Source organism: Elaeis guineensis, chromosome 4, assembly GCF_000442705.2.
Source record: "Elaeis guineensis isolate ETL-2024a chromosome 4, EG11, whole genome shotgun sequence".
NCBI classification, from domain to species: Eukaryota; Viridiplantae; Streptophyta; class Magnoliopsida; order Arecales; family Arecaceae; genus Elaeis; species Elaeis guineensis.
In genome coordinates this window covers 2,432,318-2,504,406 of record NC_025996.2, presented here as the reverse complement: position 1 = coordinate 2,504,406, position 72,089 = coordinate 2,432,318, and the positions used below count along the sequence as shown (strand labels likewise).

Genomic DNA, 72,089 nt, shown 5'->3' with positions numbered 1-72,089 from the left:
ATAATTGATATGTTGATTTTTATAGTGAAAAATCGAAATATAATTGATAGTCGATGAATTGACTGTCCATCTGTCGGTCCATTACCACTTTATAGTTGATTGAAACTTGTGATTCTGAAATTCAATATTTCATTTTGAATGATGTATACACAGACAACTTTATTAATAATACATTTTCAAGTTATCAGCATTCCATGTTTGGGGAATGGCTACTCCCTCCAAAGTTTCTAGCCGATATGCGTCCGATCGAAGTATTTTTATTTTTCTGTAAGGTCCTTCCCAGTTCGGAGATAATTATTTTTGGTCAAGAGGTCTTGAGACTTTTGCTTTCCTTAGGACCAGGTCTCTTGGATGGAAGATCTTCGGTTTAACTTTTGTATTGTAATACCGGACTATCCTTTATCGATATGCTGCCATCCAAACTTGAGCTTGTTGTCAGACTTCTGAAAGTAAATCTAGATCGGTTCTCCGATATGTGGAATTGCTCGGCTCACTGTATTGGTCAACCCTTGTAGAAGGCAATCCGATCTCAAGTGGGATCATTGCTTCTGTTACATCGGCTAAATTGAATGACGATTCTTCCTTTAGTATACGAGGAGTTGTTCGGTATGCCCATGAGATCGGATATAGTTCTTCCACCCAAAGACCTTTAGCTTCATTCAGTCTAATTTTGAATCCATACAGAATTATTTGGTTGGTTACTTCCATCTCTCCGTTGGATTGTAGATGGCCGACTGATGTGAGTTAATGTGTAATATGAAATTTCATATAAAACTCTTTGAAATTCTGATTATCGAATTACCGACCTTTATCGATGATGATGGTGTGTGGTAAATCGAATCTGCATATAATTGATTTCTAAATAAAGTCCTCCATCTTGTTCTTAGTGATTTATGCCAGAGGTTCAGCTTCCATCCACTTGGTGAAATAATTGATGGCGATCACTATGAACTTCCTCTGATCAGATGCGGGAGAAAAATGATCAAGTATGTCAATTCTCCATTATGCGAAGGGCCATGGCGCAATAATTGATGTCAATTGACTTATTAGTTGGTATTGTATATTTGCATATCTCTGACATGGTTCATACCTTCGGACAAGTTCAGCCGTATCTTTCTTCATGGTGGGTCAATAACATCTTTGTCGTAGAATCTTGTAAGCTCGAGCTTTGCCCCCTAAGTGATTTTTACAAATCTTTTCGTGGATCTCTCTGAGTGCATAGTCGGTATTTGTTGGTCCCAAACACTTCAGTAAGAAAAGAGAGAACGACCTTTGGTATAGATGACCATTCATTACATTATATTGAGAGATCGTCCATTTGCGTCGTTTGGCTTCTGAGGGATCTATAGAGAGAGTCTCATCAGTTAAGTACGGAATAATTGGATCCATCCACTTGGTTCATCAGTGAGTTGTAGCACTTCTTTGACTTTATCAATACTCGATTGTTCAAAGCATTCGATGAATGTCCGACCCAGCGAGTTGAAGAAAGTAGTTGCGAGTCGTGAAAGTGCATCGGCTCGAGCATTCGCTGTTTTTGAGATGCGAAAGATTTCAAAATACTTTAATGTTGAAGTTAGATCTTTCACCTTCTGAAGATACTTCATCAGAATAGAGTCTTGAGCTTCAAACTCACCCTTAACCTATCCAGCAATCAATTATGAATCGGTAAAGACCTTCAGACTGTCGATGTCAAGCTTCTTGACAATTTTTACACCGACTAAGAGTGCTTCATATTCGACTTGATTATTCGAAGCTTTGAAATTGAATCGAAGGGTGTATTCAGTAATAACCCCTTCAGAATTGGTGAGGATGAGACTGACCCCGCTGCCTGTACATTAGATGCTCCATCAATATGTAGCACTCATGCCGACATCAAGTCAGGTTTGGGAGTTGTGGCCACTTTATTTTGTCATTAGCTTCATCCTCAGGTTTATTATCTAGTATTGTACATTCAGCGATGAAGTCGGCCAAAACTTGCGCCTTCATTGATGGACGTAGATGATATTGTATATCAAATTCATTAAGCTTTATTGTCTATTTTGTCATTCAACCCGATGTATCAGGTCGGTGTAAGATTGCCTTCAACGGCTGATCTGTCAAGACAATAATGGGATGTGTTTGAAAGTACGGACGAAGTCATTATGATGATATAATTAGAGCATAGATTATTTTTTTCGCTCTTGAATATCTCACTTCGACATTGTGAAGCACCTTGCTAGTATAGTAGATTGGTCGTTGAATTTGATTTTTATCTTCTTAGATAAGTACCGAACTGACTGCTTCTGTTGAAGTTGTCAAGTAGAGATACAGAGTTTCTCCGATCTTTGGCTTTGTATGTAGTGGTGGAGAGGCAAGATATTTTTTTAGATCTTCGAAGGACTATCAACATTCGTCTGACCATATGAAGTCGTTCGATTATCTCAAGGTCTTGAAGAAAGTTAAGCATCTTTCTTCCGATCTTGAAATGAATCGACTGAGTGCGGCAATTCTGTCATTGAGTTGTTATATCTCTTTCTTTGAGCTCGGATGCTTCATATTGATGATAGCTTTATCTTCTCGAGATTGGTCTCGATTCCTCGTTGTGACACAAAAAATTCAAAAAAAATTTCAGAAGTCATTCCAAATTCATATTTAGTTGGATTCAACTTTATCTGATGTCGTCGAAGTGTGCTGAAAGCTTCCTCCAGATTTTGAACGTGATCTAAGGTTTGGAAGTTTTTCATCAATATGTCGTCCACATAAACTTCTATGTTTCGTCCAATCTGTGCTTTGAAGATCTTATTGATAAACCATTGATAAGTGGCTCTAGTATTTTTTAAATGAGAGGCATTACTTTATAGCAGTATATGCCTTTATCGATTACGAAGACTGTATGCTTCTCATCTTCGGATGCCATCCGAATCTGATTATAGCCTGCAAAGACGTCCATAACACTTAAAAGTTGATGATCCAAAGTCGCATCAACTAGTTGATCAATCTTTGATAAAGAAAAACTATCCTTCGGACAAGTTTCATTCAGATTTTGTAGCGATGCAGATTCTTCATTTTTCATTGATTTTTCTCATCATTACTACATTGGCGAACTAATCGAGATAAGTAGCTTTCCTGATGAAGTCAGCTGTGAAAAATTTATCGACTTCTTCATCGATGATCTTTTGTCTTTTAGGAGCAAAAGGTCTTTTCTTTTGTCTCATCGGCTTAACCTTTGGATCAATATTTAGCTGATGGATTATTATTTTCGAAGAAATTCTTGATATGTCTATTGTGATCAAGCAAAAATATTGGTATTTATTCTCAATAGATTATTAATTATCGTCGCTCTAGATCAGACAACTGCGATCCAATTTAGATCATCTTCTTCGGATCTTCTTCTTTTAATGGGATGGAAATCAATTGTTCGACAGGTTCATCCCTCTGTTCATTTTTTCTTGGATCTAATTTATCAACAGATAAAGAATCTTTAGATTTATTATTTTATATAAAGATTAGGAAGCAACGTCGAGTAAGTTATTGATCTCCACGTATCTCTCCGACTCCATTCCTTGTCAGGAATTAGACTAAGAGATGATATATCGAGACTACTGCTCTGAGGGCGTTAAGTCCAGATCGTTCGAGTATGGCATTATAAGCCGAAAAAACTCAGACAATCATGAATGTCAAGAGTATAGTACTCTGTTGTGATTCAGTTTTCGCGATTAAGGGGAGAGTGATTTCTCCTTCCACAGTAACAGTATCTCCAGTGAAACCGACCAATGGCGTCGAGACTCTTTTGAGTCGATTTATCGGTAGTCACATTCGGAAGAAAGTCGAGTAAAATAAAGTATCTGTTGAGCTTTTATTATCTACAAAAAAAAATTTACATTATAATTAGCTATCGTTGTCGAGACAACGACAGCATCATCATGGAGAGTTTGAATTCTTCAAACATCTTCTTTCGAAAAAATAATTACATCATCGAGTCATCATTTCTTCACCAACTCTTCTTCGAAAGTTGCCCCCATTTGGTCATTCGGAGATCATGTTGATTACTTCCGCAGTCGGTTGATTGTTGATAGTCTCTCAATTTATAGCTGAGGTTATCGGTCAGCAGAAGGTTGAGTCAGTTGATCCCTTCAAACTTTTTGAGATAGCCTCATCGAATCAGAACTTCTATCTCGTCCCTGAGCTGGATGCACTATTCGGTATCGTGACCATGATCACGATGGAACTGACAATACTTCTTTCTGTCTCGGCTCCTCATGGTGCTTTAATTGGTAGGGTGTGTCATAAGTATTCTGCTCATTCAATCTTCATCAAGATCTGCGCACGATGAGCAGAAAGAGGAGTATAAGAGTCATACCTACCATAGTTCGGCTTCGAACTTCATCTTCAAGATGAAGCTCGCTTATTGATAGTCGACCTACTTGATTTGATCGAAGATTCATTTTTCTTTTGTTTCTTCTTCTGATCTTTTTCATCTGTTTGGCGTCGGTCAGAAGTAGCTTCATTTACATGAATGTACTTATACGCGCACTCCAAAAGTTCAGCATAGGTCGAGAGAGAGTTTTGTTGAGAGAGTAAGTAAATCTGGATCTCCTCAGACTCTTTTTCATGGTCGATATAGCCATATCTTCATTGAGGTCCCTGACGTCAAGTGTGATCGTATTAAAATGAGCCACAAGGTCTCTCAGTGTCTCTGTCTCACCTTGCTTGATTGAGAAGAGATTGTCGGATGTCTGTGGTAGTCTTTGGCTTGTGCTAAAGTGGGCCACAAAAGAATGCTCGAGCTGCTTGAAAGAGTTAATACTCTCTAATTGAAGTCTAAAAAACTAGCTCGAGCAGCCTTTCGAAGAGTTATCGGGAAGTCAATGTATAAGAGGGCATCGATTGTCCCTTGGATCATAATGAGAGCCTTATAGCTCTCCAAGTGGTCAATTGGGTCGGTGGAGTCATTGTATGACTTCGTTTGTGGTATCTTGAACCGAGAGAAAATCAATTCATCCAAGATGCGTTGAGAGAGAGGCTGGGCAGTGTGGAAGTCATAGTCATTAGAAGACTTTCGACCTTCCACTTGAAGTCGGGCGAACTGACGATTAATTTTTCGAAATTTGCGTTCATAGTCATTAAATTGTCGTTGCTGAAAAACTCTGGGGATGGAACCCTCTGAAGAGCTCGAAGAAGGAGAAGCAGAAGGTGTCCGCGATCGTTTCTCCTTCTTGATACTGTGTGCATGAGAAGGAGAGGGAGAATGCCATAAATGATGGGTGGCTTGGTGAGAGTGCTGAGAATGTGGTTGTCAATCTTGATGGGAGTGTCAAGACGATCGCTCCGGAGATGAGGAGGAAGAACGCCGCGGAGGACAGCGACTGTGCCTAGATGACACCGACTGGGCCATCGGTTGCTCTACGGTGACTGCTGCTGTTGCTGGGTTTGCTGTTGCTGGAGGCTTTGGACCGCCTCCGTCAAAACCTTCACTTGCTGCATGAGTGCAACAATTTGTACGTCTGTGGTGACCACAAGATGCGAGGAACTGGGCTCTGCCACTGGAGGTGGAGGAGGAACATCTTTTCGACGGAAGGACTGCCTCATCGATCCAATCGAGTGTTGAGCTCTGGTTCTCGACATAGTTGACTGTGAATTTTTTTCTACTTGACGCACCAATCTATTACGGTCAATTTTCTATTGTCTGTCGTCGGTGAAGAGTACCTACAGGACAAAGTCCTCATAGATCGAAATTATATCCAGTGAAGACCCTCCGATGCTTAAGTCAGAGAGGAGATTAGTGAACAGCTAAGAATGTTGAAAGTGGTAGAGTCTTGATCCAGAATTATCTTACCTGTGCTGCTCGTTTACCTCTCCTTTTATAGATGATTCTGATGTAACCGTCGAGCACGTGGTCTCACTTTTTATGACGCTAGATTATCGAATCATAATCTTGAAGTTAGTGGGCTATTTATTTTCATTAATGACTGTAACATGTAGTCGATAACCATTCATAACGGTTAGGATATGTTGAGCAGATAGACCGACTATATGTTGATAACGGTAAGTCGGTAGAAGATCCGAATGACTATCAGCTAGTAACTCTGATATGTCGATGGTCTTCGATTGAAGGTTGATCAAGTCGTTTGTTGTTGGTTGATAATAGCTGACTGTCGGTCGGTCAATCGATTATGAGTCGGAGTAATATATTCATTTGGTCGATGTAGAGTCAGAGTCAGAGGTCGATTAATTTGTCTCAATACAGTGAATGATATTTTTAATTTACAACTTGTTTGATTTAGCTGAGAAGTTCTTAGAAAAGCTTCCAACTTCCACCTAGGCTCATCCACACTCATCCATGTTTCAAGCACCTCAACGAGATTCAAGCTCTAGGCCATTTGGAACAGATTTTCACTCTTGGTGTTCTCTTATATTCTAGGTTAAGCCTGCAGCACTTCTTTTCTTTTTTTTGAAGAGCAGGGGAGGTTGGAATAGATCAGCCACTCATCTTTATTAAGAAAAAAAGATATTTATAAGAGAGCTGACTGCATTGAATATTACAAACTGCAGAAAAAATGCACTTTGAAGATCAAAATAGAAAACAAGAATGTCATCTTAAAGTATAGAAAATAGCACCCATCTTCTTTACAAACCATATGTGTGAAAGATTAGTAATAATAGCTGATACAGATTTCTATAGCAGAGAAAACCAATAAGAAGACTCATAGTTGTACTGCAGGATGAACCCATGATTTTAAACGTTACCATAAATTAACACTTTGTAGAATTTTATGAAGCATTATGTAGATTGAGTATTTCTTTCTAAAAAAAAAATACATGCATTCCTTTCATGCCAAATTTTCTAACACAGAGATGCCACTAATTGATCTATTGCTCTCATGATCGAAACATCAATCCACCATTGCCTCCAATCCATCTTAAGATCGTGTAATGTAGTAGCCCATCCTCTAATATTAAGCTGAATTTTTAGTATCATCTCAATAATTTGAATAAAAGGGCATTTAATCAAAAGATGGGAGATGGATTTCAAATTAGCACTACATAGAGCACATCCAGAATTCCTTGATATTTCTCTTGGTATTCTTTTGGATATTGCCATTCCTTGAAACCTGTAAAGCATGGTTTCAAAGTGGTAGTCTTTGCGGAGCCAATACCAGAGCATAGCACTAGGTCAGCACTGATCGAATGCACCATAAAGGTGTTTCGGCTGAGGATGGTGCTCAGTATTTCCGGTGCAAGTGGCACTTGATCCTTGATTCCATGAACCATTTGTTATTGTATGATCATTTAATTCAGTATAATGGGCAACATTATGTATGATTGAGCTTCACATAAGATTTCGGTGACTTGCCTCAGTGTAACCTCAAACATGATCCTGGTTCGAACATCTAAAGCGTATCAATTATGCTATGTATTCAAAAGGAACGAGATTGACGGCATGAAACTTTATGCTCTGCGAACGGAACAGAAACTAACATTCAAATACTTCAGTCCGGATGGATACATCAGCAAGCTTCAGTTTCTTCTAACCAGATCCTTACGACCCATATTGGTCTTCAGCCACTCAAGTGCATGGCATCCACGTAAGATCAATGTGAACATCAACGTCAACATCAACATCAACATCATATGGGAAGAGAAAGAATATGTGAAAGGAATTATATGTTTATTCTTTGCATGTTACAATCGTACGTTCATCAATATTTAGCGTAACAAAATGGCTGGTAAGAAAAGCGTGTCAAAACTAATAAAAAAAATATTAATCATATCTGGGATAAATCCAACATGGAGAAGAGGCTGAAGACGTTTGATATGTCAAAGCACAGATCGGCAAGGTACCTCCTACTACGTGACAGCAAATTAGCACTCGCAGCGTCTCATAGCGGCACTAAAGCTAGTGTGCCAAGGAAAATGGCCGCTCGTCGGTGGTCCAAAAACGAGCCCCAATCACCATATCAGCCTTTCTCTACAAGTTTTCTCTTTTACCCTTCTCAAAAATTATAGATAATCTTTTTAAACTTAGGAAGGGCTTCGCACTTGGACATCTTGCAGCTTTTCTGTTGAGTCTCTTTCTATCGTACTCTTTAGCTTCACGAATCCTGCACTCCTCAAGAATCTAATTATCCAAGCTGCCATAAATTATTCATTTTTGGTATTTCTTCATCCCGCTTGTAATAATCTAAGATTTCAGTCAAAAAAATTCAAATCTATTTAGATCCAATCACAAACATCGTGGTCAGCCTATGATCAGCTCCGATAAACTTGTATTGTATCATCTCCTAATTTACATAGATCATAGGTTGGATTCACTCTAATGCTATTTATAATAATTTAAAATTTTATATAAAAAGACTAATCAAAAGACATTGAGTTTTTTGTCCTTGTTTATATATTCAAGGCTTATCTATTGCATGATTGACGTAGAAAACATACACCTGCAAGGATCCCGATACTTCTGCTCAACGCTGACTGGTTAATTATGAGCTGAACATGCCGCAAAGCTAAAATTAGAGTAGAAATCTCAAAAGTGTTATTGAATGAGATTGTTGGATTTGTTGCTATATCCCGAAAAATTAGAGTACAAAAATAAACAATAAAAAGGTGCACACACAGTTTGATTGATGGGTATTGCAATTATCCCATAATTTAGATTTAGGCTGTTTTACTTAGCGATTTGGACATCTCCATTCTTCTTTTTTTTTTTTGAATAAAGAAGGACTACATTAAAAATCAACCAGAGTCATTACAAACCGAGTATAACAAACTTGTTAGGATTTGACACCTTGAGATTCAATTCACATTGAGCCCACAGCGAGGTTCACGACGAAAAACGGAGTCCAACGAGATCACGATCACCTGAAACGGAGCTCGGATGGAGGAGATACGAGCTTTTGAAGTCGGCACGAGAAGCGAGGCGGCGGAGGACCGTCGACGACCGGCGGCGGGCGGCAGCGGCGCGGCGGCAGGCGGCGGCGCGCGGGACGCGCGACCTAAGCCCGCGCAGGACGTGCGACCCAGGCCCGCAGCCCAGGCGGACGTGCGGCCCGGTCCGCGTGCGGGCGTGGCCCAGGCCGGCATGGGCGGGCTGGCCCAGCCCTAGCCGGGCCTGCTAGCCCCTTTGCCCCGGTCCATCGTGGACCGGGCAGTCCACGGCGGGGCCTGTGGACCGCATGGGCATTTCCCACGCGTTTCTCGCGGTCCACGACACTATTTCATGAACCGGAGCGCGATCCGACGGTATGGGTGGCTCCCGATTTTGATCCGACGGTCTGGGACGTGATTTGGGTTGATTAAGGAGTCCTAATCATGATCTAAGTCGTGATTAAGGTCTATAAAAGGCCCTGTACGTGAAACAGAGAAGTAGTGGTTCGGGTTTCTCGCCGTACAGAGCCGTACGAACCCGAGGAGAGAGAGAGGCGAGGGCACTGAGAGAGGAGCAGGAGGCTCCTGGACAGCGGTCGCCAGGCACTTCAGGGGTTCAGGGGGTCTTCTAAGAGAGAGAGAGCTTTTGTGAGGGGAACTTCAGGTGAGGGAGAATTGGGTGTACAAGGGTTGAGGGTGAGGTCTCGTCTTGTAAAATTTCTTTTTCATAGTGAAGTTTACATACCCCGTGGAGACGAGTCCTTTTGTGGCTAATCCACGTATTTTGATTCTTTTCTTTTTTTTTGTTTTGTTTCTTTTTTCTTCCTGCTGCATCACGTGGTACTGAAAAGATCTTGGGAGGTGGTGTCCTGGCCAGACATCCACCTAACAAGTGGTATCAGAGCAAGGTGGTACAAAGACGCAGATTACAATGGTGGTGAGCAAGACTGAAGATGGAGAAGAAAGGAACAATCAAGATGGAGATCAACAAGTTCGATGGTAAGAGCAATTTCTCTTTGTGACAGGCAAGGGTGAAGGACGTGCTCATCCAACAGGGGTTGATCGAAGCTCTCTTGTGCGATGAGAAGTCGACCACCATGGAGGTGCAGGATTGGAAATGGCTACAGATGCAGGCGGTGAGTACCATCCGCACGTACCTGGCGGATGAGGTGGTGATTCATGTGCTGAGCGAGACTTTCCCGACGGTGCTGTGGTCGAAGTTCGAGGAGTTGTACATGGCGAAGTCTCTCACCAACATTCTTTTCCTCTGGAGGCAGTTTTACCAACTGCGGATGACTGAGGGACAGAGCGTGCAGGAGCATCTCAGCCACTTCCAGAAGATCCTCACCGACCTTCTCAGCGTTGGCGAGAACGTTGAGGAGAAGACCAGGGTGCTGGTTTTGCTGGCGTCGCTTCCCCCTTCGTACGAGTCCTTGGTGACTGCTCTTCTAGTGGGGAAGAGCACTATCAAGATGGACGAGGTCACCACGGCGATACTTCAGAATGAGGTTTTTAGGAGGGAGAACCCAGCTTCGAGCTCAAGTGGCGGTAGCTCAGCTTTGGTGGCTTCTGGAGGAGTAGGAGGCGGTAGACGGAGCGACAGGAGATCGCAACGAGGGCGGTTCAAGTCCAGGAGGGACTTGAGCAAAATCAGGTGTTACCGGTGTGAGGAGTTGGAGCATCTAGCCAGAGATTGCCCTCAACTTAAAAATCGGACGGTGGCTGCTGTAGCGACGGCCGGCAGCGATTTAGATGGAGATGTCTTGGAGATATCTGACGAGGTATCTACTTCTTCCTAGCAGTGGATATTAGATTCTGCATGCCTCTATCATGTGTGTTACAGAGAGGAGCAGTTTGACTCCCTGGAGAACAATGAGGGCACTGTATATCTGCCGGATGGATCGAGCTGTGCGATCAGAGGCATTGGGACGGTCAGCTGGAGGACACATGACGGTGCAGTGATGAGATTGGGGGAGGTTCGATACATACCCAATTTCAGGTGGAATCTTATCTCACTTAGCAGACTGGATTCAAGAGGCTATAGGACGGTAGCTGGTGGAGGAATCCTGAAGGTGCTACGCGGTGATAGGACTGTGCTGGAGGGGAAGAAAGGGAGCAGAGGACATTATTACCTGACAGGGAGTCCAGTGCGAGGTGGAGCCCAGAGCGAGGTGGAGCTCCAAGAGGCGGATCGGGCACGAGACAGGAGACTCGGGAGGACGAGAGGCGACATCGCAAGGTGAGATTCCTATTGCCGCAGGATGATGCCCCGAGCAGGTCTCAGGTCTGGAGGAGCACAGTATACGACGGAGATGGGATTGAGCAGCCTGGCTCAACTCCCATGTTTGTCCATCCATGATCAGCAGGCGATTGCCCCAGGGCATGGGGGCGAGGAGATCTAGAAGCTCTCAGAGTTTGGAGGAGGCCGAATATCGAGTCGAGGTGGAGATTGTTAGGATTTGATATCTCGAGATTCAGCCCACATTGAGCCCACAACGAGGTTCGCATCGAAAAATGGAGTCCAACGAGATCAAGATCACCTGAAACGGAGCTCGGATGGAGGAGATACGAGCTTTTGAAGTCGGCACAAGAATCGAGGTGATGGAGGACCGTCGGCGATCGGCGGCGGGCGGCAGCGGCGCGGCCGCAGGCGGTGGCGCACGGGACGTGCGACCCAAGCTCACGCGGGATGCGCGACCCAGGCCCGCGGCCCAGGCGGGCGCGAGGCCCAGGCGCGCGCGTGGCCTAGCGGCGGCGGCCAGGCGGCGCGCGGCCCAGTCCGCGCGCAGGCCCGCGCGCGGGAGTGGTCCATGCCCGCGTGGGCAGGCCGGCCCAGCCCTAGCCGGCCCTGCTGGCCCCTTTGCCCCGGTCCACCGTGGATCGGGCGGTCCACGGCGGGGCCTGTAGACCGCGTGGGCATTTCTCTCGTATTTCTCGCGGTCCACGGTACTATTTCGTGGACCGGAGCGCGATCCGACGGTATGGGTGGCTCCCGATCTTAATCTGACGGTCTGGGACGTGATTTGGGTTGATTAAAGAGTCCTAATCATGATCTAAGTCGTGATTAAGTCTATAAAAGGCCCTGTGCGTGAAACAGAGAAGTAGTGGTTCGGGTTTCTCGCCGTACAGAGCCGTACGAACCCGAGGAGAGAGAGAGAGGTGAGAGCACTGAGAGAGAAGGAGCAGGAGGCTCCTGGACAGCGGTCGTCAGGCACTTCAGGGGTTCAGGGGGTCTTCCAAGAGAGAGAGAGTTTTTGTGAGGGAAACTTCAGGTGAGAGAGAATTAGGTGTACAAGGGTTGAGGGTGAGGTCTCCTCTTGTAAAATTTCTTTTTCATAGTGAAATTTAAATGCCCCGTGGAGGCGAGCCCTTTTATGGCTGATCCACGTATTTTGATTGTTTTCTTTTTTTTATTTTGTTTCTTCTTTCTTCCTGCTGCATCGCGTGGTACTGAAAAGATCTTGAGAGGTGGTGTCCTGACCAGACATCCACCCAACAAAACTGTAAATAAAAGACAGCAGCCATAAGATGACAAAACATTCCCATTCTTAAAAGACTATAGTTGTTAGAAAATACGTCAATAGATTCGATCTATATTGAGCCCACTGCGAGGTCCAAGACGACGAAGAGAGTCCAACGAGCCCAACAACAGCCCAAATGGAATCCAAACGGTGAAGATATGCGGAAAAAAAAATGGCACGGTGTACGAGATGCAGCGACCGACTGCGGAGGCTGGAGGTGGAGACTAGCGGTGGCACCGTCGGACCTGACAGAGATGCGCACGTGGCCCAGCATGGACGCGCACGGGCAACCCAGCACCCTTGTGCGGTCCACTGTGGACTGCGGGGTGCTGAGCGGTCTATGGGACCACTGGACCGAAGTTGCAGTCTATGCACGGTTCAGGGTATTTTTTGCTCAATTCGACGGTCCAGATCACAATCAATCACGATCGAATGGCTGAGAATAATTTCGAGCTTGATCAGGTGATCAGTAGCCCTGATGTGTGTGATTGGACGACTCTGGTGCGAGCCGGTCACGATTGGATGGCCATGGATGATTCTAGATTTGATTAGAACTCTATTTTCTAGTGTAATAGTATTTTGGAGTTTCTGGAGTCTATATAACTCTGATTGATGAGCCGTCAGTTGCTTTGGGAAGCTAGTGACGTCTTAGAGGTGCAAAAAGGTTTCAATAGAAGTTTCATAAAGCTTTTGTGAGGATTTTGGAGTTTTTTCTTGAGAGACTCTTGTACAAGGGATGAGTGGTGACTTCCTTTGTATTGATTTTGTTTTATTCTCTCATAGTAAAGCTCGCACGCCTCATAGAGGTAGGCTTGACCAATCCACATATTTGTATGGTATTTCTTGTTTTATTTCTTTTTTCTTCCTGCTACACCTTATGGTACCGGATTTTGGCGCAACAATTGGTATTAGAGCAAGGTGGTGCCAGAGCGTAGGTTGCAGAGATGGTGAACGAGATAGAAGATGGAGAAGACAAGCACAATCAAGGTGGAGATCAACAGATTTGATGGAAAGAGTAATTTTTTCTTATGGCAAGTAAGGATGAAAGACGTGTTCATCCAGCAAAGATTGATGGATACTCTCTTGTGCGACGAAAAGCCAACTACCATGGATGTGCAGATTGGAAGCGGCTCCAGATGCAGGCGGTGAGTACGATCTGCTTATATCTAGCAGATGAGATGGTGATCTATATGCTCGACGAGACTTCTTCAACGATGCTGTGGTCGAAGCTCGAGGAGTTGTACATGGCGAAGTCTCTCACAAACACTTTCTTCTTCTGGAAGCAGTTCTACCAGCTATGAATGACTGAGGGACAGAGTGTGCAGGAGTATCTCAACCACTTCCAGAAGATCCTCATCGATCTCCTCAGCGTCGGTGAGAAAGTTGAGAGAAAACCATGGCACTGGTTTTGCTAATGTCGCTCCCTCTTTCGTATGAGTCCTTGGTGATTGCTTTTCTAGTGAGGAAGAGCACTGTTGTGATTCTAATAATGTGGAGGGCACCACTAATCTCACATCGATTGGAGTCAAGGGGGACTCACCTTTATAAGGAGAAAAAAAATTTCTCACATGAGGTACCTTTTAAAGGACAAAATTGTGAGTCCCATGGGTTAGAACGGATAATAGCTCACGTGATGAGTCGAGCCCTTGTCTGCAATAATGACACGTCAGAAAGGGATCAAGGTCCACCTCGATTCTTTGGGTTGCGGTCCGCCTCGACTGGCTGTGGGGCTCCTCAGACTGTACACATTGGAGTCTCCCTTGACTGGGAGCTTTGTTGTGGTTCTAATAATATGGAGGGCACCAATAATCCTATATCGATTGGAGTCAAAGGGGACTCGCTTTTATAAGGAGAAAAAAATCCTTCACACGTGTAGCTCTTTTTAAAAGGCAAAATTGTGAGGCCCATAGGTCAGAGTGGATAATACCTCACGTGATGGGCTGATACCTTGTCTGCAACAAGCACCATCAAAATAGACAAGGTTACCACGGTGATTCTCTAGAATGAGATTCTCAAGAGGGAGAACCCAGCTTCGAGCTTAGGCGACAGCTCAGCTTTGATGGTTTTTGGAAGAGTAGGATACGACAGATGGAGTGACAGAAGATCGCGATGAGGGCGGTCTAAATCCAGGATGAGAGACTTGAGCAAGACCAGATGTTACTGGTATGATGAGATAGGGCACCTAGCCAGAGATTGTTCTCAACTTAGGGATTGAACTAAGGCTACTGCAACGACGGTCAGTAGTGAATCAGAGGATGATGTCCTAGAGATATCTGATGAGATGTCTACTTCTTCTCCATAGTAAATTTTAGATTCTGCATGCACTTATCATGTATGTTACAGAGAGGAGCAGTTTGACTTCCTAGAGAACAGTGAGATTACTGTTTATTTGTCGGATGGATCGAGCTGTACGATCAGAGGTATTAGGACGGTCAGCTGGAGAACACATGATGGTGTTGGAAGATGTTCGATATATATCCGATTTCATACAAAATTTATCTCACTGAGCAGACTGGATTCGAGAGGCTATAGGATGATAGCTGGTGGAGGAATCCTGAAGGTACTGTACGGTGATAAGATTATTTTGGAGGAGAAGAAGAGGACGAGAGGATATTACTACTAGCGGGAAGTCCAGTGTGAGGTGGAGCTTCAAGAGTCAGGAGGAGCCTAAAGCGAGGTAGAGCTCCAAGTAGAAGTGGATCGGGCACGAGACGGGAGACGTGAGAAGACGAGAGGCGACATCGCAGGATGAGATTTCTATTGCCGCAGGATGATACCTCGAACAGGTCTTTGGTCCAAATAGACACAGCTCATAATAGAGGTGGGATCAAGCAACCTGGCTCGACTCCCACGTTTGCCTATCTATGAGACAGGAGGTATGCCCCAGGGCGTAGGGGTGAGACGGATCACAGGTTTTCAGAGATAGATAGAGGTCGAATATCGAGTCGAGATGAAAATTGTTAAAAAATATGTCTCGAGATTCGATCCATATTGAGCCCACAGCGAGGTCCAGGATGATGAAACGGAGTTCAAATGACGAAGATACGTGCGAAAGAAGGGTGGTATGGTGCACGAGGCGGCGGCAGCCTACGGTGGCACCGTCGGGCCCGGCGGAGACGCGCGCGTGCGGCACGCGTGACCTAGCGTGCGGGCGAGCCCAGCGCGGGCGCACGTGCAGGCCGGCCCAGCACGTGCGGGCGACCCATCACCCCTACGCGGTCCATCGTGGATCGCGGGGCGTTGGGCGGTCCATGGGACTGCATGGATTGAGACTTCAGTCGATGCACGGTTCAGGATGTTTTTTGCATGATCGGATGGCCTAGATCACAGCCGATCGCGATCGCATGGCTGAGAACGATTCCAGACTTGATCAGGTGATCAGTGGTCTTGATGTGTGCGATCAGACGATTCTGATGTGAGCCGGTCACGATCGGACGGTCACGAATAATTCTAGACTTGATTGGGACTCTGTTTCCTAATGTAATAGTATTTTAGAGTTTTTGGAGTCTATATAACTTTGATTGACAAGCCGTTAGTTGTATTAGGAAGCTGGTGATGTCTTGGAGGTGCATAAAGGTTTCAACAAAGATTTCAGAGAATTTTTATGAGAATTTTAGGATTTTTTCTTGAAAGACTCTTGTACAAAAGATGAGTGGTGAGTTTCTCTTGTATTGGTTTTGTTTTATTCTCTCATAGTGAAGCTTGGACCCCGTAAAGATAGATTTGAGACCGATCCATATATTTATATTATATTTTTTATTTTATTTTATTTTATTTTTCTGCTGCACCTTATGGTACCAGATCTTGATGCAACATATGATCACACTTGGACACCTTATTTGGCAATCTAGATCACCGAGTAATCCACTTTTTACAGGCCTCTCTGCAGGGAAAAAGTTGATATTTTATCGTGCAATCTAGATTATTCTGGATTGTTAAGATCATGCATATATATCTTCCCAAATCATTCAAAGACCAGATTTTTAGAACCCTGTGACGGAAAAGAACAGATATTCTTATGGACGGGAAATCTACCTTTTGTGCCGAAAATCTGTTTTTCTTTCTTTTTTTTGGCCCCCTTTATTCCTTCTAAATGGATCCGGTCATTTTCTCGTTTTAATAACCCTATGTTATGATCGTCCAATGGCTAGGATCACGAGAACACAGGAAGTCTCGTGAAAAGAGAGTGCATGGAAAAAAAAAATTGAGAGGGGAACTGAATAAACTTTTACTCAAAAGTAGAACTTGCAATACTAAGCCAGATTAGTTTCTACTCTAGAGTTTGATTGGCAAAAAATTTTTTTTTTCAAAAAATTATTTTTTATAAAATTATTTTTTAAAAATAAAATTTTAATATATTTAATTGATCATGAAAAAATAACTTATTACATAGTGGCTTATGTTTGGTTGAGTATCTAATTTTTTTGAAAAAATTATGTAAAATACCTATTATATCCTTAGTAGACATAAGGTTATATTTTTTTTCTCCTAAACTTTACATAAATATTACTATTATATTTATATTTATTATAAATATAATATTAATTATTAATATATAATATTAGACTATAATAATTTATTATGATAATATAATACTAATATATATATATATTAATATTTTAATATAATAAATTTATTAATAAAGATATAAATATAATATTAAATATAATATTATATTAATATAAAAATTATATTAATATTAATAAAAATATTATATTAGTATAAATATTAAAATAATATTAAAATATAATTAATATTATAATATTAATATCATATTTATATAAATATTAAGATAATATTAATATAATATTATATCACTATTCAGTATTTTATCTTAACCATTTATTGATATTTTATAAAATTTTAGCCATGAATTTAAAGAGGTATTTTGAAAAAAAAAATCGTACCACTTTCTATTCGACGATAAGTACCAAAACTCACCTTACTTATAATTTTCAGTTCTCATGAAATATGAGAAGTGACTTTTTATAAGAAATTTTTTTTTTATCTTCTCTCTTTTTAAAATTTTAATTAAATATATTTTTTTTATTTTTTAAAAAATATTTTTTTCTCCCCCAACTTCCTGTCAACCAAACGTGTTCTGATAGAGAACTCACAAGCTCTTACCCCTCCCAGTCTCCTCTCTCTCTATTACAAAAACCCACTACACTCAATCGAGGGCACAGGAGACGCCTATTGTACCCTTCATTGCTTTGCCAATTTATTTGAGCACTCATGTCCTTACTCCTTACTAACCAAATTTCTCTTTTTTTTTTTTTTTGTTAATAAAGGAAGGGCAGATGCTATACTAAAACATAAAAATCGAAGTGTTTACAAACAGGGACAGAAGGAAATCCAGCATTGACATTGAGTTTTACAAAACAGAGAAAACCAACATAGCAGACAAAAGTAGCCCACCAACAAATGAATGAAATAAAGCTTAATAGAAGATAACTGGCTGAGGCAAAAAGAGAAGTCGGGAGGCCTGTTTGATGGAGCGATATAATTGTAGGAATCATATGATAATAAAAAGAAATAGAAATAGCTATGAGCCTACGACAACTGGCAATGAGAAGTAGCATAAATTTCAGAAACAGGAGATCAGTGAATTATCCATGAGATCCATGATTTGAAGCATCTGCATAGTTGAGGCTTGCCGCTTTGCACTAACAGAAATGAAGTTCTGCACAATAAACATGCCCTATGCTGAATACCCCATGATAATAGCTTTCTGACCACAGACTGTAAAAGTAGTGTGATAAAGAGACAGAAGAGGAGGTATGAAAACTGGCTGTGAAGAGTAATATGTATTCCATAAAGAGCCGATGAGTGCATATTCAATGAAATCCATGATTTAGAACCACTATGGAGATGAAATCTGGAACAATAGCTGAATTCCAATAACAAAAATGAAGTTGTGCACAGAAGACATGCATTGGACCGAAGACGCTGGGATGAAATCCTTCTGCATGCATCGGAACATAAGTTGTGCTGAAATGAAGCTATAAACTTGACATTGTAGAGAGACCTAACCAAATTTCTGTTGCGGATCAGTTCGGTTGAATAGATCAAATTAACTTTGTGCTGGCATGTTCGAGCTATCAACATATCATGTTGCTTCACCTGACGAAACATATTTGGTTGCAGTACCATGTCATAATGTTATATATTTTATGGTGGATCTTGCAAGAATGCCCATTGCTTAAGGAATTTTAGAGAATTCTTAACAGCCAAAGCATGTTTTTTTTTTTTTTTTTTTTTGCTTGTGCTCCAAGCCTCAAACCTTCAACCATCAGTCCCCTGGACCGTCAAGCTCTTCTGAAGTTTTGCTTGCATGGATAGACAAGACCTTAGCATTATTCTCAACAACTGAAATAAATACCTCTGGATCATTCATTGCTTGGTGCAGAATGTACATGACATTGGGAACAAGATAAAGTGCTCTGACATGAATCAAGAAGATAATCAACTTGCTGACTGGATATTTCATCTGAATACCTATCAAAATATTCATACAGTTTGTCAATGATTGTGTACGTACCTTTTCTTTAGAAATATATTTCCTCATAGAGTGTGTGGTTTAGGTTTAATGAGCAGCGATGTTCTACAAATCCTAAAATTTACAGCAAATAAAAAAATTACCGGAAGTGTCTAGGTCATAAGTTTTGGATGATGGAGTAGATTTCGGAGTGGAGGTCGTATCTTTCACAAGTCCACCATTGGATCGCCCATACAGATCTCAAAGCACTCGAACTCTGCCATTCACCTATCTGCACAGATCTCAAAGCAATCAGTGGTGATTCAGCGGTGGATTCGCATGAAGGAAGGTGCGAAAGATGAAATTCTAATGCGTAACTTCGATTAAAAAACAAATGATGGATGAAATTGCCTGGCACGGTAGCACCCCATTTCACCATTGCGTCACGATTCCGCCACAACCCCCCTTACACCCGAATCTCCACGGCCTGGCGAAGCCTGCAATCCAAGGCCCAGCACATAAGACTTACCATCTGGGCCGCAACAACGGCTCTCCCGTTAGAACTCTGTCGGCAACTCGCCGGATTCCAATCACGACACGTGTCTCTCATCCGAGCGTGATGCGTTCGCCCCGGGCGGCGAGCATCAATACTCGTGCAGTCCCACTTGTCGCCCATCTGTAACATGACCTTCGACAGCTCTAATTCTTCGACCTCATCTACTAATCTGATCGATGCAAAGCCGACTTCTCTCTCCATCATTTTTTCTCGATCCATCGCGAAGGCAGAGGGGCGGAGGGAGAGTAGAGCGAACCAGGCGGGAAAGAAGCCCCTGCTCAAACTCTACGAACCCTAACCCTAGCTCTGGGAGGGAGAAGGATCTTGGTGCTGGCGGGGGCAATGGAGCTCCAGAACACGGTGAAGGAGGCCCTGAGCGCACTCTACCACCACCCCGACGACACCGTCCGCGCCCGCGCCGACCGCTGGCTGCAGGACTTCCAGCACACGATTGACGCCTGGCAGGTATTTACGCCTCTCTGCGCTTCCTCCCTCTTTGGTTCCGATCTCGCAATGTTCTTTTGGTTTTTCACCCCTCTGGTTTTCTTTCCCTCTCTTCTTTGGTTTTGATTCCCGTCTAGGGTTCTGTTGTAAAAGTTTCGGAAGGGAAAAATACATTCTTTCTTGATGGTCGGGGATGCGGACCAAAAGTCTTGGCCGATGTTGTCTTGTTTCAGAACTTGAAGCTTGTGAATAGAGTTCCTTTCTTCTTTCTTTCTTGTGTATTTTATTTTTTGAATGGAATTAAACAAAATTGCGTGAAGACTGAATCTTTATAAGAAAATCTTGTAATTGATGAGATAGGGCGTGATAACTGACCCTTATGGTTTGTCATGATGATGGTTTCGACTGTCCTTGGTTCTACTTTTTTTTTCAAGAAAATTAAATCAGGTTCGAGCTTTTATGGTTGTAGTATCTTCCATTGTTTGGTTTTGTTTTTGTTTACTGAAATAGGGATTAACAAAAAGATTTTCTTCCGTTATTTCTTTGTTGCTGGCAGATGATGGCTTATTGCTTCTTGATGAAGTTCTGTTCTTTCTGTTTTCCTGAATTGCAAGGAAAGGTTATTTGCTTGAGGAGTAAATTTTTACTAGCCTAATTGATATTGTATGGCATGTTCATCGACATTTATTTTTTCGTCATAGCCAATTTCTTCTCTGGCCATCATTCCTTTTTTTGGGGTTTAGAAAAATTTGTCAGTTTTCCTCTACAAGAGCTGTATTTTCCTACCATTAGATGGGAGAAGGAATATCGGTTATAGATGGCGCTGTGCTATCACAATAGATTCATGATGATGCATGGCATCATGATTTCCCATCTAGCATGACTTGTTCCCCAATATAACATCCTTATTCATATTTTGTTAAACATGGATCCATCATTGGACGTGCTACATTAATTTCAATCTATGTTGTCATCCAATATGCTCTGTCTATTATTTGATGGATGGTATCGTGGTTGGTCTTCAGGTTTTCGGTAGTGAACATCAGGAAGTAGTCATACCTGAGGCTAAGAACTTCATAAACTTGTCTGATAGATTGCACTTTTTAACCTACAGTGCTGTTCCAGTGAGGTGGTTTTGCAATGCTAAATATTAGTGTATAAACACCGCAGATGCATGTGCAAAATTCCTCTTTGGTGGTTAGAGTAATGATTATCAAGTTTTTCTAAAAGTTATATATGTGATCGTCATATAAAGTGTAATATGAAGGTAAACTCTTGTGTGTTATTGAGTTTCAGATTTGAGAATCCTCCTTCCTGTGCTCCAATCCTTGGCCTTTTCTGATCATCAACATTCACTATCTAAGGGTGAATTTGTGGGTTTGAGATAGCACAGTTATATTGAGATGATTAAAGTTATATATGAATGAGAAATAGGTGTTCAAATATTATCGAGATATTTGTAGTAGAATGGGCCTACAAGAGGGTTCAACTTCAGCTCTCAATTTATTTGCACATGTCAAAGTAAGTTAATTGATGACACAGGCTTCATTTGGTATAATTTATTTGCCTATCATTTTGTTATTCCTTGATAAGGTGATAATGTCTATTTGAAATTATGGGAGATGGCTCTAGAAGAATCTACAGGCAGCTGAACCAAATCATAGTATAGATAGTGTGTAAGAATGCCAAAAAAAAAAAAAAAAAGGAGTTCTTGCTATATGTAAGTTGTGCATGCAAAGACCCAACAAAATTAAAGGACAAGGGTTAGGATGAGATTAATTTTTAGAGTTTTGGGATCATTCCATCTTTTTTAGACTGAAAAGAGACATCAACAGACGATAACAGGGCTCAGGATATTGCGCAAATCTGAATGTTGAGTAATGATTAGGATGCATTATGTACACATTGCGATGATTAGAGTGTTTGTGTATTTTTTATACCAAAGATAGCATTAGAATTCTGTTAGATTACATCAGTAGTGGATAAAGTAATGGAATTTAAGAGGTTGTAGTCAAGTTAACAAAGTCTAGATGGGGTTCCATGGAAGAAGGGTTTCATATGTGTGCGGAAGTATGAGGAATGAGGGGGAAGATCTTGATGGATGTTGTAAAAATTGATTCAAGAAAGGTTGTCATTGACAGAGTTTGCAGACTTTGATGGAGACAACTAGTGAAGACTGGTTTGTGCAGCAAACTCCTAATAGGGTAAAGCTTGTTAACTTTGGTTCTGGATTATTATGATTCTGTTTTTCCTTTACCTTTTGATAACTGATTCCATGTCATGCATTTTGCTTTTATTTCTGGTGAAACATTATAAAGATGTAGGTTCTTTCATTCTGTTGATGACTTCAAATTTCTCACAGGTTGCTGATAATTTACTTCATGATGCTAGCAGCAATATGGAAACTCTTATTTTTTGTTCTCAAACACTTAGAAGCAAGGTAATGTTAAAATTATTTACAAAAGGGTCTGTCCCTTTGAGAGCTGATAATTCTTTAGTTGTTTAAGTGCCAGTAGCTTAAAGCTTTTGCACATTGTGACATATAAGGTACAACGGGACTTTGAAGAGCTGCCTTCGGAAGCATTTCGTCCTTTACGTGATTCTTTATATGTGAGTATGTCGTATATTTTTATTTAAGATAATTAGTTTTAGACTTTTAGTTTCATTCATGGGACCTGGAATCTTTGTTATTTCTTTTTATTTAATTAGTTAATGTAGCTGTCACCTGAATGATAACTATAGTAGTGCTTCTTGAGTCATTTTTTTGCACGTTGGAAGCTGGCACATGCGTGAAAGCTTTTGGGCTCCTGAGAACTGTATTTCATTTAACTCATGAGAACTATTGTTCTATTTATTAGGATTGAAAACATCTTATGGTTATATCGAGTTACTTATCTGTGAGAATTCATTTCTTACACTTTTAGGGGTTGTTTGAGAATCCAGCGGGACTGGGCTGGAATCATGCCCATTGGCCTGCTCAGCCCATATTCTTATAAAGGCCTATCCTAGTTTTAGCCTAAATCTAATTTGTGGGTCTGTTGGTCTGCAGGAAAGACTAGTGGAGGTCTTTTTTCTCCTCCCAAAGGATTTGGGCTGGAGGGGTATTGGGTTGGTCTGGGCCCTAACCAAATAGACCATCTACTCCATGAATCTAATAGGAAATCTAGCCCAATCCCACTGAATTTCCTATACAGGCTTTTAACGGGGTTGTGGGCCACATTCAATCCACTTATGAACATGACCAAGGGAGCTATATAGGGAAAAAAGTATTGGAGCTTTAAGATTTATTTTGCCATTACCAGGTTTGGTATTTTTTAGAATCTAATACTTTGGTTCTCTTGGTGTGGCATTCGCAGCAATTCTTCAATTTGATTTAATTAATAAAGTCTTGCACTGAATAGAATAGGATATAGCTTGGTGTGTCAGGGCTTCGCAATTGACCGCTCTTTGGAGAAGAAATATATAAATGAGAATCAGTAGGAGATATTAAAGGAAGCACCAGAGAATATTCTTTTCTTTCAGAATGCTTCATTTGGTTGCTTTTTTTTCCGAAATGCTTTCGCATCTCATCCAGTTTGGTCTATCAGATATTGAATTATGAAAGTGTTACAGATAAAGGAAGAGAGTGCAATGGAATATATATTTATATGCTGAGTAGTTGTTTGCATTTGTCACTCCCATATAATGTATCGATGTTTAAATACTTTCTCAGACTGAAATGCCCTACATTAAGGTGTAGTTGTATTAAAGAATTGTTTTAATCTAGTTCTTATTCATCCTTCATCCTCGCAAAAGCCAAGTATGTTATATGGAACAATTAAAGGTTGGTATAGTGATTCAGTCAAGATGTTGCACAATATTTATTGGAGGAGAGCAACAAGTAGCAAACTCCACTTTCATTATCAAAATGATATTCCACCTGACATTCATAATTGAAATGATATTATAGCTTGATTTATGCACTTAAGTTATGCGTGACTTGATTTTTAGCTACATTAGTAGCACTTCTTTTTGTTAATGTTAGAATTACATAAAAGTGTACTGGTTATTTATTCTTCCACCCAGTAATGACGGCATCAGGTATAGAATTTGATGAACATTGTAAAAAGAAATGAGTTCTATTAGTTTAAAATGTCTCATGACTTACTATTAATGATGGCCTGTGCATGTTAAGTTGTATGATGTTGACTCAATATGCTTCAATAACCATTTTCATTGTTTTTGAATGATTTACAGGCATGATAGGAATATCCTTTCTTTTTTATATCAAGACTATTGGAGAACTTTATGCTGATATGTGGACATCTTTTGGACCTTCTATCATACTTGATTGTTTCTTATAAATGAACCATACACAATAAGCTGCTTATCTTAAGCATATACTAACATGAACCAACCAATATAAAAGAAAGCAACTCTTTAACATTTAAGGGTGAGCCTTGGTGCAATGGTAAGGTTATTCCATTGTGACCTAGAGTTCACTAGTTTGAATGGAAACAGCTATCTGTATGCGGGGTTAAGGCTGCATACATCTGACCCGGCGGGTGCCTCGTGCACTGAGCTGATCTCAAACTACCAAGACTTGGCTGTTTGAATATTTGGTAACTTTAAAAACAATATTTATTGTACAATATGGGAATGGATCCGATTATTTGAGCTATTATCATAGCAAACTTTAGGCCTTAGGCTTACATGGTCGGTGATTTTCTATTTATATCTCTTTCTTTTGATTTGCCTACTATTGCTGAATGCAGACGTTGCTAAAGAAACTTAGCAAAGGACCTCCTAAAGTTAGAACACAGGTAATTTTAAGGATATTCATATGCTAATAGTTTGCATTTCCTATATTTATAACTTAAGTCTTTTTCATTTTAGATTTGCATTGCAGTCGCTGCTTTGGCTGTGCATGTATCTGTAGAAGATTGGGGAGGTGGTGGCATTGTTAGTTGGTTAAGCAATGAGATGAAAGCTCATCCTGAATATATCCTGAGTTTCCTGGAGCTGCTCACTGTCTTGCCACAGGTATAAGCCAAAGTGCATCTTGTGATACAGGTGTTGGAAAGCATCTTTTGCCGCCATCAGTGATTTTTTAAAGTTATTTTTACAAACACCCGCTTTCTGACCATTTATTTTGTTCCCTATGTGTTGGACAAAAAAATAGTAGAATATCAGCTAAAAATATTGTTGGTTTGAATCAGTTTTTGCGTCTTTAGTGACCTTACGTGCTTAATTTCTGCTTGTGAATACACACACACACACACACACACACACACACACATACACAGATATATATCTATATGTATGTATATGCATGTATGTATATGTATCACATTAGAAAAGTTTTTTTCTTTTTTTTTTTGGTTATATACTTTTGGATGGTATGTATTTGACTTTTGGGGTCCAATCATTTATCCTGCATTTTGCAAGCCCTTATTAGGAATAAGATCACTTTTGCTGTGCAACAATATGGGAGCATGTGCGCTTGCTTGATAGTGCGAACATTTGCTGTTTCTCTGCTTTTTAATGCACATTAGTTTTCTTACCATGTCAACATTCATATCTGCATTTTATCCTTTTTTTTTTAATACTAATTCATCCTGCATTTGCTAACTCTGTGAACTCCTGTACTTGTGGCCCAACAGGAAGCTTTCAGTCACAAGATCGCAGCTCGGCCAGAAAGGCGTCGCCAATTTGAGAAGGAACTTATTTCATCGGCTGAAGTTGCTCTTGGCCTCTTGACTGCTTGTCTAGGGTTTGATGAATTGAAAGAGCAGGTAAATTAATGCTTTTTTGTTTTTAGTTCCCATAGATTCCTTCCATGCAAAGCTACAATAGGCTAGATCCTTTTGCATTATTGACATAATTTGGTGTTATGACCACAATTCTGATGTTTCATGGACCACTTACCTGGCTGTTCTGGCTGCTGCAAATTCAAAACCGAAGGAGTTTCACACGCAGCATGAACAATGTTGGATCTGTCCCTTTTTAAACTTAAAGGCGTGCATGCAACTAGGTCTATGTTATCTGCCTACTAGCTATCTGTATGTCCAAAGTTTAATTTATCTTGCAATCATACAACACCATTTTAGTTGCCTGATCTTTTATAAAGTAGTGATCTTACTCTTTGATGTTTGTTTTAATTCCTGAAAAAGAAAGTTAATTGCTTTCAGGATGTATGTAGTGTTTTATTGTTTTCTATTCGTGTAAACTTCTAACCTTTTGATACCAACATGTAAATAATCATGTGGTGCAAATACCTAAAACATGCCCATGTTTCCAGCATTGAAGCATATGCCTCAAGCTCAAGCCAGAAAAGTTCAAGAAAACAAAGGAAATAACTAAAATGATCTGACAAACTGGCTTTGACCTTTTTACATGCCTCTCTTTGGAAGCTCATAACCTCTGTTGAGCACATTAGCTTTTCATTAGAACTATGCAGATTCTTATTTAGGAGCTTTTCAAGAGGGTGACTCCTTAATCCATACCTTTTTTTTAAAAAAAAAAAACCTCTGCTCATTTGTTTTGACCTTCTATGGCTTCCATAAACAAAACCACTGTTGTACAATTTTACTAAAAAAAAAATCTGGGTAGTTCTGAATTGGGGTCTATTTGCTTTGACAGAACACTACAGAGGAAATTGTTATAAGACTGTATTCTTTCCCAAAAAAACATTCATTAGACATGGAAATGTTCTGTTTGCTACTGCCATGTAATTTCAATTTGATGGTCTTGCACTATTATGAAATGGAAAAAAAGTTTGTGCAATGAAATCATTAAGCGTAGTGGAATTTGTTATTCAAAACACATTCGTTATTAGTTATGTGGATTTTATAATGGCTGCAACGTAATTCCTTCTTTTTGCAGGTTTTGGAGGCTTTTTCTTCGTGGCTTCGTCTAAGCCGTGGGTATGTGTTTTCTGGTTCTCAAATATATTTTTATGAAATTCTGTGACGTCTGACTTGTTGAAGCATACATGTCTTTAGTTTCCATCCAAGACTGGTGTTGGACCAATATGGGAATCTGGCACTAGGTTTGGTACTGGTAGCAGCGAGCCTCTCAGTATTGAGGGTGCCAGCTCATGCTGACATCTGCTGCATTGGCAAAGGATTTGTACAGGTCAATATCCCCGAGAAAGGGATTATGTTCTCTCTCTCTCTCTCCTCTCTCTCTCTCATGTGCACCCCATTCATTAATGCATATCGGCACCTGTTGATATGTTGCTATCTGGCATGGCAGAACATGAACTTAGGGGTGTACATGTGCTGGAGAGAGCGGGTTAGAACTAATTCAAGCTTGGCTTGTTTTATAGTCCAGCTGAGCTTAAGCACAGTCATTTAATTTCTAAACAACCTGAGCTATTCATGAACAAGTCATTTAGGAGATCTTGTTAGGTCTTCAAGGCTTTCGTCTATATTGTTTTGTAATCTTGATTGTATTTTAATTTATAATTTTTATTCCACATAAATTATGTTAATTGAATTAAATAATTCTAAAAACATTTTTTTATAGGTTTGTGTAAATCATTTGTTTCATATTTCTAGCTGAATCAAGCTGCTTGGATGAGCTAACCCTATTCTAGCTTGGCTTGTTTGTTAACTGGTTGAGCTGAACTTAAGTCAGATATTGCACTGAACTTGAGCTGGCTTGCTTGTTTGACAGCCCTAAATGCAGAGTGTGTAGTGCCAGCTGGTGGGTGGTGAGGCTGCCAGTGGGACTTAAGTCTTGTGCATACATAGTAAATTTTATTTTTATGTTTTGTATTTTCTTATTTCCTTGAACAACCTAACTCAAGAAGCATGAGTGTATACACCCTTTATTCCATCTGAAGAGGCTGCTATCATATTGCTCCCTGGAATTCAAAAATTAGGTGGTATGTTTCAGGATTTCTGCAACAGTCCTTGCTTCGCATCCTCTGGTGCATGCAGCCCTGTCATGCCTGAACTCTGAGCGACATCTGGAGGCGGCTGTAAATGGTATTTCAAATACAATATTTGAGCACTATTTATTGGACATAGACTACGTTAATTTGTTTCTTTAACTTTTTTCTATAAATTAAGTTTTACTTATGTGGAGGTTTGAAAACCCATATACTTAGCTTCTAGTATCTTTTGATATGCTTCTCCTATTAACATGAGCTGACTTTGGGGATTTTTTTTATGTATATATTGATCTGCCAGAAAGATTATCAAGTCTTATATTGAGTTAGCCTTGGTATGTGTCATACACAAAATAGATGGCTTGAAACATTCTCATGGGTGACAACTTGTTATGTAGAGGAGGTATAGTGATTTATATTTTCATTAAGAAAGCAAACTATACTGTTTCTTCAGAATCATGTAATATCAGTAATTGTCAGCTAATGCCAGGTGCTCTCTTTCATGGAGAATGAAAGGTCAAAACCTACGTTTCTTGATGATTTACCTCCTTGGTTGATATGGATGCTAGGGCTACAGCTATGATATATAAAAGAAAGGACTGTTGTCAGCTTAATAGTTTAGATAGATAAACTGGAGGATATAAATCCATGAAGCAGTAGGAACAAGAGTAGATCTGGATATGGTTTTTAACAGAATTATTTATATTTAGATGTACCAGTAGTAGTAACAGGCACAAAATGTGATGAAGCTTTGCAGTATCTAGATATAGAAGGTTTGTGTGTTTGTGAAAGTTGGAGCTACTTTGCCAAGTTTTTTGTGACACTATGTTGGCAGTTTCTAAAACAGTGGAACAAGGGTTAAACGGTACAGGAACCTCATCAGGATGGTATTAGCTGGTATGGTTAGGTTCTGTACCAATGCATGATGTGTGTCCTGGTGCTGACACAATAAAAATGAGATGATGTAGCATTTGATAATATGGACCGGGCCCGAGAGATGTACTGGTAATGGAACCATGCTGGTATAGTATGGTACAGCTGCCATGGGCTATTATCTAATGGTACTTAAATCCATGTATGGAGTAAAGTGCAAGTACCAGATTGTGATGGTTTGGCCATGTGCAAAATAGGCAAGAGCTGATTCTTCAAAGAGACTGAGTGGTGCATTTTGCAGATCAACGTAGTGATTCATTAATGGAATGAACTAATGAAGACTTGGATTGCAGTGCCTAGATGTTTGAAGAATTTAGTGTTGGATTGGTAGAAATTGTGAAGTAAGATTCGTAAACCCTGCTTAAAATAAGTAAGGTTTGCTGGTTGATTGACATGTTTGTCTTTGTTCTCATAATGTAGTTTTATGGTTGTACACTTTGTGATGGCACTTTGATATTTCTGGTGATACTTTTAACACAAACAAATACTTCATGGTTTTTTTTTTTCTTTTGTTAATTTATTTTGCTATTTGTTTTGCAGTCATATCTGAATTGATACATCATACTGTATCTGTGAGTTCTGGTGGTCTTCCTGCACAGATGCCCCTAATTCATGTTCTTGTACCTCGTGTCATGAGTCTCAAAGATCAGCTTAGAGACTCTTCTAAGGTATTAGATTAATTAGAATTTAACTATATCAGATTATTTTGGCGATGGCTAGTTTCTTTATTTATTCCTGCATGGAATTTTATGAGCAGACTTTGGTGCCTTTAGTGTCCTCTCAAATGTCATGTCTTCAAATCAGTATTTTTGATGTGTTGAACAAACATTGGTTACTTTTAAACTCCCCTTGCAAGGATGCATGATGCATGCTTGCTTAACATAAAAACAATGGTGGTAACTTTACATTTTAATTTGCACTGTCTGATAGATGCATGCATACATGCATATCTCTGTGTATGTGTGGCTGTATGTATTTATTTATTTATGTCATATAATGTCCAAGAAACGATTATAAAATGATTTGATTTGGCATAGTGGTATGGATTGCTGAGTAGACCTCAGGGATTGAAGTATTAATTTGATAATATCCTTGAACAAAATATTTGAAGCATTAAATCCATGACTGTTGTCAGTGGTTCACAAGTACTTCACAAGGCATAACAGAAGGATTTTGGCATGTGCAGATAATGATCCTGGGGTAACCTAAAAGCACGTCCAATAGAATTTTTTATTGCCTTTGTCCTGTTTATGTTGATCAAAATACTATGGGCATCATATAGGGCACAACCTTTCGCAAGAGACTTAATTTTTCTCATACAAGCATTGGGATGGTATTCTACGGTTACTAAACCCTGCAAATGACTGAATCCTGAGAAGAAAAGTTCCAACTTTTCCTCTAATTTTTTCTTGCATTTCTTGCACAGCACACCCTTTCACACCTTCTGTTTACGAGGCTGTCTTTAAGATAGCTCCTTCTTGACTCCTATAATGCTGCAATAGTGTGGTCTATTGCCTCTCTATCTGCTAAGGTGAAGTCAGCATTGAGGTTATTGTTTGAATGAGTCGACTGGTGCTAGGTTCAGAGAGGGCCATGAGGACATAGTGCTGATGATCATAGGGAGGTCCGGTTGAATTCTAGATGACCCACAGGAGATGGGGGCAACAGTATTCGAGAAGATGAGTTGAGGGTGTTGTTTCAGCCCTCCATGACCCTCGGGGGAGTGACATAATAGTGTCAGAGAAGAAGAGGTTGAGTGTCATTTTGAGGTGCTTGGGTCCGTGCAAGCAAACCTCCTCGATTGGGAGTTTCATGGATTTTTTCAGGGTTTGAGAGTGGTGATGGGCCATTAGGTGGCAACAGCCATGGGTTTGGTGGAAGGGAGAAGAGAAGATAAGAACTTACAGGTGCTTATGAAAACATGCATTTAAGATTAGAATTTCGAAGAAGATACTTGGTAAAATTTGACCAGATTCATTCACAATACACAGTGTAATAGATGAAGAACCATATTTGGATGGTTGGTTCTTGCGAAGCCTTGAAGTGGATGAACTCAATAGTGTCTGTGAAGTTTTGGTTAGAAGGATATCTGGTACAACTTTGATATAGAGGTTTGAAAAATATAAGAATGTTTGGTTTGAAGAAACAGATCTAGTCCTTGACCGGGTGCAGCAAGGGTTAAAAAGTCAAAAAGTCTACAACATTTGGAGGACATAGTTCTTTACTGTATGGCCCAGTTTTCTAAGAGAATCAACTTTCTGTTTCCAGACTGTTTTGCCAGGTGTTTTTCTGGAATATTATAGCATGATTTTTTTAAAAGTGATTGCCATCTTCTGATCAATTTTGTTAATTTATTGCTTTCAGGATGAAGAAGATGTGAAAGCCATTGCTCGCTTGTTTGCAGACATGGGGGATTCTTATGTAGAGTTGATTGCAACTGGTATAAGTTGTTCTTCTGATGCTGCTTTCTTTTCACCTGGGAAGTTCTTGTTTCATCCATTGCTGTACCACTGCTAATTTTGTGCAGGTTCTGATGAATCAATGTTAATAATACAAGCATTACTAGAAGTTGCTTCACACCCTGAGTATGATATTTCTTCCATGACTTATAACTTCTGGCACATTCTTCAGGATAATTTGACCAGAAGGTAATCATATAACAAATGGTCATTTTATTTTATTTTATTTTTGTGTGGTTTTGGTTCCAAACAAGAAATGATTGCTTGTATTTTAAGCATTATAGGGACTCCTATTCATCTTATGGATCTGAGGCTGAGGCAGAAAGGAGCCGGAGGTTACATGTTTTTCACTCACCATTTGAAATGCTAGTGTCTCTGGTTAGTTGATTTTGTGGAAGATGATCGAATATTTGTTTTATACGTGATAGATTAGTTATTTTGATCGATTGGTGAACCTGTAACATGCACTCATACATAAAGCACCATGTTAGCTTCATGGTTCTTGGCTCATCTTTTCTTTATATTCTCTCTTTGAGCCTATAATTTTTTTTTTTTTTTTTTTGCTAGGTTAGTTTCCGAGTTGAGTATCCACATGACTATGAGGACCTTTCTGAAGAGGACCACAGGGATTTCAAGCATACCAGATACGGTAATTAATAGATGTTCATGGAAAATATACTTAGGTCACTGGTTCATGATCAGCAGATATCAACATTTTTTATTCTGTTCTTTGTGCTATAAATGTCCAGCAATCACTTAACTGCTTATCTGATAAAACTATCTAACAAAATAGCTCTCCAGTTGCTGCTTTCTGTGACCAAGATTTGACTTTCGTTTAAGAAGCTCCACCTTTGTTTCCTCTTCCAGACATTAATGTTTATTTACCATAGTCATGAAATTAATGATTGTAAAATCAGCTCATTTTAGACTGCTATAGAGTGATACTCATTTTGTCAGTGACAGAGGGAGAGTAGACCCATGTTGTGGACAGAACAACTTGTGACAATTATGACAGGTTGTCTTTGAAAGTTGGCGAGAAAGAGTCCTGTAAATTAGGTAGGAGTAAGGAGAGGAATTGCAAGAAGAAGTGCTTGGGAATCTATTTTCCTTGGAGAATCTAAGTTTGCCATTTCTTTGTTTTGGCAGAAAGTCAACAAATTTGGAAAGCATATTTCTATATCTCTGGGAAACTTTTCCTTTCTATCAAAACATTCTTTTTTCCATTTGCTTTTCCTTAGATTTCCTGGTGACCAAATAAACCCTGAGATAAATGTCAGTAATACAAGATATCCAATTTAGTTTTATTCTAGAAAGTTCATTATGGTGGCTGTTTTCTTAGGTAATTTGGAAAGTTCAGGGTGAACGCTGCAAAGCTTAAAAGAGTTGGTAGCTACATAGAGCTTATCCAGAAGGTGGAAATTCTCCCTAAAACTTTCCCTACTTAAACCCACGAAAAACTTCCAGTGTGTTTGCTGGTGTCAGATGGGTTTTCATCGACTTTGCTTATTATCAAAATTTACCTAAATGAATTCTTGTTCACATCCTTTCGTTATTTTATTTTTTTTTTCTTATCAATATAATGACATCAAGTCAAGCAAGATAGATGTTACACATGGCAAGTATTTTCGCAAGAGGTCCTCTCTCTCTCTCTCTCTCGTTTTGTTATGCTATATTTTTTCCTCAAGTTAATTTGTTTCATGGTTCTTTTCCATTTTATTGATCTGAATACTGCAATTCATAGAGATTTTTTTATTCGATATAATAAGTCCGAATCTAGCCTGTTGGATTCAAAAGTCAATATCTTTTTCTTTTTATGCATTAGTTTATTGCCGATGACCTGTGGCATCTAGCACTTCTACAAAGTAATGGAATCTGTCCTTTTGCTAGCGGTCAGCGATATACTCATTGATGCAACTGCAGTTCTTGGAGGAGAACCAACACTTAAGATTCTCTTCATGAAGCTTGTACAGGTAAAGTTGTGAGGCTGCTTTTTAGTGATATTTTTTTGTGTTGTTTGTAGATGTAACCCTTACTTACAAATATATAAAATTAAAGACATGTTTTGGGAAGGTGCCAAAGTAAGCTTTTCTAACTTTGAAATCTCAATCTACGATCTTTTGTTCATCTTTCTCTCTCCTTTTGCGTAAAGTCAAAAGGGTCCTGATTCTTTGTAGGGTTTTTGTCAAATTTGGTCCTCATAATGTTTCATTTTTCTTGGGTGATTCTTTAGTGCACAACTTAAAGGATCTTATACAGATTGTTCAAGTCTAAACTGGTCATCTCTTTTTGACCTCTTATATTACAGGCTGTTAGAAATTGCAGTGATGGTGAAAACTGCAAATGGCAGCCTGTGGAGGCAGCTCTATTTTGTATCCAGGCTATAGCTAACTCAGTTTCAAATCAAGAAGCAGAAATACTGCCCCAGGTATGAGATATAAATTATAGACTAATTGCAAAAATGGATCAGATTATGTGTCTGAGAAACGTGGTAATGTTTCGTCAGTGATTAATTTGTATTAAAAACCATCAGATGCGAGATGCCAGTAAGATCCACTGCATGGTTCCTCCTCAGTTTGCAGGGTGCCAGGGGCGTGCACCTATGCCATGTGCCTGTCTGGCCATGGCATGGTGCATGCCATACAATAAATAGTGCCAGTGAAGCCTTGATTCAAGTAGCTAGAATATTTACCTTTACTTGTCTGTTGAAAGTAGAGAGCTCGATCTCTATGACAACACTTAAATGGGGTTGTTTATGACTTCGCCATTGTCCATCCATGATTTGTTGTAGCAAGCAAAATACCAAAAATTTTAGTGTTTTTTTTTTTATTTGTTTGGGGGAAACTAGTCATTTGATTTTTCTATTTGACAGCATCTACAATGTGATGTGATACTTGTGTTGCATCCATCTTCCTTGGCCTTTTTAGCTTTTGTCTTCTAATTTCTTTTTAATGTCGTCATTACACCTCAATTTAGCTATCTCCACTTGTGGATGCTTTTGCTAACTGTTTTTTGCTTGACAAATATACACCTTTTATGATAGATTAAGTTCATATTGTTTTTAATGCTGATTTTCTCATGTTCTTTTCATAGTCATGAAGCTGTCTAGGATGTAGAGGTGCTTTGCATAAACTATATCAGTTGCTTGTGGCCAAAGATGTCATCAATAGAAGCAGATATCTGATGCTTCATGTTCATAATGATTTTCCTGTAGCTATGGACATTAAAATAGCTATATGTAAAGTGTATCGATTTTTTTGCTTGCTTGAAAAGAATGTACTACTCTACTCTAATTTGTCTGTTCTGGACAGGTTATGACATTACTTCCAAAGCTTCCTCCTCAACCGCAGCTGCTACAGACAGGTCCAACCTCTCTTTCCCAACCCACACATGTGCGCGAGCAAATTATCAGTAAAAGAATCACAATTATTCACTGATATATACCCACCTCATCATTTTTATAGCAAAAAATTAAAAAGTAAGACCATATTTATTAATACAATTCATTTTGAAATTCTCCAGTATGTTCTACCATTGGAGCATATTCAAAATGGATAGATGCTGCTCCAGTTGAACTTTCAATCTTGCCTCCAGTGGTTGATGTTCTTACTAGGGGCATGAGTGCATCAGAGGATTCTGCAGCTGCTGCTGCTCTTGCATTCAAGTATATATGTGAAGGTACAGTCCTTCTTGGTGACCTGTTATTCATGATCAATTTCTTACTGCTTTGGATGCACTTGCTGAGGCTGTTGTATCGTCATTCCTGTTGAATTGAGTAAAAATTATGCTACCGGATAAGCAACATATCATCCAGCTGATCACAAGAAGTAATTATACGTAGTTTTTGACATTTTTCCTACTGTGTTAGCGGCCTGGAGGTCAATATGATTTGTGCACATTATCTCTTGATTCATTAGAAACCTATTAAGGTTTACTGAACTAAGGGTTTTACAGATGGAATTTTGTTTTACTTGTAGTGATTTGTGAATACCAAATGAGCATTAAATCTTTAAAGAAAGCCATCCATTTGTCTACCCACAGCAAAATATATATTTTGTTTTCCATATGTAAGCAATACTAGCAAATGTTTGTCATCATTTTCGTGACTTCTGATTTGTCCGTCTTTTTCTCTTTTGAACCTCATGTAGCTCCTTCTTTACCATTTGAAATGCTTAGAAAAGTGCAGCTGCTCCCTTTTGTTTATGACCTCCCATGAGTATTTGATGACAGGTGAATGCTGTATACCTCAAATTCTATGAGAGATCCCTTTTCATCTCCATGCAGTAGCCTCTAAGTTAGATTTTAACAACCTTCCCTATTTTTAACACTTCAACAAATTGTAACATATCAAAGCATTACCACTTCTAGCATTATCTGATGGTTGCAATTTGTATTTAGCTTGGTATCTGATATCAGCGTGTTGAAATAATGCATACTCAAAATGTTGTTCATGTATTGCTGGCTGAAGTAACAAGCAATTGATGATTTTATAATTGCATAAATTAACAAACATCATTAGAGCATCCCCCCGTCCCCTCTCAAGAAAAGAAAAAAGGAGAGAGATATCCGCTCATTTCCTCTATCAAAATTTTCACATGAGCTTAGGTAAGGACCAACTTATCAGGGTTCAAAGTGCAGGTGGGACGGACCATGCCGGTTGGTTGTTGGCATGGAATATGTCATGCCGACATGCAAAGTGTCAGCCTTTACCAATACATGTCATATAAGAGACAACAAATGGAGGTTTAACCCTTTTTTTAGTACTAAGCAATATAGTCATATCCATCCGTGCTAGTATGGTACAGATTGATATGGGTCAACACTGCTCAACACTTGGTGGCTTGTCAGCTACCTGGTGCTGACCCAGTGCCATGTGCAAGTACAAATTTAATGTTGCACATGCTGCTTCACTTGAACTGGCGTTATTGGTGCTAAAAACCAGTAATAGTTCAAAATCTTGTTCGCATCATTTTGATCTCCTTGGTGCTGGAAAAATTAATTCATGGATTTTTGTCTGATGCATTCACATCATGCAGATGTGTAATGCTCCTATTATATTGCAAAGCAATACTGTACCAAAAAAAACTGCACCATGTGATGCCATGGCACACTATGCAATGTCAAAATCAGCAGGCTAAGTTTTGGAATAAATCCCCCCCCCCCCACCACATCCCCCCAAAAAAAAAAAAAAAAAGCTATATGTTTTGTAGGTATTCATATTGTTTCTGATGAACATAATTGACAAAATACATCACATTTTGTATTGCATACTACAAAATGATATAACAATGTAATGGTTTTCAATTCGACAGAAGAAATGAGAGGAAATAGTTTGATCTGCTTTTGTTGGTTGATCTGTAGGTGGTGACATCCCATTTCAGTTGTTGAGGACTTCTTTTAGATCTGCAATTGGCTATGGTGGTCATGTTTTAACTTGCTAATACAAATAATTTTCTGCATGAACTGACTTTATATGTATCAATTTGTGTTCTAGCTTGTAGATTGACCCATTGCAATATGGAGGGATGCCTATTAGCATAAATAAAGATAGGCTTCATATGAAAAATCGCATTCCATATTGTATGAACAAGACCATGTAACTCATATCGATTTTGTACACCGGTGCATACTGACTGTACTATACTGTATCAGTACAAAACTGGTATATGTGATATGGAGGTCATACTGACACTCGGTACACTGAACTGGATGCCATATTGGGCATTTCGACACTATAATAGGATGGTACGGATAAAGGGTCGGATATCGAGACAGTGAATCTTGCTCTAAGTTATGACTATAAAGCAAATTTTTGTATGACTTTGTGGTTGGGGAAATGCAGGTCTTTCCTTTTCTATTTTTTGAGTGCTCGCCAATAATTTTAAATCTATAACATTAAGTATATATTTGTCATTCTTTTACAATCTTTGCTGTAAGTATTAATCTTCTCCATGTTAATCAACTTCAACGCTTTCCCTCCATTTTGTTTTGGATGAAGAACCATTTTGCTTTTTTCTTTTAATTTTAAAATATTATCTTGCATCCTTACAGATTGCAGCAAGAAGTTCTGTGGGTCGTTGGATGGTCTTTTTCATATCTATCATATAGCAATCAGTGGGGAAGGAGGCTATAAAGTATCTTCTGATGATTCCATGCACTTAGTGGAAGCATTGAGGTTGTTTCATTCTCAAGATATAATTGTGCCTTATTTTCTGAGATTTTGCCTATCATGTCTAAATAGTGTAGTGTGTTGCACTGTATGAATGCTTCATACTCCATATTGCAACTGTGAATTTAAATTTGACTATTGGTGTTGTTTTCTTTATTGCAGTGTCGTTATTACGGAAGTCCCTCCAGAACATGCCAAAAGAGCGCTGGAGTTACTATGCCTACCAGCCATTAATCCATTACAGGTTTTGTGCCTACATTTTAGTATGTTTTGTAAATCATTTAACAGAGCGAGATATTCATTTATATATATGAACAAGCAGGAAATAACTAATCAAGGTGGAGTATCTCTGCAACAAGTTCCTGCACGGCAGCTTACTATTCACATTGACCGGCTTGCATGCATTTTCAGGTTGTAACTGGTCAAAGCAATATACTTAATTCTAATGCCTTTTCCAATATTACTGATTGGCTGAATCACTTTCAGGAATGTAAATCTTCCAGAAATTGTAGCGGATGCAATTCAGAGGTTTTGGGCAGTCTTTAAAGCTATCTTTGATCAGTAAGAATTGATTATCCAGCTATGTTTATATTTGACATTGGTTTCCTTAGTATGGGCACATATTTAATTGTAATGCAATTTTCATGTAGTCGTGCTTGGGACATGCGGACAATGGAGTCTCTGTGCAGTGCTTGTAAATATGCTGTGAGTATTATAATTTAGGCTCACCAAATTTTTTGAAGTCAGTCCAGCTGTTGGTTACTCTGCTATTCATTAGACAAATTATTTGGTTTATGATTTCTGTCAGGTCTATTATGTGACAGTGTAGGTATCATACGGACATCTTTTATTATTATTGATGAAATTATTGACTGTGCTTTATTTGATGATAAAAGAGATCCTAGACCTGTTTCAAGGTTAGTTATAAGTTTTTTTCATAATTTGATGGAACAAAGATTTTGATAGAACTTAATTTACCAAGTAGCCCACTTTATGGAGCTGTGGCCTTATAAGCCATTGGCAACATTAGGGACATAAATGAGTTTTTTATGTACTTGTTTTGTTTGTTCTGTCTGGACTCGTCTTTTTTTTTTTTTTTTGTATTTGTAAGACATTATAAAAATTGATGCTATATGTTGGGAGGCAGTGAGTTTTTATTTTGTTCAAAGATATGTCTCTCTTGTTTTCTTGTACTAAAGTAGTACGATTCCTTTGGCATAATTAGTATAGAAGCAGTCAAACAAATATAATAAAATGCTTATCCTTCTATCTGGTTGGTTGTGGAAGTATATGAAAGCCTAACGTGTATACCTTCGCAAAAGGACAAAGAATTGGGCAGGCAATGTGTTCCTTACATGGTCCTCCATATCTTATTATGGTTTGATATAGTGTTGCATGTGCCCTCAAGGTGTTTCTAGCCTAGCCTAGGGGGAATGAGTTGAGACGACTTATGAAAAGCCTATCTGAACGTTGATTTTACCATCTTGGAGGTTATGAACAACAATGGATTTTCTTAAGAATAGGATTAAAGACCTATTTATTCATAAAAAAGTTGTGAAAGGTCTCTTTGCTTCCAAGATTTAAGGTTTTATGAGAGAGAAGATAAAGAATAAAAGGTCAAGGTTTTAAATGCCGTGGGACGGGGCTGTCTTGATTTTTTCATGGAACGGGACGCGTTGCCATCCCACCCTGTTCTGACATTTGGTATAGGAGGTGTCCCAAAATGTCCCGATCGGGATGCTAGGGTTCTGGCGGGATGGTTCTGTCCCGACACATGGGATGATATCCTGTTCCAGTATCCAACAGGATCTGAAATCTTGTAAAACATGCAAGCATTGTATATTTTTCCTTCTCTTGCTAACTTAAATGGGCTTGGAGAGCGAAACTCGCTTTCCTTCAGCTTCAGCGACATTGAGAGTAGGGCAGATGTTTTGTTGAGGTTCAAATGGATCTTCCATGCATCTAGTGCTCATCTGGGAGCTATTTCTTGTTTCAAGGCATGAGGCAAGTGGTGGGATAACTTGTCTATCATGTTTAACTTTTTGTTAGCAGAGGGATCCACATATGAATGACTAGGACAATTGGTTCTTGATTTTACTAGAATTTAGAAAAGTTTAAAAAATAAGAAAAGTAGCAATAAATGGGTGGCTAAGGGTCCATGAAAATGCCAAGGTACTAGGAAAGTTCTAAAGGCCATCTTCTAATATCTTAGTGCATGCCAAGTAGAACTTAGCTTAGTTTTAGTTTTAATTTTTGTAGACAAGCTTAACTCTTGTCAGCAATTTCTCCCAAAAATATTACTTGTAAACAATTTGGTTTAATGTGAAGTTTTAGCATTGCTCAGACTTTCTTATGGGCCTTTATTTTAAGTAGTAAAATGCATGTGGACAAAGTGTCATGTCCGAAATCTGGGATACAACATGCCATGCTATCGTGGGGTACCGCCCATGATAATATGAAGCCAACAATTATAATCGCAAATAAAATAGAGGGTCTAAATCCATTATCCATTAAATAATTCAATAAAAATTGGTTCAAAACAAAATCTGTAACCTTAAAATCCACAAAGTCACTAACTATATATTCATAGTCAATCTAAGAATTAAAATTTTGTTACAAAATTATCTTGCTAGCATGATCTCCAAAAATCAAACCATTCTTTTTTCTCCGTGATCATATTTATTTTTTAAAAAAATAAAAGAGAGATGAGCTATTCCGGCTCAATAAGTAAATCTTACATTATCTTATCGGATCAAGTATATAAGTTTTTTATGAACAATGCGTCATTTAAGAAAATAATCAATATTACAAAATTAAGCATTTCGTAGTGTGATATGAAACGACAAGTCATAAAGCTAATTATGCATGCATAAATCATGAATACTCATAAATATGATTGCAAATAGAATCATAAGTCATTCTTGTCCATATATTTATATTGTAGTTCAAAACATTGATCACATACATTCGTGCTACGGTCATTTCATACATGTTATAGGGCTGTCATCATAATCAATAAGATATTATAATTCGTTTGCCTTACCAACTTTATACTCATCGGCATAGGGCCATTTGCTGATTGATCCCACTTTCTTAAATGTATCATAGTTATCTTAGAGCCTTTGAAACCTTTATATTTTTTTCTCAAAGCATATGTATAAATAGGTAGAAAAACATTAAAAGATATGATAAGATTTGTGCTTCATAGACATGTTATTTTCATCAAAAATATTAATGGAACCACTTCTCATAGCAAAGTATGATTTTTCATATCACATGCTGATCCTGGTTTTGAAGAAAACTATGATATCGAGCAGTCCATATGCATGAGAAATATGATAATTTGAAAATTAATGAATATAAGATCCACTTATCTTGCCTGTGTTAGAGCTTTCAGACTTCACAAGGCAAATTTGCTAATCCTATTTAAAATATTAAACAATAATTAATTTCCATTCAATGAAATTAAATAATAAGAAGAGACTGTTGATTGGGTGTATAGGTTTGATAGATTACCTTGGCACTAGGGCGGTTCCAGGTCTCTTGGCCGAGGTCACATGGGTCCATAAGAAAGAGATTGGACTTTGAATTAGGATTCTAAGGTCGGCTTATAGAGAGAGAGAGAGAGATGTCTTCTCTCGCTTATCTTCTTTTCTTGTTTTCTTCGAAGAAGGGAGGTGGTCATTGGGCGTGATCATGGTGGTCAACATTGGATGGCCGGTGGCAGCGGACAGCTAGCAAAAACCATTGGAAAAGGCTTGGAAAAATAGGGGACTAGTCCTTTTTCTTCTTTTTGGTGGTTGGTCGCTGACTAGTGGCCATGGATTCATTGGGAAGCATCATAGGGAAGCGGTGTGACTCAACCAAGGGTCCGATGCCAATAGGTGGCAGTGCCATTGGTTGGAAAAAGGAAGAGAAAGGCCAACAAGAACATGGGATTTTCTTCGCGATGGATTTTCGACGAAACTGGTGGTTGGTGTTGGTGCCTAAGCCTGTGGGAAGAAGGGGAAGTGAAAGAGGAAGGTTGGGGCTTTGCCTCGGCTCTAGTGGCGTCTCCAACCTCGTTTTCCAGTGGCCATGTTGAAAGGAAGCGGTGGATTCAAAGGGGGAAAGAGGAAGAAAGAGAAGCTATGCTTGTTGTTGAGGGTTGTGGAGGGGAGGGGTGGCTATTCATAAAGGACTTGGTTTTGGGGGTTGGGGGTTGTTGTGGATTTTAGGCCGACTTGGTGATGGGCTGGTCACTGGACTGGGCCATCACATAAAGGCTCTACCGTGGCTTTCCCACATGCTTTCATCTACTCGCTAAATTGATGATTTTGCACCATTTTGTGTATTTGACTACCTATTCTTATTTTTGGATATCAACATATCATTGGGTGCCATTTACCAGTTTTCTTTTACATAAATTTTTTGGTTGCTTGTAATGGTATTCTGCTGTAATCAGAAGCTGGACATGTGGTAGGTCTAGGTACTAATTGTAATGCCATATATAATGCATGAAAACTCGATATGTATTAATTTTCTTCCCTCTTTTTTTATTCAATTAAACTACTTGCTAAAGCTTTTCCCTTCTACAGGTGAGAACATGTAAAAGGTACATGGGAATCACCATTGGTGCTATGCTAGAAGAAGTTCAAACATTGTATCAGCAACACAATCAACCTTGCTTCCTTTACCTGTCCAGTGAAGTTATAAAGGTTTATTATCTTTGCTGTAATCCAAGTTTAACTATTATTTTATCATTTATTTTACTCACAGCAATCTTGATCAACAGATATTTGGGTCGGATCCATCTTGTGCAAGTTACCTTAGAAGTTTGATTGAAGCACTTTTCAGTCACACAACAAGGCTCCTCAAGTCAATTGAAGTAATCCGTTCTCTGAGTCTCCGTATTGAGTTACAGAGTCATAAACTGACTTCTTTTAGCATTTGCTAATCAAATGTCTGAATTTTATTCTTGTTTTTTTATATTGCAGGAGTTCACAGCTAGACCAGACATAGCTGATGACTGTTATTTGTTGGCATCGAGATGTATTCGCTATTGCCCCGATTTATTTGTTCCTTCTTCTATATTTCCGTCATTAATTGACTGTTCAATGATTGGGATAACCATACAGCACAGGTAATTTCATGACCTTCCCCACCTGCCTGCCTGCCTGCCTGCACTTTCTTAGACAGTTGATGTCATCGGAAGCTGTGAAATGCACAGCATTACACATATTAAATCCTTCAGGCATAATTGTTACCTGTACATTACCCTGCCTCAATTTGTAGGCATTAAGCTGTGATGAAGAACATGCATGCAGAAAAATGTTTAAATATTTTGCTATTTCAGAATATATATATATATATATATATAGATATATATGGTGTGCAAAATACTTAAGAAAGAAATGCTTTATCTTGATGACAAAATTCTAATTTTTCCCTATTTTCAGGATTTTTTATTGTTAGAAAAATTTTAATATTTTAGATAGCTTCTCATTGTCAAGTCTATGAGGTTTCCAAGCAATAGCTGTGATACGATATTCTACAAGTGACATTTATGTGCTCTCTCTCTCTCTCTCTCTCCTCTCTCTCTCTCTCTCTCTTCATGTTCATGTGTCATGCTAATTTTCTGACTTTTCTATTATTTTACTAGCTGAAACTTTCAAACGTGACTTTTTGAACACTTTTGCAAAATTATGAAGTTCACAGGCAATCGAAACTTAGTAAAATGCAGCAAGCTGTTATTTATTGGTTATTTCTTTGAAGATAAAAGATATTCTGACTATGACTCTCATAGAGTTTGTTCCACTGCTTTCTAGGAGGTGCCAGTAGCATGGTTATTAAGTATCCAGCTTTAAGTAATTTTTTGATGAATGTGGGCTTGTTGGTTGCAATTAGCTCTGGGGTCATGGGGATTACTGCTGCAGAGATTATTTGCTTTTTTATTAAGGGATGTAGTATACTGACAACTACATATGATGTCTTTCTTTGCTTTTGATGCAGAGATGCTTGTAAATCCATATTGACATTCTTATCTGATGTCTTTGATCTTGCAAACTGCTCTGCTGGAGAAAAGTACCAATGATTATAAATGGTGTAATACTTCCTCGTGGTGCAAGTCTCACCAGAATCTTGATTGCCTCTTTAACTGGAGCACTTCCATCTTCACGACTGGAGGAGGTTCCCTTTTTCTTCTGTTATTGTGTGTTCTCTATCATGATATGATTATTTATTTATTTGTCCCCCCCCCTTTGTACCACAGGTAACGTATGTGCTATTAACCCTAACGAGAACATATGGGGACAAGGTGCTTTTGTGGGCGAAGGAAAGCATTTCGCTAATACCACCTACGGCCATAACTGAGGCTGAATGTTCAAGCTTCCTAAAGGCTCTATCAGATGCAGCATCAGGATCAGATACTGCTGCTCTCACTGATACACTTGAGGAGCTCTCGGATGTTTGCCGACGCAACAGGACAGTCCAAGACATTGTTCAGGGAGCTCTAAGGCCGCTTGACTTGAACTTCACTGCTGTGTCCTGATTCTGGAGAAGATGGCCCATCCAAAGGCCAGACTAAGGGCAGCTTAGCTAGTGCCTGAGCCCTTGTGTTCGTGTATGATTATATATACTGAATTTTGTAGTGAGTTAAATGAGTTTGTTGTGCTACATTTGAATTGTTGCGTTGCGTCCAGCTCCTTGTTTTTTCGTCAGGAGTGGCTCAGCTGTTTTGAGTTGCAATTCTTTACGCGTTTCCCAGGTCAATGTACATTGTTGTGTGTATTCACATTGGTATAGAGCGTTTCTAGACATATTTTCTTCAATAAAAAAGAAAACATTTTGATCTCTTGTGCCTTAAAATTTAATCTAATATATTAGATAGGCAGCTAAAGATGCTATACAATTTGCTACGGTGTACTGTTGATGGCCTTTCTTCCTGCATGGTTAGCAAGGCAGAAATATCCAAAATGGAGAAAAAAATATTGATCCTTACAATCTGCATCGGTGTAATGCTGTTGGCTTTTTTTTTTTGCATGGTTACTATGGCAGAAGTTATCCCAAGTGGAATAAAATGTAACTCGGCCATGTCAATTCTGAAGGTCGTCGAGACTTCCAAGCCGAGTTTTCCCTTACGAGGGCATTCTTGACAGAAGCAGCTGAATGCGGGGTGTTCACATTTGACGGGAGTATTGAAGCCCTGGTTAGAGGGCCAAGTTTTCTATTTCTTTTGATTAGGGGTCAACTTGGAACATTTTATTTGTAATGGCTAATTGACTGTCCTTGCGCTTGGTTAGAGACCTTGTAAAAGATGCCTTCGTAGATGGGTATAAATCGATTTTCTTAAATACATGGAGATTTCCTTGAATATGAAAGATATGCCGAACGACCCTAAAAAAAAAAAAAAAAGGATGTTATATTGTATAATTGCTAATGTGTCATAGTTAATGCTTTTAATTCTGAACATAATGTTTGTTCCATTACTGTGAATTACAGCCATCTTTTTGGTTATTTGGGTCAGAATGTTAACATCATATCGCTTAATAACGATTACGGGGGAGAGCCGGTTTATGCTAGGAATTTATGGGGACCGGCACCATGCTGCGGGTTCTGCGTGGACCATGGAAAAGATGAAGTTTGGGATGTAATCACCTAATTTGCCCCTCACTAAATGTCTCTATTGACTGACTTTGTTCTCTCTAGCATTTGCTTTCAATCCTAAATGGAAGTTATGAGGGACAAGAAGATGCAACAGAAGACCACGTCATGTCTTTTGTTCTTGCTCTTCCCTCGGAGTGAACGAGTTGTTTGCATGTCAGATCTCATCAGTGACTCTTTGGTACTGCTTTTATTCTGCTTATATTTGTTAGTCTTTAGATTGTTTCATGTTTCATCTTCTCTTTAATATCCCAACCCTTTTTTTTCAGGTATGTTGGATGCGTCTCCCAGTGCCCACAATATCCGGGAAAAGATTTCTTACCTAAATTTTTACTGTACTTGGGTTGAAACAGGGCTAAGGTGCGCACGAGTTGCCACCGGCCAGTCCACCCTTGGTATCCATCACAAACGAGAGAACTTTCAAGAAGAAGGCGACGACGAAAATAACAGGTCACAAAATTCCCCCACTTATCCTTCCGCTGCTGACATAAGCTGATTCGGTTGTTTGGTCCCTACAAAGAAGAAACTTGGTCCCAAAAACTTGACACTAGCCCAATTATTCTCTAATGTTGTTAAGTGGCCCACAAGGGGAAAGAAATAAAAGTATGTTCCACCTATCATGGAACAACAACAAAAATCCTGGATTAAGCACATCCGTATAATGTACTCCATCTATGTTCTCACCCATTGACTTAAAATCACACGAATTGTCTACATTTGTGACGCTTCCGCTATTACAAACATCTGATATAGTGACCTGTACAATGATAAATTAGAATCATAATAATTTAATAAAATATATTAAAAAAAAAAAATCTGTGTAAGGTCACACCAACTTTCTAACAATTTTCCACTTGGTCTATGGATTTTTTATTTTTATTTTTATTTTTATTTTTTTGTGGGCAAATAGATATGGATTTGAGCTCCAAACATGCAATTCAACTGTTGAGCGAATCACATGATCTATAATAATAAGCAACAATGTGCTCATGAAACAAGACATCGTTAACAAAAATGATGGTAAGAGAATCCCCAAATTCTGACCAAAAAAAAAAACTGCCGAACGGTCCCGAGAATGCTCAAAATTACTAAAATTAACAGTTCAGCCCATGAAAAACTCGAGAGATCTTTGAGACGAACCAGAGAAACGGAAGACTGCAGAAAAGTTCCCTAAAACCAGATTTGGGTAGAACACAGGCTTTCCATCTCAAAAAATAAAACCGGGCTTCATGGGAAGCTTTTCCTCTTCAAAATTGAAAGGAAACAGCATCTAGGGATTCTAATTTCAATAGAATATAGGCCATAGACTGTTCTAATACCAGCTATGAGGTTTTGAGGTAAAAAGCATCATCCCAGGATCTCCTGTGACCCATTAATCATTTAAAAGCAAGAAAAATACATATCCTTTTTTTTTTTTTTTTGTCATTTTAAACACACGATTTCTCCTTTGACCCATGTGTAATGATGATGACCGTGGATCTGCTTTTTAATTTCCGGTCCTTTCTCCATCGATCACCGTACCAGGTGTGTATCCTTTTATAGGGACCGGAAATCAAAAAAAAAAAAAAGAAAAGAAAAGAAAATATAGCCAGTGTACCATGTACTGGAATGATGTTGGTCAAAGTAGGGATGTTTTGCTAAAATTCGGTCCACATAGGGATCGCTTATTAAATTCTCCCTTTTTTGTTTTTCATAATTCCCGCTCTTTTACTATTGCCGACTTCGGCTAAGTTGGTTGTTTTGGTCCATTCGACCTTGGCCAGGCCCAGACCACAAACAAAAGTAGGCCCAAAATGCAACATAAGCCCAGTTCCTTGAACAAAGAAAGATAGAAGCGTGCTCTGATCATCATAGAACAACAAACATCACAAGCGAATGGTCAAGATTTGAACCACTGTCACAATTTACAGCCATCTGATATTATAAATCGCACAATTATAAATGAAAAATCACGAATAATCAAAAAAAAAACTATGAATTAAAAATGTACACAAGCTTTCTAGCATTTTACCAACAAAAATAAATTAAAAAAAAAGGGTCTTTTGAACCACTCGAGCAAGTCTCTGGATTTAAAAGGCAAGAAGAACAAGTCGAACGAAATTAGAAAGTCTCCTTGCCCTCTGCTTCAACTTATGGGTGGCCTAAAAAGAGATTCCAACTTAGGGACCACGTAAATTTTGAGAAGAGATTCCAACTTAGGGACCAAGTGAATTTTGAGAACGTGGTCCTTGGGCGAGTTATTCCTCTGTTAGAACGGCGAGGCCTGGAACAAGCAAACTCTGAAAGCTTGAAACATAAGTCCCACCGGCCAGCCTTTGGCATTCACATGGAGGCCTCAGCGAAAGGCAGGCAAGCATCCAGCGATCATGTTTGCCATGTGACCAAATCCTAAAAATCGATCATGAATTCTGTGTTAACTCATCAAGTCGACATGCACCAATGCCCGTGAAAACTTGGTTGTAAAGACTCAAGAGATCGCAAAAGCAGCGACATGATGCGACAAGGGGTGGTGTTGCAAATTAGAAAGCACCGCCTCATTATTTACTTTTCAGTTCCACACACTGAGTTAGCAGGTGCTTGGCTTGGATTGTATTGTCTTGTTGCAAGTCATTGACATGTATGAAGTGCGGCTGCAGGGGGGTTCTGCTATGGCTGTGCCACGGATTAATTTTTACCCTAACTCGATGTTTGGTCGGGCTCACAAGAGGAAGGATGGATGGTCTCAATCCATTATTTGTTTCAAAAAATTTTAAGAATGATGAATGAAAAAAAAAGATTATCTATTCATTCCGACCTATCAATTTGCATCCTCCAAATTGAGAGGATGCCAGAAAAGTTGGATGAAGTATATGAAGGATAATTTCTATATCGATAAAAATATCTCTAATTAAGTTTTTTTTTTTTAAATACAAAACCCACTTCTTTTATTTTCTTATCTATATTCACAATATTTTTAGTTAACTATTTATATAAAATTAATTGACTATTTATATTAAATTATATATTAATCAGTTATTTATATAATTAGTATAAAAATAAGTTGATTTATAATTAATTGTAAGTTTGTATATTGCCCTACTTTTTAATATAAGTAAGTGTTGTAACTCGATAAGGATGATGATGATGATTATAATAATATCTTTTTATCAAATGATAGTTTAATAAAATTGTGATATGAATATCATATATTATTTTTCTTCATTCCTCCTGTATCGAATAGAAAAGTAAATTATTTTCATCTATCTTTTCATCTTTCATCAAACATATAAGAAGATGGGTGAAAGATCTACTTATCCTTCCTCCTCTATCCATTCTTCCATCTCCATCGATTCTTCGTACCAAATAGAGGAGCGTGGGTTTAAATATTTCTCATGATTTTTGGATATTGTGAGGTGGAATTCAACTTTTCAAACTTTCAAAATTTTACATATTTGCCGAGAGGGGAAACAAGCAGTTGAATGGGCAGCGGTTGAACTGTTTGAAGATTATTATTTGCTTCAAAAAGGTGAGGTGTTGCATCTAGGTTTTGCTTGGATTTTGGCTGCTGATACAACTGTTATATATGTCCTTCATCAAGCCTATTTGTTGGGTTGCTGTTACATTCAAGATGGAACTACGAATATGATCTTTAACTTCTTTGTTCTTCTATCTACTGTATGTGTTCCTTGTCGCATATTGTTATCTTACATCTGTGTACCGACGGTCCTTGGGTTGGATGTACCAAAAAAAAAAAAAAAAAAAAGGGTTAGCACACCCTCATTGATGGTATATTTTTAATTTTTATTTTGGTGGAACAACAAACGCCCACTGATCCTGTTTGTCCTAAGCTGGTGCAAAAACAAGATTCTTCATGCTTTTCGACGTTGGACTCACACACAAAACTGGTGTGTGTTTTGCTATTATTGATAATATGATATATCTCTGTGTTTTTTACTTGTATATAATAATAGATGGTCACAATTCATTAGCATCGATCAAGCCATTAGATGGTCCAATAGTACGGCATGGCTCTTAGATCACATGTGAAGCTGCGTGAAAAGTATATTTGTGTATTATGGCATATAAAAAGAGGGGGCTTTCAGTCTCGATCAGCAGAATGCTGAATAATTCTTGGTAGAGAAAAGGGCTTTCCAGTATCGATCTCCTGATGCATGAGTTAAGGGTTTACCATCAAATGCTTCAACAAATTAATATGGATTTTGTAACACCCTTTGCTGTTGTTTGCAAGAGGTCATATGCCAAAGTCTGCCACGATAAATAGTTGTATGTTTTGCACGAAGGAATGAATAATTTTTTTTTTGCAATGTAGACGGTTAGATGATGCTCCCCATGGATATGGATATAAAGTACTTCCAAGTTTTTCAGTCATCCGTCTGCATAGATCTCGTATGGACCATTGCACGGTCCAATAGTGGATTCATGCCAAAGAAGGTGAATCTTTCTTTCGCCTGAAAGATGCAACTCTTACTCCAAACTGGATCGACCATTTATCAAATCATTCAATAGTTTGATACAGTGACTTTTCGAACTCTGTATAAAGCATGTCTCGCATATTGATGCACAAGAGGATCACATTAATAATTATGTTTTTCATTGATCTCGATAGGGATCCAAGGGTCATTGGGAGCTCAAGATGTTTATACGTGGAAGAGATGGAACGAATGGGAGGCGAAGGCGGTTCTTTCTTTTGTTTTACACGCACGTATCTTACCTAAAACAGCATTCCCGTTCATCATGTGACGTACGACACACGTGCCTCGGTACTTCAAAATATTTTTTTAATCATACTACTTGGACAAAGATTTCCCTCTAAACGTATATTTTAACAGTCCACCATGCTTTACATAGATTGCACCTTGTTTTTTTTTTTAAAGTAGACAATTACCTAAATCGAGTGTTTCCCACGGTTTCAAAGGTACTCCATGTCCAGCATTCTGGAATTGCCGGAGAGAATTCCCTCTTTATGAGCTCTTTGTTATCATAACTCCACATTTGACAAGGTCGAGGTGTACTAAACCTGCTCTACTCGAGGAAAAGGTGCTCAACAAGGGCTGGTTTGTCTTCGGTCGCCCGCTTTCTACCATTAATTATGCGAGGGGCGTTGACAATATGCTCCTCCCTTTTTATTCAAAATTTTAAAAGCTTGTCCTTCGATCATTTGAATCCCAAATAAAGGCGCACTGATCGTACTTTTTCAACACTTGTTAATGCAAGCAAGCTATCAGGTTGTCCCGTATCTTTTTACATGGGAAGTTGATAAGGATTTTTAAATGTTATATTGGTGCATTCTCAAAAAGAATGTTATATTAGTGCTTTAATTTCTTAAATACTCTATTACAATATCTTTTTGTTTTTTTTGAAAACAGGGAAAACCTATTGCAATAATGAGAGTAGGGACGGTCAATAGAAACGACGCTTCTTTATATGCCTAATGAGTCGGATGGAAATTTAAAAAAAAAAAAAATCTGAGGCTAAATTTATCCTTTAAAAGTTTTCTAAACGATGGAATGTTTATAATTTTTATTGTTAATAATAGATATAAAATCAATGTATTTCTTACTATCTTTACGTTTGATCGCTTGAAATCCAAAAAGATTGCTGCCTTCTACACCTCTAGATGATCCAAACAGGAAAACATTTAGTGTCCTTCTATCATCCCTTTGGAAGCTTGAAATTGGCTTCTTTATGGTATGCATGATGCACTGCAACTCTATCATCTCTTCTAAAATTTGAAATGGCTCCTCTATAGTGCGCATGATGCACTGTAGCTATGCTGCATCATGTTTGCTATCTATCATGAACAATATGCATTGTATATATATGCACGGTCCATCCTTGTACACATGTTGTTTGTTCGCTGTCTATTTTATGATAGATGGCTAGTATGATGCACCACACGCTATGGTGTATCGGAGAGGATCCATGCTCCGGAGGCTTAAGTTGAGTTAGGCATTCTACTCCCTTTACTCACCAATAATCATCTTAGCCCGAACCCTGATTCTCTAATTTGGAAGGCTAATCCCCAAGATCTTTTCTCCACCAATTCCAGTTATAAATTGATCAACATAAAAGGTGTTAAATGGCCCATTGTGCAGCTCTTTGAAAGTCGAAAGTCACTTCAAATATCAAAAGCTCCTTCGGTTGGTCCTTCTTAACAATGAAACACTAAGGATAATCTCTCAAAAAAGTTGGGGGAACACTTGGGCGGATGCCTCTTCTGTAATGATTCAATAGAATCTGAGAAGCATTTATTTATTCATTGCTTCTTCATCTCTAAAATTTAGGACGCAGCATGCTCTGGCCTACATGTTCCGCCTCTTTCAAGTTCTATGATGGATCTTTGTTTGAAATGGAGGCCAAGTTTCCTCTCCTTCCTGAAGACAGATAACTTCATGCTAAAGTGGTAGAAGATTAAAAGCATCGAAAACTACTAAAGTTTGTCACGCCCCAAATTCGGGACATAACACGGCTATGCTACCGAGGGATGTGATCCATGATAATACGAAACCAATCAATCATAATCAACTAAAATCCATCAAATAAAAGATTCAATTCCATTATTCATCAAATAATTAAATCAATATTGGTTTGGAGGATCTAAATCCAAAAGCAAGTACCAACCCAGATCTTAACATTCGTAAATAAATAACTACAAATCTATGATCATAAAATAAACTAAACTTCTACTACCAAATTTTCAAGCTTGCTACAATAGAATCTGAGAAGCATTTATTTATTCATTGCTTCTTCATCTCTAAAATTTAGGATGCAGCATGCTCTGGCCTACATGTTCCGCCTCTTTCAAGTTCTACGATGGATCTTTGTTTGAAATGGAGGCCAAGTTTCCTCTCCTTCTGAAGACAGATAACTTCATGCTAAAGTGGTAGAAGATTAAAAGCATCGAAAACTACTAAAGTTTGTCATGCTCCAAATTCGGGACATAACACGGCTATGCTACCGAGGGATGTGATCCATGATAACACGAAACCAATCAATCATAATCAACTAAAATCCATCAAATAAAAGATTCAATTTCATTATTCATCAAATAATTAAATCAATATTGGTTTGGAGGATCTAAATCCAAAAGCAAGTACCAACCTAGATCTTAACATTCGTAAATAAATAACTACAAATCTATGATCATAAAATAAACTAAACTTCTACTACCAAATTTTCAAGCTTGCTACAATAGAATCTGAGAAGCATTTATTTATTCATTGCTTCTTCATCTCTAAAATTTAGGATGCAGCATGCTCTGGCCTACATGTTCCGCCTCTTTCAAGTTCTACGATGGATCTTTGTTTGAAATGGAGGCCAAGTTTCCTCTCCTTCCTGAAGACAGATAACTTCATGCTAAAGTGGTAGAAGATTAAAAGCATCAAAAATTGCTAAAGTTTGTCACGTGCCAAATTCGGGACATAACACGGTCATACTATCAAGGGATGGGATCCATGATAACACAAAATCAATCAATCATAATCAACTAAAATCCATCAAATAAAAGATTCAATTTCATTATTCATCAAATAATTAAATCAATATTTATTTGGAGGATCTAAATCTAAAAGCAAGTACCAACCCAGATCTTAACATTCGTAAATAAATAACTACAAATCTATGATCATAAAATAAACTAAACTTCTGCTACCAAATTTTCAAGCTTGCTACGCAGATCTTCAAATTTAAATTTTTCATCGGTCCTAACATTTTTTCTATGTAAAAAAATAAAAAAAAACTATGAGTTATACTAGTCCAGTAAATAGAACTGATGCTTCCTTATCGGATCAAGCTTAAGTTTTTCTATGATAATGCAATATTTAGAAAGTAACAGATATTATAAAAATAAATATTTCATAGAGCATATAATAAAATAAGTTATAAATCAAATCATGCTTGCATAAATTATGATTATTTCATAAAAATAAATCATAAATCATTCTTGTCAGATATTCATATCATGTTTCAAAATATTGCTCACAGATATTCGTGCTAAGGTCACTATTATATCCGTGACAGGATCATATTTCTTAATCGACAGAGTTCTTATTTCATGTGCCAACTTTATACCCGTTGACGGGACTATATTTCGTGTGGATGCTAGCTCCGAATGTCGATCTTTTCAAAAAAATTCGTTCATAGCTATCTGAGAGCCTTTGAAATCTTTACATCTTTTTCTTAAAACATACATATACATAGGTAAAAAAATCATAAAATTTATACTTCATAACCATGCTATTTTCATATGGAATCAATGCTCATAATAAAACATACATTTTTATATCACATATGTTGATCCTTATTTTATGAAAAATATAATTTCATTAACAATAATTTTTTACATAGAAAATATGATTATTTAAAAATATATAAAGAGTGTAAGATCCACTTACCTCATTCGTCTTAGATCTTCAGACTTCATTAGAAGAATCAACTAATTCTATTTAAAATATCAAATCATCATCAATTTTTATTCGATGAATATAATAAGATTAAATTATAAGAAAAGAGGATTGTTGATCGGATGTGACGGACCATCAAGACACTAGGGCAATTCATGGTTTTCGAGCTGAGGGTCAAATTTAAGCGACTTAATCAAGAAATCGTGAAGCACAGATCGGATCAAAGTCAAGATCAATCAATAGAGTTCATTAATAATAATTTGAAAGATACTTGATATAGCCAAATGAGGTTGACATACGGCATGGATATCAAAGTAGCTTCGGATCATCCTGTTGGAGTCAATATGAGTTCCTAGAAGATGAAGGATGACTCAGTATAGGATTCATAGATCTTCTTAAAGAGAGAAAGTCGATCATAAGAGAGAAAGTGAGAAAGAACTTCATATCTTTCAGAAGAGATAATCATGATTGGGATCATCAAAGGTCATATCAAGATGACTCAATATTGATTAAATATGATCAGATGCTATAAATTTCGAATAAGATCGGACTGGGATCCAACCTACTATACGAATTTCGAAGCGATTTTAGGTCATCTTATTTTCATCTCAAATTTGTCCTAGGATCCGTAATGCAGTTAGAGAGAGAAAGAGAGAGTGGAAAGATCCTAGAGAGAGGAGAGAGAAAATTTTTTTCTCTCTCTTTTTTTTTCTTTCCTTTTCTTTTCTTCTTCTTCTTTCTTTTCTTTTCTTCTTTCTTTTCCTAGTCGAACACAGGAGGGACACGAGGGGGTGGCTTGGTGGCTTGTGCTCTGACAAGGTGTGGTGGTACGATCAGAGGTCCGGCAGTAGTGACCGACGGTCATAGGCAAGGCAACGATGTACAGGTGGCCGGCGGCAAGGACCAATTAGCAAAAAATTATGGAAAAAAAATCCAAAAATAAAGAATTATTCTTTGTGGTGTTTTCTAACCAAATCGATGGCCGATGGTGAACCCTGGGTCAAGGAGAGAAAGGGAAAAGGGAGAGGAAGAAGGAGAGGAGCATACCTCGAGCTTTGATAATGCTCTGGCATCTATTCAAGGGGAACACGATGAGCTTGTCTGCAGTTTCAACGAGAAAATTCTAGGAAAAGAAGAGGAAGGGGATCGATGTTCACCATAGGTGGCTTTGGAGGAGGGAGGGGAGATTTTATAGAGTAGAGAGGAGGTCGAATCCTTCTCGAATTCGACTTTTCTCTGATGAGGTTGCACGGAAGAAGACTCCTAGCAGGAGTCTTCAATGTTTTTTTTTTTTTTTATCTCTTTATTTTTTTTTGTTTGGAGCGGATATCATATTCTATCCTCCTTAAAAAAAATTTCATCTCAAAACTGGCATACTTGAGGTTTCGAACATTAAAATACATAATCTTCATATTGTCCTTAAGCTTCCAGATTATTTACATCTCAAAGTAATTATCTATTAGTTTTCAACATAAATAATTATACGATATTTTGAAACTAGATTATTTTTATTTGTAAGATAATAATTTTTTTAATCTCTTAATCTTAGATTAAAATTTTATAATTTTTTATCTATAAAATTATTTGCTTTTGATTAATTTTACATGAGAATTATAATCGATCCTATCTATTCTTCATAAACATAGAAAAGTCTAGAGCATTAGATGCTCAAAATTCTTCTAACCATTGCTATAATAAAAGAACCAATTATCGAAGATAGTATTGCAACATCTAAACAAGCTCAAGAATCAATAATCTTGTCCTTTCATTTATTAATCATGATTTCTTTTACAAAAATCAAATCTCCGTTCATATCACTTACTGTATTAGTATTCTTAACGAGTTTTAGTATAATTCAACTATCATATTTCTATTATGCACTTTGGTATGAACCCATCAATTCTCCAAGGCTATCGGATGAATCCTAGTAAAAGATCCAATCTTTCAATTTTTTTTTAGATAAAATTAGAATAAAATTTTAAGTTTCTTTATCTTTACTATTCCTCGAGCATTCCACATTAAAATTAATCTTGATCTACTTTTGTATTTCAAATCATTGCATAAACTTTCACCACTCATGTAGAATTTAATATATCTAGAATTAATTTGGAGTAAGTTAACTCTAGATTTTTTGATAATTGAGATAATTCCAAACTAACTTTTTTTTATAAAATGATTAACTCAAACCTCCAACAAATTAGAAGGTCTCAAGTCAATACCATTGTAAGTAGAATCAATTTGGGTATCTCTTATGGGCAGCTTCTTTCATCATGACTCTTACATCAATAAATAAATCGACATAAAATCTTGTCGCTTATTTATTAAAAACCTATATAAGTTTTTCAAAAATTTGATAATAGCAATATACCTTAGATTAGTTTCAAAACTAAATTTTGATTTGAAATAATCAATGTACTCCATTATCTTCAATAGACTTAAGAAAGATTAAGTAATCTCATATAAAAGATGGTAATACAAATTATTAAAGATTTACTAATATGTGCATGTCATCCAATCCATAAATAAACTATATATATATATATTTTATTTATCTATAAATTTTATATATGATCCTCTTATAGATTCAATGCTCGAAAAATATTTATTTCTTATATGATGTAATTTTTTTCTTAAGCCATATCTTAAACAAATTTATTTTAATAAGTCTAAAATTATAATGATCAAATAATTAACATCAAAATTTAAAAAAACATCATGATCTTCACCCATATCAAGTTTAGAACTCTAAAATCATCTAAAAACAATTGAACAAGTATACTCAATACAACATATCAATATATCTTATTTTATTTCAGAGTCAACATCTCTCATACTTAAGTCAAGCCTTATTTATTGAAATTCAAGATATAATTCAGCCAATTCTTTAATACACATCATATACCACTTTTTACAAAAAAATTTATTATAATGCCTATTGATTCAAAATTCAGACTTTAAATTCTTTCTGCTACTTCTGTCATATTTTTTGTGATCATAATCTTTATACTTAAATCCACTTAAGTCATAGTCCATATTGATTATAACCTAAGCTCTGATATTGTTTATATCATGTCTTAGTCACTTAATCCACAGTCCCAAGTAATCATAACCTAGGCTCTGATATCATAAAATGTCACGCCTCAAATCCAAGACATAATACGACCATGCTACCGAGAGATGGGGTCCATGATAATACGAAGCCAATCAATCATAATCAGCTAAATTTATTAAATAAAAGATTAATTTTATTATTCATTAAATAATTAAATCAATATTGATTTAGATCATCTAAATTCAAAAGTAAGTACCAACCCAAATCTTAACATTCATAAATAAATAACTATAAATTTATGATTATAAAATAAACTAAATTTTTACTATCAAATTTTCAAGCTTGCTATATAGATCTCTGAGTTTAAATCCTTCATCGGTCCTAATATTTTTTTTATAAAAAAAATAAAAAGAATATGAGCTACACTAGCTCAGTAAGTAGAATTGATACTTTCTTATCGGATCAAGCATAAATTTTTTCATGATAATACAATATTTAGAAAGTAGCAGATATTATAAAAATAAATATTTCATAGAGTATATAATAAAAAAGTTATAATCCAAATCATGCTTGTATAAATCATGATTATTTCGTAAACATGAATCATAAATCATTCTTGTCAGATATTCGTATCATATTTCAAAATATTACTTACAGATATTCATGTTAAGATAACTATTATACCCATGACAGGGTCATATTTCTTAATCGACAGAGTTCTTATTTCGTATGCCAACTTTATGTCCGTTGGTGGGGTCATATTTCATGTGGATGCTAGCTCCAGATGTCGATCTTTCCGAAAAAATTTGTTCATAGCTATCTGAGAGCTTTTAAATCTTTACATTTTTTTCTTAAAACATACATATACATAGGTAAAAAAATCATAAAATTCATACTTCATAACCATACTATTTTCATATGGAATCAATGTTCATAATAAAACATGCTTTTCATATTACATATGTTGATCTTTATTTTACGAAAAACATGATTTCATCAACAACAGTTCTTTGCATAAAAAATATGATTATTTAAAAATATATAAGGAGCGTAAGATCGACTTACCTCATTCGTCTTAGATCTTCAGACTTCGTTAGAAGAATTAGCTAATCCTATTTAAAATATCAAATCATTATCAATTTCTATTCAATGAATATAATAATATTAAATCATAAAAAAGAGGACTATTGATTGAATGTGACGGACCATCCAGACACTAAGGTAATTTAAGGTTTTTGAGCTGAGGGTCAGATTTAAGCAATTTGATCAAAAAATCGTGAAGCACAGATTGGATCCAGATCAAGATCAATCAATAGGGTTCATTAATAATAGATTTGAAAGATACTTGATATGGTCAAATGAGGTTGACATACAGCATGGATATCAAAGTGGCTTCGGATCATCTTGTTGGAGTCAACATGAGTCCCTAGATGATGAAGGCATGACTCAGTACAGGATTCATAGATTTTCTTAAAGAGAGAAAGTCGGTCATGAGAGAGAAAGTAGAGAGAGAAAGTGAAGAGAGAATCTTCATATCCTTCAGAAGAGATAATCATGATTGAGATCATCAGAGGTCATATCAAGATGACTCAATATGAATTAACTATAATTAGATACTATAAATTTTGAATAAGGGTCGGGCTGGGATCCAACCTATTGCATGAATTTCAAAGCGATTTCAGGTCATCTTATTTTCATCTCAAATTTATCTTAGGATCCGTGATAAGTTAGAGAGAGAAAAAGAGAGTGTAAGAAGATCCTAAAGAGAGAAGGAGAGAGAGAGGAGAGAAAAAAAATTCTTTTCTCTCTCTTTTTTTTTTCCTTTTCTTTTCTTCTTCTTTCTTTTCTTCTCTTCTTTCTTTTCCTGGCCGAACGGAGGAGGGACACGAGGGGGGGGCGCTTGGTGGCTCGTGCTCCGATGAGGTACGATGGCACGACTGGAGGTCCGACCGCAGTGATCGATGGTTGTAGGGCAAAGCGACAATGCATGGGTGGCCAGCGGCAAGGACCATTCAGCAGGAAATCATGAGAAAAAAAATCCAAAAACAAAAGATTATTTTTTATGGTGTTTTTCGACCAAATCGGTGGCTGACGGTGAGCCCTGGATCAAGGGGAGAAAGAAAGAGGGAGAGAAAGAAGGAGAGGGGCTACCTCAAGCTCTGATAATATCTCTGATGTCGATTCCAGGGAAACACGGTCAGCATGTCCACAGCTTCAACAAAAAAATCCTAGGAAAAGGAAGAGGAGGGGATCGGTGTTCACTGTAGGTGGCTTTGGAGGAGGGAGGAGAGGTTTTATAGAGTGGAGAGGAGGTCGAATCCTTCTCGGATTCGACTTTTTCTCCGATGAGGTCGCACGGAAGAAGACTCCCAATGGGAGTCTTTAACATTTTTCTTCTTTTTTTTGTCTCTTTTATTTTTGTTTAGAGTGGGATATCACAGGGTTAACTTTTATCTTCTGTGCTATATTAGTCTTATTTCTATTGACGTCTCTGATCTCCTATTCACTAGAATGTATCTGCTTTGATCTGGCTGGAGATTGTTTTTGACCTTCTTTTATATTCTCTGTGTAGCATCTCTAACTTTTCTTCCTTGTTGGGTTATGTAGTGTTAGAGTTTTATTTTAAAAATAAAAAAATTTAAATTTTCTTATCTCTCCTAAATTTTAGTTATTTAAAAATATTAAAATTTTATTTTTAAACTTAAATGATTCTTTCTGAAGAGATATAACTCTTCGAGAGAGAACGTTGGTTTTTGAAGAAATACGATGTTTCTAAAATATCATATCTCTTCGAAATTATGGTACCTCTTTAATAATCCGAATAGAGTACTCTATAAATAAGCTCTAGATCTGAATATTTAAAAATAATAAAATCTCTCAATCTCTTCTTCTGTTCTATTTCTCTCTATTATTTTTTGAGATAGAGACTATCTTTCTCTTTTTCACTTTTTTTTATTAATTAGGCATCTAAAAGAAATCTCTTGGATCAGCCTCCCCAATGATCATGCTCGTGAGAAGATTAGATCGGATCGAGCCTGATCATTATAACTTGAGAACGAGATTGCTGAAGACCTGCATGTAGTGGGCGAATCACATTATTATGACAGTATTTCACATGCTTCAATTTAAGCAAGATCTTTTCAATCTTTTATTTGTTTTAATACTCTGTTTTTCTTTATAAAACTATTTAAGAATCATATGAACAACAATACTAACTTCTAGACTTTTTGAACATATTAATTCCAACATATAGCTCTTCTCCTCCATTTTTTTTTTTTTTGTTTGGTGGGGTTGGGGGTTAATTTCTTAAATTGTGAGTGCAGCACTCTATATTTTGCTTGATGCACATCTCTCTTGTACACTCCCACACTCTATCTATTCTTTCATTCTTTGATAAAATTGAGTGAGTAGGGTTGGTTGAAGACCCCCCATCCTCCCTTATTTCATTAAAAAAAAAAAAAGGAGATTAGCTAAAGACTGCAATGAAATCTTATCCATGCAGAAATTAGTAACATGCATGTCATGGAGAGCTTGCCTGCTATTTATGTATATAAGCATTTATGTGTTGGTACATGAATGTTTGTTTGTTGTATGTCAGTGTTACATTTATATAAATCTAAATCCAGAAATCTAAACACCTCTGATATTTATGTTTTTCTAACTTCTATCTACAGTTACAAAAATTAAACTTTTGTTAATATAAGGCTATTTTAAGATCTTAAAAATCTTGAATTAAAGGTGGAAAAAAAAAGTCTTTTAAAAAACAAAATTTAAAGGGAAGTCCAAAATTACCATAGGTCACATTTTTGACAAACTATTTCACCAGGAGAATTCTTTGTCCCACCTCTTTGTTCAAACGGTCCACGACAAGAGCATTTGATAGTTCACTCAGGCATTGCTGCATCATCTGGTGTTCAAGTTGCAACACTAGCAAGATTCCTCCTGTTTGATTGGCTATTGTTGCATAGAATGAAGCATAACTTTGTAAATATTATATAATGAACAAAGATACAATTGCAGACATTATGTCACTAGGGTTGAGATTGAACTGTTGTAGATCATTTCTATCTGGTAAGATTTGGCTCTGCATGGGAACAGATGGCAAAGGAGGGCCCATAGCACCAGCCAATTGATGTGATGGGGCGCGGCTTCTTGTTTATGTTTATTTATGCAAAATTAAAACCATGACCCATTTCTATAAAATGAGTGGTACAAGTTCGCTGTAGTTGCAATATAATAAGGACTAACTGAAACTGTTTGTGTGTCAATTAAAAAGAAGGAAATCACCAGATCCATCGGTGGATCTAAGTTAGATCACTTAATTTCTTTGAATGATAGATTCATTGTGGTTTAACTGGCATAACCTTTTGGGGATGATATAGTAAAATGGAGAGGTCCAGATTATTCCTAGAAAAAGTAAACAAATTCCAAGGAGAGAAGATAGAGAAAATATTAGATGTGGGCCAAGATAAAATCTTAATTATGCGCTGTGTCTCTTAAATAAACAATATATTAGAATCCAAAATGGTTTCTATTATATCAATAGCGGAAGACCCTAAAACATTCTCTGATAATCGTGCCTTTATCTTGTAGATCTTTAGCACTAATACCAACTATTTTTTAGGTGCTTATTTTTTAAAGTTAATATTTTAGTGGATCCAAAAACTACACTGATTAATGTAACAACAATGATACAATATTGGTTAGAACAAAGGAATCTTGTCTAAAGTTCATTGCATGAAAAATAATACAGGTCTTTTTGGAAAAAAATAAAATGGGGCGTTAGCAAGGTTGGAAATGTATGTATACTCTCTAGTGGAGTGGAATGCCAATTAGCTAAAGCTGGTTAGCTAATTGGAAGCTAGTACAGTTGAAGCTACGCACAAACCATGCTGAAAAGGAATATATTCTAAATTTCTATTTGAAAGGAATCGAGTTTTACCTTGGAGGAGTGGGGATGGTTACTTAAATCCATATTTTTTTTAATTACCTACTATGAGGAGCGTATATATGACTTTTGATTCCAAAGTTAGGGAGGCAGTCAAGTTTGCAAAATGTGAAACTGAAAAACGAATTAAAAATGTTAAATAAATTTCAGTTCCGTTTGCTTATGACAATCTTAGAATGAATACAAATTTATCAGCAATTCATTTTGGAAAAAGAAGCTTTGTTAACAGACATTGGCAAATGCATTGAATTGCAAGACGGAAACATTCCAGCTGACTTTTTCTTGGAATGCCTTCCAAGACTGAGAGACTGAATGCAAGAGAAAAATGGGACCTTACGATGATGGAGAGGATTATCAAGAAATGATTAGCTAGGGCTTCTAGAAAATTCGAAAACGAATGGCAATTTATATATATGGAATTATATCGTTTTCCGAACTTGAGCATAGAGTTCCTTGTCCAAGCATCGAAACTATTGTTTGCATGGTCCATATGAGCTCATCCTTCCTGCTCCCAATATGTTGGCTTCACCAAGAAACATGTTGCTTGGATGTGACGCCACAGTGGAGAGACACAGTGATGATAATCTACCCATAAAAGATTATTTTTTTAATTTAATTTAATTTTATTTTATGTGCATAAGTATTTGAAGGTGTCATTTGCTCAATCCAACCTTGGGTTTGGGTTTCGTATAAAATAGTTGGATACATTATTAATTGTAGACAACTATCCAAAGTATAAAATTTTTAAGTTCACATTAAGAGAAAAAAAGAATAACCAAATATAAACACACAAGTAGCAAAAGATTATTATTTAAAATAATGTAAATTAATTGTGCTAAATCAACTAGAGGCATTATTGTCATTTTATACAGGCAGCTCCATCCACTGTATGTAATGGTTATTTAATTCCACTGATATTTCACCACCCCCACCCAAGTAACTTTTCTCCTGTCACATCATCTTTCAACCTCCATTGTCAGCTTCTCTCCATTTACACAAAAGCCCTAACTGTGCTCCTTATTCCTCTCTCTCTCTCCTCTCATATTATAACCTAGAAATTTCAGTATCATACACCTTTTCTAGGCCAAGCAATCTATCTACAAGCTTCTGAACCTCCTCTGGAAAAAGAAACATGTAATCCTCCAGTCCCGGTTTCCCTCATACATCACGGCAACAGTCATCTACCACTGGGAGCATCTCTTCTAAAGAAAGCAACATAGTGAGCTCCCGCATTCTCCTCATCTAAATTCCGATCACTCATACCCTCTCTCTTTCTCCCCCTAAAAAAATTTTCTTATATATGGTCGCAGCTTGTCAAGTGCTCCAATCCCTCATCAACTTCCCCATCTGACAAAAGATCATCACCAGCCGCGGCAGCAGTAGCAGCAGTGGAAAGGTAATAATACTATATATCATCAACTGAATCTAATCTATATTTCCATCTCTCTCTCTCTCTCTCTCTCACACACACACACACCTGGAATACAAGAGCACTAAATACAGCACGGCAAATAAATATCAGCACCAAATCCCAAAAAGATCATGGTCATCATCATAATCATCATCCTCATCGTTTCCCCCAATCAGCGCATGAAACTAAAATTATTTCTCCATTAACTGCATCATATAGGCCAAAATAGTGGAGCTAGCAATTAAGAGCAAGGAGAGCAAGAAGGAAGAGAGATAGTTGCTGGTCTGGACGCCATGGACTTGGTACCAACCCCGGAGAGCCCCCACTCCGACCACAGCGGCGGTGCCAACGCGAGCCCCCATGCCTCCTCCTCATCGGGCCACACCGGCGCTACCTCGTCGTCGCCATCGCCATCGCCATCGCCATCGCCATCGCCATCGCCGAGCCGGTACGAGTCCCAGAAGCGGCGAGACTGGAACACCTTCGGGCAGTACCTGAAGAACCACCGCCCGCCGCTGACCCTGTCACGGTGCAGCGGCGCCCACGTGCTGGAGTTCCTCCGCTATCTGGACCAGTTTGGGAAAACCAAAGTCCACACTCAGATGTGCCCCTTCTTCGGCCACCCCAACCCCCCGGCGCCTTGCTCCTGCCCGCTCCGCCAGGCCTGGGGCAGCCTCGATGCCCTTATCGGCCGCCTCCGCGCCGCCTACGAGGAGAACGGCGGCCGCCCAGAGTCCAACCCCTTCGGCGCCCGCGCCGTCCGCCTCTACCTCCGCGAGGTCCGCGAGCTCCAGGCCAAGGCCCGCGGCATCAGCTATGAGAAGAAGAAGCGCAAGAAGCCCATCCAGGAGCAGCAGCAGCACCAACCCCCGCCACCTCCGTCCGCTTCCTGAATACGTGATCCCTTGTCATTGGGCGATGATCATGCTCCTTCCAAGAACCACCACCAACACCACCACCTCCTGAGATGGGAACTCTCTCTCTCTCTCTCTCTCTTCCCCGCCGCCTCCCCCCCTCTCACTCTCTCCCATCTATGCATGCATTAGATCCTTCTCTCTTCGATTCGGTAGGTGAGACCCAAGCATAATTTATATGGTGTGAGCTTCTCTTTTAGGCTGCTATTAGTTTATGTTGCTTTTTTCCTGTGTGCTGATTGAACCTCTCTGGACAACTTTCCTTCAGTTGCTTCTTTCTCTCTCTCTCTAGATATTATATATTTAGTCTATGGCTATTATGTTGCTACCGGATGTTGCTGTGGCTTTATACTCTTGTTGTGACAGGAACTGGGAGTCAGTGAGCAGTATGAGCAATATTTAGTGTGTTCCTAATATTGGTAAGGTAGGAAAAGGAAAGAATGTGGGTACTGTACGTCGAACTGGGAGTTCATTTCCAAGAGACTGTGTACTTGAGATCTCTTGTTATGGATCTGTCCATGATGTGCCAATTCACTCTTTTGAACTTTTCTTTTTTTCCTTTTTATGGTATTAAAAGTGGAGTGGTGATGATGACTTTCTCTAAGATCATATGTGAGCCCCCTTATTGGTTCTCTTCCCACAAGTTTCATCATATGGCAACTGAGAGTAGGTGCTTCAGTTCCACTATCCGTTGTTCGGTAACCATCTCGTCCCTTCTTTTTTCTTTTTTACTTTTCTATGAATCTGATGCTATTGTTTGTAGGTCTAAGCCATGAATAGTTTTTTTTGAATGAAATGTCACGAAATGGTTGTTACGATTTATATTCATTCGTGGGTTTCCATCGCTTCCTATGGAGAGAAAAAGACCGACCCTTCAGAGAGATGTGAACAAAAAGTCATCAAATAACAAGTAGAATTTTGATGTTTGACCCTTTGGTCAGCAATTCTATCTACCAAATTTACCATGATAAAGTATATCAAATTCATTTTAAGCCACAAAATCACTTAAATATATTACAAAACTAACATTTGTTTTGGCTGATCAATAGCTTCCATGGTGTAAGACAAAAAGGTGCATTATTTATTCTAAGAATGGTAGTATACGGGAATTAGAAGAGATTTTAATATTTTGGATAAATGCATGTTGGTCGGTGGCTTATATTTTAATGCTGAAGGATTAGTGGACTGAAGGTACTATTCCCATGGGACATCAGAGAACCTTGAATTTCATAATCAATCTAGCCGACAACCCTTCTTTGTGGTTATACAATATGTTGGTGTGGTTGGGTAGTGAAGATATCTCTTTCTAGAGAAATCACATTCTTTGGTTTCCTACTGTTATTGGTCTTCTGGATATTACAATGCTTCTTTCTTCTTTCGCTCATATATGCATTGAAGTATCTCTTTACCCATGCATGCGTGTGTTTGTGTGTGTGAAGGCAGGTATGTACTTCTGAGCTCTTTTTGTATTTGTTCTTAAATTTAGAATTCTTCCCGTCAATTTAGGATCCTTCCCGGCAATTTTAAATTAACAAAATCTTCTCTAGTGAGTAACTTAGAGAACTTACTGAGGAATATTTTTCTATTCTAACGTCACAACTTAAATAGAGACCGATTTATGAAACTTGATGTTGTCTCCTCATTCTGCATCTTATATATAAATATGTGTGTGTGTACTTTTGGACCAGATTTTCTATGTTTTTATGAAGTTTGTATGTCATGTTTTAAGAGGAGATTTATTGATATAACAGTTATAGTGTCATAGAAATTTTATTGCATGGATGATGTTGCCATGATCGGTGTCTAAATGATTAGTAAAACTTGCTAAGGACCTAAAAAATTTCATAATGTAAAGTTGTGGGCCAATAAATGATGCTCTAAAGAAAGCTAGATTGAAGTTTGAAAATTGAGCATACTATTTGAGAGACAAAGTAATTAGAAATATGCTTTGTCTTGGCTCATGAAATTAGTTACATGCCATGATTAGCCAGCCACGAAGAATTTGTGTTTCTCCTTTTTCTTTCATTAATGATCCAAATAGACACGACACACGAACTTTGGCACGAAAACATGAAACCTATTTTATAGAATAAAGTTTATTTAATATCATGTTCTCAGTTACCTAATTGTCATTCTCCTACTTGTTGTTACCATGACTCTAAATGTCTTCTACTTCATATAGCACTTCTTGTCATTTGTTTACATCCTTAACATTCATAATGATTTTCAGAAAATAAAAGTCATCTCACAGTAAATCTTTGGGGAACTTACTATTTCCTTATTGATGCACCAATGGCCCTGTACCTAGAAGCTCCAATGCTTACTCTCTTCATCCAACTAAAGTACACACCAAATCCTTTCCTTGAGAATGGCTTTATTAAATTCATAAGACTAGTGATTATCATGCTGGAAATGTGTGAAGTGTTTGATGTTATTTTTAAAGGAATCTTAGACAATTTTTTTCTTGTCGGTTTCACGGAAAATTTCTATAGACAAATTAATGTGCTTTATCAACTAAAAGCAAGACAGTGTTCCTTAGGGACTTTTTCATTGTTAAGGCTACAAGATTTGGTTAGGTTCAAGTTGGGTCTAGAGACAACACAACATGGATTTGAGGTTCCTCTTCTTGTAAACATTTTTTTTCTTTAATAAAGCCAGGGTGGCATTCTTTGCCTCCCTTTTCTATCAGGAAACAAAAAACAAAGGAAAAGAAAAACATGGATTTCAGGTTTAAGATTTAGACCCACATCCAATCCATTCACTTGATAGGTTGCATCAGGTTAGACTACTCTCTTGGTTGAAACTAAAGTGGGTCCAAGTATCATTTCTGTTGTTCTAGAATTCCTATGAAAAGGTCATAAGCATTTGAGAGAATAAATGGAGACTAATAAGCCTGTGTAACAACTGGTGAGATCATAAAACAGTGGAAAAGATGATGAACTCAATCCGATACTTGTCATACAAGACAATACGAATCAACTCATGATGGATTTGCCTAATATTTGGGTTAATTGGTTAATTTTCTCCTAGAGTTGTTTTTCAATCTTGCTATATTCTTATGGAGAGTTCAGAGTTAATTTCTAGACAAGGAAGCCTTTTAATCAAGACAATCAGATGACAAGAAGGGTCGGTGCATAAATTTAGATTATCATCAAATCCATGAAAGAACATTAAAGTTTGTTTGACTTTCTGGAATCCTTAAGGGAGCATGCAAGAAATGAAAGTTGAACGACATTGCTAATTCCATGAAAAGCTTGACCCACAGAGTGCTATAAAATCCTACATCGACTATGAACTCAAGGATGTATTTGTAGCAAATGAACTGGTTTAATCCAACAAAAAATGATATAGTTGGGTGAAATGGAATAGCTCAAGTAAAGAATCATGGTATGTTGGAGAATGTAGTCATAAGTCACCAGTCGTATTTTTTATAATCTATGTAGACATGTTTTGACAACTTGGTTATTTTCTGAGGATATATCTTCATGCCTCCCTTTATGGTTTCGAGGGAAATTAACTTGATCCTGATCAATTTAAGTGCTTTATCCTCTAGTAGGAAATGGTGGTGTCCCTGCACCAAAATAGGACTCACGGCACATTTAATTTTGTGATGTCTGCAACAATCATCAGAAGATTATTTTTTAATTTGTTGCTATGTTTATCAGTAAGCGACAGTGGCTCAAGTGATATTTCTGCTAAGACTTGGAGATGCATCCCTTAAAGTCGATGGCGACATTATCATATGAGGCAATTTCTGTCGTAGTGTTTTTGGTATATCAGGGTAAGTTGTGTAAGGGATTACGTGTGGCCAACTGCTTTCAAAAGAATACAGGTCTTTCATAGTCCTGTGGACATTTATAACCTCTGATAGATATAGAACTGAGTGATGTTTATGATACTCACCAGTCGCTGGGGTTGACAAACAACGGGATAAACCTTCATGTATGATCCCTATTTGATTGGTCTAGGGGCGCGCGAGCGCGCGCACACACACCACCCTTTGTGACGCAAGATAATAATAATAATAATAATAATAATAAAGATAATTTCCGATTTTAAATAAAATATTTGATTTATTTGTGGAGATCTATATATGATTGGTTTAAAGTCAGAAAGATATAACAGACGCATATCTTCTTGTTAAAGTAAAAGTTCAACATTAGAACACAGCAGATGTAGGAAGATCAGAAAAGAAAGATGACAGACATTGAAGAAAAAGGAAGAATGTATTGACAGATTTTAAAAGAAGTAGTCAATTATCTTCTTGTCAAGGCACGTAAGCATATATATATATATATGTTGTCTCGTAAGTTATTTTTTTCTGATGAATATCTAATTAGTTACCTACTGATTTGTTCTCCAGTTTCCTTAAAATAGGCAGGGATTAACGGTGCATAAGTGGTTTGGATGATAAACGTCTTTTAGTTGTATCTTGATATATAATACCTTCTCCAGAGCATAATCTCGGTGGTCACTACATCCTCTTATATCTTTTTACCATTCGTATTCAAATATAATAACTCCTCCAAGTGATATGTGGTACGGATGAGATCAATGCATCTTGGTAGTTATGATGATTGTTTTTTTTGCAAATAAATAGTAGGGATGCCGCCACCTGAGTTCAAACCTGAAATGTCTACCTAGCACATGCACTGAATAGAGGTGCTGTGCTCTCTTACAGTATCCATTCGAGATAAGATTTTTTGTGTGGGGTGTTGCGCGGGGGGATCACACATAAAAGGAATGATCATTAATTGCTCAGCACAGTCATTAACCTATCTATGATAAACTTTAATTCTTTTCTAGTCATCTCCTCTATTACGTTGCATTCTATCACTTCCTGTCTCACATATATTTATAGTCTTCACATATGTAACTTTCCTTTTAGTGTGGGACAAGATGTGTCGCATTTGTTGTTAGTGTCTACTGGCAGTTAATCAAAGACAATTTTTTTTTTTTTGAGGGAAATCGAAGACAATTTGATGAATGTGGTTGTGTCCTTCTTACTGTGGGTTATGTTTCGCTGATAGGAGCATATCATTCCCTTCTGTTGCATGCTTGCAATGAATACCACTTCTGTCAGAATTTCTATATACAGCCTTTAGAATTCAATCTTACCTTACATATTTAGGTCTGGATTTTTAATCTGCATTATTAGTTCCCATCAAGGTTCAATTACTATGAATATGGAAAAATTTGCTTCATGTTTATGTGATAGAAACATAAAAGAGTATTGCATTGGTCATTTCCCCTATGAAATGAAACAATGAGAACTGCCCCATCTTTCTTCAGAAAAAAAAGAATGTTGCATTAGGCAGAGAGTGTTAGCACTGAATAAAGGATTAATTTTTCAAACACTATATTGGGTGTTGAAGACACATGATGGCAGCTTATTGGACTGTCTTTTATATGGTTTAACAAATTGCTGTGATTCGTGTACATGATGTGGTTACATTTTATAGGATTCCAATCTCATGATGTGATGACATAAATGTGAGGACCTGTACCTAAATATAGTTAGTCCCATTCGCTGGAAAGATATTGGATACTCATATAGGGTCAAGGAACATAAATAATATCTTCTGACTAATTGATTATTCGTGGTAAAGATCTTTAGTATTTATATAGGGTCAAAAAATCTAAATAATAGTTTCTGGCTAGTTTTTTTGGATAAGATCTTAGGTTACTGCAAATGGTATCAGAGTCAATCTGGTCTTTAGCTTATGTGGATTAAGGGATACTATAATATAGATTCATTGGGACTGATCACAAATCGATCGTGATGTTTATGAATTGATTTGGACCCTTAGTCTAATGAGAATGCAGGCTTAAACAAGAGGAGTATGTTAGAATTTGTGCAAGTGTGTATTCAATCCAATATCATTATCGGAATATTTTTGGTATTTATATAGAGCAAATGAATCCAAATAATATCTTTTGGTCAGTTTTTTTAAATGAGGCCTTAGATTGTTATAACAAAGAATTGTATTGTTTGGGGGGTTTTGTGAAGGTATTTGAACTTAAATTCAAAAACTTGCTTTTCTCCTCAAATAAGAAGGAGAATAAGATTCTACTACCACATATAAATGATTAAAATTATAAATTTATATCAAACTAATGGAACAAATTCCTTAGAAGTTGGAATCAATACAAATTTTTGCAGTACCTGCTGCCCCAAGTACAACATTAATTACCTCAACAAGAGATTGCCAATGCAAAATAATAAAGAAACATAATTCGTTAAGGAGAAGAGTCACTAGATGAAATTGTGTGCGCGCCATGTATGTGTGTATTTTATAGCATATCTCTTGAAAATGAGGCTACTTTTTTGTCTTTCGAAACTCCAGCAACACTTCATATAGAAAACCCATCTCACCTCTGATTTTCTGGACTGCAAGGTCCTGCAAACATTTCCTTGACTCTGTTGGCTACGACAAATCACTTGATTCCAATCTTGTCGTAATTGACTTGACTTCTCCATCCAAATCGCATAGTCTACCAATCATCCAATTTATCAGAGACTAATTTGGAAGTAATGCCCTCTAGCATTAGGGAGGACCACCCAATGAAAGAAGAAAACCTTAGTCTTTTGAAAATATGATGGGTTTCCAACAAGAGAAACTTGCTACGTAGCAAATCCAAGTCTCGCTGGCGTCAAGAAGAGAGCCCTAAATTCAGTCCTACGGGTCTAAAAGCCGCTACTTGCGGATTCAAAGCGAGCTGATAAGTAGGAGATAAATTTTAATAAAGTAGTTTAATTATTAATTTTCAGTGTGGGCAAATTTGACAGTCCCAAAGATCTCATCTTTATAGATTATAAATTGAAGAACATGAAATTCTTGATATGCAAATGATTCTTGCCTTTTCCTCTGTATGAAATCATTTTATCAATGCAACGGTGGCGACTGTGTGCCACCTTCTTGACACAAAAGAGTCTTTTCTTTAATTTCCATAGCCATCAGATAATGATACGTAACAAGCATCATGAGTAGTAATTTTCATGCGTCACCGGTGTCCTTGTCATTTCCATTGTTTCAAGTTGTGCCATACTAGCTCGCAAACGGCATGCCGCATGCATTAAAGAAGCACTTCAGTACTGTAAACTCGAAGATTTACCACATGACCTTCGAGGATGTTTCTGTCTTCTCTTCAATGGCTCTAAGATAGGAGAATGAAAGCTTTGGAATGCCGCTAAAAGAAAGATAATTATAAATTATATTCGAGTACTGGATCCTCTAGTTACGTCTTACTAGTACCGTCCAGTTCTCATCCCCTCACATCGACGCATGATGCGTATTGGAGTCAACACTGCCATGATTTAGCTAGGTACATGGATCTACCAAACCAAGGTTCTGGTTTAGTGCAGCTAGCATGTCACGTCCGATATGGATCGGTGCCAAAACGTTAGTCCGCAAAATCACATTGGTCATGTTGGTTCGCTTAGGAGTTGGAATATCAACAACAAATTGACTCCAGATGGTAACTGAATTCCTTGCCTAATTAACTGAATCTCACCCTCCCCCCCCCCCCCCCCCCCACAAACCCACCGACCTTTTTTTTTTTTTGTATTATTTTATGAAAAGTCAGGAAGCACCTTAGCCATTCACCAATTTAGAGTATTTAAGATATTTTATTCTTGATTGTCAACAGATTAATTACTAGCTTCCTTATTTTTAATTATTTTTTGATAAAAAATATTTTATTATTTTCTATTCTGAATTGATCATGATGATCCATCTTTCCGACGGTGCATTAGTGGACACTAGCAGTAGAGATGTGGTACTAGATGGCACAATATGATGCGGTGTTGGTGGAATGGCAAATGTACATGGCAACAAAGGCGGTGGCCCTTCTATGTATCATTATTGATGGGGTTTATGACGCAAATCAAGATGAGAGTGCATGAGAGGGTATGAGTGAGGAGATGTTGGAGGATTGGATGAGGGCGAGCATTCCCATCAAGGGTTGCCTCCTCGTATTTATCGACTATAGGGATGGGTGGGTGAAAGTGTATATAAAGTCGGGAGTGATGCGTAATGAAGAATGGAGATGCATGGCAAAGGATAGCAAAGGGGCAAGGTGCGGCCAAAGCTGAAGCAACCATATGCCATGAGTAGGGCAAAAGAGGAATCTATGTGGTGGGAGTGGATTGGAGGTCGAGATGGAGATGGTGGTGGCAAAGGAGGTGGGGGGCAAGGATGATTGAGGTGGGGGGAGTGGGATGTAAGCCCTCTAGTAGTTGGCCATGGGGGGTGATGAGTTTTCCATGCCCAAGATCATTTGCAAAATATGAGGAGATCATTGCCTCCTTGGCCTTTGTAGTCTACGAGAAGTTCGCTTTCGACATCCTACACTCCACTCGCCTCACACCAAATCTATATAGAACATCATCCTCTTTGGCATCCACTCCAACCCCTCTTTCCTCGATCTCAACATCCCCATTG

At 37.9% G+C, this 72,089-nt stretch overlaps 2 protein-coding genes across 2 annotated transcripts; both read left to right on the top strand.

Annotated features, from left to right (window-relative positions):
- The first annotated feature begins 19,567 nt into the window (after positions 1-19,567).
- Positions 19,568-44,108, top strand: LOC105033628 (transportin MOS14). The gene is given in 29 exon segments (XM_073255299.1): positions 19,568-19,864; positions 22,206-22,283; positions 22,391-22,453; positions 24,598-24,645; positions 24,719-24,865; positions 25,486-25,617; positions 26,708-26,748; positions 27,503-27,578; positions 27,711-27,816; positions 29,193-29,320; positions 31,017-31,092; positions 31,180-31,300; positions 31,396-31,489; positions 31,679-31,760; positions 32,999-33,081; positions 33,417-33,536; positions 34,420-34,471; positions 34,631-34,786; positions 37,160-37,283; positions 37,440-37,521; positions 37,600-37,688; positions 37,764-37,838; positions 37,928-37,982; positions 41,855-41,974; positions 42,052-42,144; positions 42,254-42,399; positions 43,269-43,342; positions 43,345-43,445; positions 43,528-44,108. Coding segments are annotated over 29 exon segments (2,964 nt in total). The 5' UTR covers positions 19,568-19,741; the 3' UTR covers positions 43,807-44,108.
- Positions 44,109-62,362: 18,254 nt separating this feature from the next.
- LOC105033630 (protein LIGHT-DEPENDENT SHORT HYPOCOTYLS 4) lies at positions 62,363-63,974 on the top strand. The gene is made up of 3 exons (XM_019846704.3): positions 62,363-62,539; positions 62,631-62,716; positions 62,951-63,974. The coding sequence occupies exon 3, from the start codon at positions 63,025-63,027 to the stop codon at positions 63,622-63,624; it is 600 nt and encodes a 199-aa protein (XP_019702263.2). The 5' UTR covers positions 62,363-62,539; positions 62,631-62,716; positions 62,951-63,024; the 3' UTR covers positions 63,625-63,974.
- The last annotated feature ends 8,115 nt before the right edge of the window (positions 63,975-72,089 follow it).

Excerpts from the sequence above, each read along its gene's own strand:
- LOC105033630 (XM_019846704.3), top strand. The coding sequence starts at position 63,025 with ATGGACTTGGTACCAACCCCGGAGAGCCCCCACTCCGACCACAGCGGC.